Raw genomic sequence first — 72,089 nt, 5'->3', positions numbered from 1 at the left:
TAAGTATCAACATTCATTCTTTCTTTGATTTATTTTGATATCTTTCCAAGTAAAGATTAATCTTTATATGGTAATGTGTCCTTATTCTTGAAAGATTGCTTTATTTTTGGAAAAATTTGTTGGCATTTCTAGTTTCCTTTTATTTTTTAAAAAAAAAAAAAAAAGGAAAGGGGAAAGGAGTTGAGAAGTGGGCGGTTTCCTCTTTTGGTTCATGGGCTGGCGGTTTCATTTTGAATTTTCAAAATTGGTTTCCTTTTTCTTGTTTTGATTCCAAGGTTATATAAACCAATTTTTTGTCACTTATTTCACCACCTACCCGAACCTTCTTCTTGTCTCTTTGTCAGACACTATTCACCTTCTCTTTCAGTTTCAAAATGGTGAGAACCAAGAATCTAGTGCACCCCCTGCTGCCTCAGTTCCTCCTCCTGCTGTTGCAAAGCCTGGAGATTCATCGCTTCCCCAGCGTGAATCTCAAGCCGTGAAGCCAAAACGTCCACCCAAACAAGTTGCTCGCAAATCTGTAAGGCCCTATCGCACCTGGACTTCGTCGTCTGAATCCTCGAAGGAATCTCCTCCTCCATTGGCTGTTCCTCCTCCAGCTGCATCAATGGCTGGCACCACTCCAACAGGCCCTTCCACTCGAACTCGAGCCCAGCAAGCCTCGGCTGAGAAAGAACTTCAAGCCTCTCAATCTCGAGAGAAGTCTGCTCCTCCAGCCAAGAAGAAACTCAAGACCAATCCTCCCTCGGCTTCCTCGAGTTCCAGTTCAGAAGAAGAGGATCCAATGGAAGTCTCTTCAGACAAATCAGTTTCTCTGCATACTGAGAAGGACAGTGAGGACACAGAACTCGAGCCAGAGCCTCCTCGTTCAAAAACTGCTTCTGCAGCAAAGGCCTCTGCTGCTGCCAAAGGCAAGCAGCCCATGGAAGATCCTCCATCTGGTAATATCCCTTCCTCTCTCTCTGGCTGTCCAACTTTTTACTATCGAGACAATGAGCGTGACTGGAATCTTTATGCAACTCGTAAGTTTGAAAGTGAGAGGAATTATGATTTGCATGCCCATCGTGTGTATGGTATTGTAAAGTTCATTCAATTTCATCAATGGGAACACACTCTTACTGGTTTTATTGGATTCATTGCTAACATTATTAAAGAGTTTTATGCTAATCTTACTGATGATTTCCTTGATGAGAACTCTAGACTGTATAGAAGAGTGTATGTTAGGGGTCATTGGTTCTCATTTTCTGAAAAGGACATTGCTCAGGCCCTGCAATTGCCTGAGAATGTTTCCAATGCTGTGATGTCCATGGATCGTGACTTGATGCACTCTGAACTCACTGGTGCACGTTCAGAATTGAAACCAGGGGAGAGTCTTCGAATTACTCACCTCACTTTTGCTCATGCTTCCCTTATGCGGTTTGCACTAAGCAATTGGGTTCCAAATTCGAACAAGACCGTGGTGTCTCAAGAAGTGGCTACACTCCTATACCGCATCACATCTGGAACTTCCATTGATCTAGCCTCTCATATTCTCAACCAGATTGTCTCCTTTCGAAGAGGTAAAAAGCCAACCTTCAAACTTGTGTTTCCAAATCTAATCTATAAGGTTTTATCCTCTCAGAAGAATGTGGCCCAAGCACATGAAACACTTGAGCCTCCCATCACTGGCCCTACATTCCAACCTTCTGAATATTTTGATGGTGTGTTCCAAAAACGGCCAAAGGCCGAGGCTTCTTCGCTTCGCCGGTGCAAGTTCGGGCTCTGCCGCCGCAGCTCTGGAAGTCAAGTCTGAACTTCAGAATGTGTACACTCGTCTTGAAGCAATGGCTGATGTCCAGCATGACATGTCCAGGCAACTGTCCACCTTGATTCAACTCTACAAACATTAAAGTGTTTTAGTTTGTCTCTTTTTACTTAAACTTTGGTTTATTTTTGTTCTTTGTTTACTTTGGCACTCCGATAAACAAAAAGGGGGAGAGATATTATTTATTTTTTGGTTTGTTGCCCAACTCTGGACCCTTTTTTCAGGGGGAGTTGTGGTTGGTTAGTACTTATGAACTTAATGTTTAAAGTTAGCATGTTCTTTGTGTTTATTGTGATATTCGATTGTGTTACTCAGGGGGAGTAGTATTGTTTGCTCTTGCTAACTTTGCATTGCAGGTACTTTATGGTAAAAATTATTTTGTTCATCTAAAGTGCCAAAGGGGGAGATTGTAAAGTCCTTTTTTGGCAAGTTAGGTGACAAAATAATTTTTCCTTTTTATGGTAAGATTGCTATGCATTCATTTTCGAAATCTTACCTCTTTTATTCGGTTATAAGTTGCCATTTTCCTTGTTTGGAAAGTTGCACTTTCAGCTGAACTTTCCTTTGTTGAAAACTTCTCAAAAGAGAAGAAATTCTCTTTTGGAAAGTTGTCCTTTTAAGGGAAACTTTGATTATTGCCTTTTCCTTTTTAATTTCGATTGTATCTTGATACAATCAGAATGTATAATCTGTTTTTGGCAGGAATCAAGCTTTGAAAGAAGATCGGACCCGATTTTAGTAAGTTTCCCGTTTCTGGGCAGATCTGCTTCGTCAGCAACCGAATCTGTTGTAGCAGATCGTGTTTGTTTTTGGAAAGTTTTTGTACAGCTGCTAATTCGAACTTGTGGTTGCCTCTTTGGTTTCTATGATCTATAAATAGAGCCTAGAGAGCAACCATTCGAATTACCTCTTCCAATATTCATTTTTTGCATTTATCTTTTGTGAGAAGAGAGTGTTTCTTTGTTTTGTGAGAGCCTAGTTGTTCACCTAGGTTCTAGTTGTTCTATTTCTGTTCTTACTCTATCCTAGAGGTTGTGAAGAACTACTTGACTGAACAAGAGATTGGTCTTCGGGAGAAGACTTGATAAAGCCTTACTTCAGGAGGAAGTAAGCACTTGGTCTTCGGGAGAAGACTTGCTAAAGCCTTACTTCGGGAGGAAGTAAGCACTCACACTTCAAAGACGAAGGGAGTTCGGGCTTGAAGGTGTGTCAAGAAGTCAGATTCATAAAGTGGATTACAAAGGATTGCGGCAATACTTTAGAGGGAGTCTAAACTTGTTTAAGTCAATTGTCTTTGTAATTTTGATACTTTATTAATTGATTTCATTCTCTGGGCGTGGCCCCGTGGACTAGGAGTGTTCGTGAGAACACTGATACCACGTATAAATCTCTTGTGTCAAGTTATTTATTTTTCTGCAAAATATTTTATATTCGCCCGTTCGGTTTTCTTTGTAGCGTAATCACTTTCTGCTCGCAAACGCTTACGCTTTTATATTTTCTTATATACAATGACATTTGCAAAAACACCGTTTTTCGTAATTGTCTCTCTCTCTCTCTCTCTCTCTCTCTCTCTCTCTCTCTCTCTCTCTCTCTCTCTCTCTCTCTCTCTCTCTCTCTCTCTCTGTGTGTGTGTGTGTGTTTGTGTGTGTATCTTCCTAATATGGTATCAAACGCAACCTTGTGCAACCATCAAGAAATCATACAGAGCTAAAGAATCCTACAATGGTCTGCACACGAGCAACATCTTCAGCTAACACCGCTGGTGATGTCCCTACGGTCGATGCTAACAATCTTGTTGCTCCTCCACCATCTCAACACTCAGTTGGCATTACTCGATCTCCATTACCAGCTCATCGATCTGCTGTTCAAGATCACCCACCTTATGAAGATGTGCGAAGTCCCTACTACCTAAGCACGACAGATCACCCAGGTTTGGCCCTTGCCACTCCCGTTCTCACTGATCGAAATTTCCACCCCTGGAAATGTGACTTCAAACTTTCCATCGGTGCTAGAAACAAAACTTCATTTCTTGATGGAACGGTTCTGCAACCTCCTCCTGAAGATCCTCTCCTCAGTCCTTGGCTTCGATGTAACAGATGGTTATGTCATGGATCTTGCACTCTATTTCACCCAAAATCAAAAGTAGCATAATGTATCTCGAAACAGCTGCAGAGATGTGGATAGTATTGAACAATCGGTTCAACCAAGGAAATGGGCCTCGAATTTTTGAGCTCAACGAATCTTTGATATATCTTCACCAAGAAGAGGACTCGGTCAATACATACTTCACAAAATTGACTGCAATGTGGGACGAAATAAATCAACTTCGCCCAAGAATTCCATGTACCTGTGCTGCAGCTACTCAAATCCAAGCCTACATCGATCATGATCAGGTTCTTCAATTCTTAACTAGTTTAAATGAATCTGACTATGCTGTTAGAGCTCAGATTTTACTTTATGATCCTTGGCCACCTTTGAACAAGGTTTTCTCCATGATTGTTCACCAAGAACGCCAAAGATCTCTTGGTACTCACACCAACTTACCTGTTGCTACTGCAACAACTTCCACAACCAATACTTCTACACCAAGCACCAGTTCTAACCCTGCTGCAAATCTTGCTTCAAAAAACAAAAAGATGCGTCCCATGTGCACACACTGCCATAAACTTGGGAATTTTAAAGATAAGTATTACTCTCTACACGGGTTTCCCCCAAGCTATGGTAACAGGCGATCCCAAGACTCTTCAATAAAAAAACTGACACCAGTAAGACTCTCCCTCAGGCTTCTCAAGTCTCTGGCTCCTCTACTGAGATAAACCCATCACAACTTACCAGTGATCAATGCCAACAACTGATATCAATACTGGCACAACAGATTCAATCCACTCCCACAACTTCAAACAACACCCCTGCTTCAACCAACTTCTCTTGTAACAAATTAGATTTTCCCTATAATTTTTGGATTATCAACACTGGGGCGACCCACCATGTCTGTTTTGATCATAGATGCTTTAGTTCTTTTCAATCAAAAAAACATGCTACTTGTGTCACATTTCCTGATGGCACTTCTGTTCAAATAGAAAAAATTGGTACTGTTATTATTAATCTAGAAATCACAATAACTAATGTACTTTAATGTCTCAATTTTGTTTCTATTTGTTATTAGTAAGTTCCTTGTTATAGCATTGTTCCAGCAAAATGGTTTTCACAACTAACAATTGTTTCATTCAGGGGTCTTCTCAGAAATCGAGGACTGGAACTGCTAATAAGTTTGGCAAACTTTACTACATCCAACAAGAGACAGCTGCCACAAATCAGTTTCTTTGTAATGTCTCTTGTAATAAAAACCAATGGCATTCACGCCTTGGTCATCCTTCTGTATTGATTACTAATAAAATTAATAAAATGTTTCATTTGTCCGTAAATACATCATTTAATTTTCATTGCAAAACATGTCATTATGCAAAGCAAAAGAAATTACCTTTTATTTCCCATAACATTGCACCTGCAGCCTTTGATCTCATATACAAATGGATATTTGGGGTCCATATCACATAGAATCGATTGAAGGATATAAATATTTTTTAACTATAGTTGATGATCATTCACGATACACATGGACCTATTGTTGGGTTTTATGCCCTAAATAAAACTCATTTCAATATAATCAGATTTACTTATTAATATAGATCAGAAATAACATTTAATGTTGCATGGTTCACATGATTTATTTCATGATTATATGTACATAATGTATAAATTCATCTGAAACCCTTTTCACATACTTGATCCTGTTTATTGTGCCGTCAACACATTGGAAAGTAAACATGACTATGTGAATAAAGTTTCCTAGATTTATCAGACATAGGGTTTTACTGATATGATAATCTACAACAGAGTTTACTTGTATTTGGAGAAGTGCTATGTTCTTTCCAAAACATTGGTTAAAGTAAAGCTCAGGTTGGATGCATGGAGTATGCATCGGAAGGGACCGATATTGAACTTTGACTTAGATTTATTAAACTTACCGTAAAATCTATTCGAGTCAATATCGCCAAGTTGATCCTAGATCAAATGTTCTTAATCCTGTTATGATTAGGCTCAATCTTGAAAGGCTATTCGTGTTCTTTGATTTGTTAGTTAAGCCTACTTTTAGGTCAGGGTGATACGTACATTTTGGGAACACGGTAGTGCAATTGAGTGGGAGCGCTAACATAAAAATGGAATCTATAGCTTCTATCTGGCGAATAGTAAGCAAAGGATGATCTCCTTCGAGCTTGACCAAACGAACATAAATGGTGGAGTACTCATTTCACATGAGCTGAAATATCATTTATACGGGGTCAAGTGTTTTAAGGAATAAATACATTGTAGGGTGTAACGGTAATTTAATCCCTTTACAGTGTAGATCATTCATATAGAGGATCATTGATCACATTAGGATTATAACAATGGATAACTAATGATGTGTCTATATGGTGGAACATATAGAGCATTCTATATACTGAGAGTGCAATTCTAAGTTCTATGCGTGGATTCAACGAAGAATTAATAAGTTAGTGAATTTTAGTGCTAAATTCTTGATCTACTTATTAGAAGCTCGGTTATATAGACCCATGGTCCCCCCACTAGTTGAGATAATATTGCTTGTAAGACTCATGTAATTGGTTTTGATTAATCAATTATAATTCTCAAATTAGACTATGTCTATTTGTGAATTTTTCACTAAGTAAGGGCGAAATTGTAAAGAAAGAGTTTTAGGGGCATATTTGTTAATTATGATACTTTGTATGGTTCAATTAATAAATATGATAAATGACAATATTATTTAATAATTATTTATAGTTATTAAATAGTTAGAATTGGCATTTAAATGGTTGAATTAGAAAATTGGCGTTTTTGAGAAAATCAGATGCAGAAAAGATAAAACTGCAAAATTGCAAAAAGTGAGGCCCAAATCCACTTGTATAGGGCCAGCCACTTTTGTAGGAAATTTAAACTGATTTTTTTCATTATTTTAATGCCATATAATTCAAACCTAACCCTAGTGGAATGCTATAAATAGATAGTGAAGGCTTCAGGAAATTCACACTAAATTTCTACACTTAAATTTTCTATTTTTCCTTCAGAGAAAAACCTGAGCCTTTCTCTCTCCCTATCTTTAGCTGCCACTTCTTCTTTCTCTTCCCTCTTGAATTTCAAAATCCTTAATGATTAGAGTAGTGCCCACACACATCAAGTGATACCTCAATCATAGTGAGGAAGATCGTGAAGAAAGATCATCAGCAAAGGAGTTTCAGCATCAAAGATTCAGAGAAAGAGATCCAGGTTCAGATATTGATAATGCTCTGCTACAGAAAGGAATCAAGGGCTAGATATCTGAACGGAAGGAGTCATTATATTCCGCTGCACCCAATGTAAGGTTTCTTAAACTTTATATGTGTTTAATTTATCGTTTTAGAAAGTTCATATTTAGGGTGTTAATAAACATACTTGTGAGTAGATCTAAGATCCTGGTAAAATAATTTCCAACAACTGGTATCAGAGCCATGGTAATTGATTTACTTGCAAGAAATTTGGACTTTAAAACGATTGTTTGTATGTTCTTTGGATGGTATCATGTTGTATTGAGTGTTATTTGATGATTGATTGATGTTTGTGAAATTTTTGTGAAAAATAATTGTGATTTCGTTTCTGAAATTATTTTTATTGGATAGTATGGAAAAAATTAAGCAAGTTAGCCTTTTACAGAACTCAATTTGGATTTTATTTGAATTAGTTATGATTTTTTGAAGATTTGACAAAATCGAAAAGGCCGTCTTGATAGTTTCATGATCGCAGAACTGTCCGTACAGTTTCGAATTTTTCCTTTTTTCTTCAATTTTTCATACTTTTTCATGAAATTAGCTTCCAATTTTTGGTATGGTTTTGTATATATACTATTACTATTCCTAATTCAATTCTAATTATCATTTTGAATTAATTTAATTTTTTTTTTAATTTAATTCAAGATATTAGTGTAATTTAAATTTGAATAGAATTAGTATTTATCTTTTTGCTTAAAAATTTATCTTATTTTTAAATTTGATTATATTTTTTTTTAAATTTAAGGTCAGATATTTTAAGATATTTATAATATCTTTTAAGATATTTATAATATCTTTTAAGATATTTAAAAATATCTTATCTTTTAAGATATTTATAATATCTTTTAAAGATATTTATAATATCTTTTAAGATATTTTAAAAATATCTTATCTTTTAAGATTTTTTAATTAAATCTTTTTAGATATTTTGACCATATTTAAATTTAAAATAAGATATTTATAATCATGTAATTTTAATTAGATATAAGATATTTTGCTAATTTTTTTTTTAAATTTTGTTATTTTATTTATTTAAATTACATTTAAAAATTTGAAAAAGATATTTATTTATCTTTTCTAATTTTTTATTTAATTTTTATTTATAAAATAATATTTAAAATTTAAAAGTAGTTAGCAAATTTTTGAAATGATATTTAGGTTGGTTCAAACCTAATTTTTCAAAATTGTAGGTTTAATTTTAAATTTAAATATATAATTAATTTTCGAAATTTTTTTTAAAATTTTTTTCGAAAATCTATTTTAATAATATTTCGAAATTAATTATTTAATTTAAAATTAAATAAATCCTACATCCAACTATCCAAATTTAACTCTTGTTGCGGGGAGTATGTGGTTTTAGCTTGTTTGTAAGTTTTCAAAACCTATTATTACTTGATTGCAAATAGCCATGGTTACCTTTTGCCAGATCTAATGATCTGATGGCTCCCTTGGTCAAGATAATAATTTGTAACAGGTATATTTACAATCTTCTTTCATCTGTGTATGACCTAGCAACATGATAGGACCCATCCAAAGTGTGCCTGTGTGAGCCTATGTGTTTAATTTTATTATAGATGCATATAGGTTAATGTTGCTAAAATAAATTATCATAGTTTTTGATAGAATTTATTTAGGCCCATTTAGTTTTTGGGCTTATTCAATTAATAACAGTTGTTCTTATTAAGGTTAAATTCCTCTCTTTTGGGCCTTGTGTGAGAGTTGGGAGCCATAGAAGTGGGTACGACATACTGAACCCAGCACCCCCTCACACAAACCACCCCAATTGTGAAGGCCCATTTGCCTGATTTGAATGACTGTACTAGGTTAATTACACTAGTTTAACCTAATTAAAATTGATTAGCAACATAATTAATTTCATTTATTTTGAAATTAATTTAAGAAAAATATAGTTTAAAGAATTATTTTTTATTCTAAGCTAAACTATATGTATTTCTTGTATTTAATTAAATTTAGAATTATAACCATCTAGATTCTTTCTGGAGCTTAATTTAAATTTTTCATTAAATATTCCTATTTAAGTTGATATTTAGTTATCTACAACTAACCAACTTAAATCTGAATATCTTTTGAATTTCAAATTTCAAAATTAAGTTGAGGAATTTTAGGCATTGGTTATTAAGATTCTTTAGATATTTTTTTAAGTTAATATCTTTTCGAATATTAACTTAAAATGGAATATTTTCAAATTAAGTGGTTACAACTTAATTTTTGATATTTAATTAAATTTAAATTTGAAAAATATTTAAGTTCTAGATTTTTTCTAATACAACTTAAATTAGATATTTTTTCAAATTTTGTGGAAAAGATACTTAGTCAAATAAGATATTTTCTAGATAGTTATTTCTAGACTACTTATTATTTCTAATATTAAATAGGGAAATATTATAAATTGTGAAATTAATTATTTAATTAATTTTGGTACAATTTATTTTAAGTATATTTTTCCTAGTATTAAACTAGAAATTAATAATTAAGCCTTCTCTACACTTAATTATTTATTTCTTGAATTTAATACATTTAATTAATTTGAAAATTAAATATCTAAGTTGATTTAATCATCATACTTAAATATTTCTTTTTCATGACATTTAATTAAATAGAAAATTATTTTTAGTTGAAATTTATTTTTTCAACTAAATTTAAATAATTTTCAAAATATATTTTTTCTTTATTTTATTAATCAATTTTCGAAATTGCACTTCTTAAATGCTAGAATTTCGAATTTTATCTTGAAAAATAGATTAAGTTGTAAATTAATTATTTATTTTAATTAATTCTTGGATCAACTTAAATCAATGATTTTTTCATTTATTGATTAATTTAAAATAAATTGAATTAAAGTATATTATTAGAAATTGAATTAATTAGTCAAAGGAAAATCTAGATAGGTGATATTTTTGCTTGAAGTATTTTTCTAGTGTATTTAATTAAATAGAAAATTAATATTTAAGTTGATTTTCATCATCATACTTAAATATTTGAAATTTTTCTTATATATTTAATTAAATAGGAAAATTATATTTTTTGTTGTAAATTAATTTTATTAATTAATTTTGGGCCAACATTAAATTAGAATAATTTTTCCAGGATTTATTTTTTATTTTAATATGCATTTTTCGAAAATTGTATTCTTATATACTTTAATTTTTCGAAATGCAATATATATTTATAGAAAATTAAATTTGAGTTGTAAATTAATTTAAATTAATTTTGTAACAACTTAAATATTTTTTTCTAAATATTTATTGGAAATTATTACTAAGATGGAAATAATTCATGTTATTTTCATATCCATCTAAGTAAAATTTATAAATATTAAATTAAAATTTATATTTAGAATTTTTAATTCTAAATTGGAAATTTTAATTAAATAAATATATATTTAAAATAAATAGAATAAATAAAGAGAATCGAAGAAAATACAACTCACTTTAAATAATGAGCTTGATTATTATTAAGATATTCGATCTCCATTGTTGGTCTTACAAAAGTTAAATGTTTTCAATATAACCTCGAGACGATAGACATCGTCCCCCTATGGATGGTTATTCGTTGAACGCATTTAACACCATAAGATTTCATTTGATAAGTGTTTTGTAAGTTTTCGTCTCTATTAGACTCTCCCCTACGGTGACTACTTAGAGATAAACTTATGAAACATGAAACAATGGTGGAAGCTCATAAAATGAGAATAACCTTGACTCTCGCCTACCGGGACAACGTTGGATTCTTATTTTGATCGAATAAAAGGTTGCTAGAATGGTTTCTATTTTAGATGAGCTGACAACTCTATTCAATAAATGATGCTTTGACTCTCGCCTACCGGACCTTTGTATCAGTTTGTTGAAAACCTTGGAAATTATTTAGGATTGTATGTTTTAGTATTTTCACTAGTCATTCCTACTTGCTATATGTTTATAATTTCTGAATTGTGTATGAATTTATATTGAACCATGTTATTTTCTGTTATTAAGTTGTAGTTTAATTTCGAATCTTCATTGTTGGTCTAACATGTTTGTTTATCTAATGAGATAAATTCCTAGTGGATTTTCACCATTAGACATACATAATAGTGTAAGATCTCGAAAGATAAGTATTGTATATGCGACATCTAACTGTTCATCAATTGATGACACCTTAGACTAGTATTTTTACAATATGAAACAAGAAGATTACATAAATAAGATTACTTTGTCTTTCGCTAATCGAAGCATCGTTGGATTCTTATTTATAAACGAAATTATCCTAATTCCTCTTAGCTTATTCATTTCGAATTAGCTTCAAAACATATCATTGGATGAATGGTCTATAAATCATTTCATGTCATTCTATATTTTCTCTTAAGAAATTAAATAACGCATATGATTATAATCCCGAAATTCTATTCCCAATTGATATAAATCCTCAATCCTAGAAATCTCTTACTTGTATGGGCAAATCTGACTTAGAGTTTGTATTAGTAGTGGTGGTCCAAGAAAGAATTACTCATTATATTTGGTTGAATTTAAGTCTTTGACTTTAATTTTAGAATCCAAATAGAAATTTTCTTATATTTCTAATTCCAGATACAATACAGTTACACTTTCTCAAGTGTTTAAATATCCATCTTTTATCAATGGATTAAAACTGTATGGAATATGAGTTAGGTATTCTGTGACCAGGATCCACTTGAAGTATTCTAAGAACTCTTTGATGTAACTAAACCTATGTCATCATAGACACTACCACATTTTCTTAATCTATGGCATTTGTATCTTGTTCATAGTGGATTTGACAAGATCAATCTCTGCAAAGAGTTAATATGCCTATATCCACTGAAAGTAGTTCATCTCATTCGCAGATGAATGTACATTCAGGGGTGGATATGAGTTTTTCGTTGTATTCTTAAAACGATAACTCTAGATTATACCTTTTAGCAAAGAAATTTGAAATGTTTGAAAAATTTCTTAAATTTCTAGCAATGGTTAAAACCATTAAGGTAAGTGGTTAAAGATCTTGCGAACTGATAGGGGTGGAGAAATAGTTAGTTGATATGCAGTTCAAAGATCATTAAATTGATTTTTGAATTATATCCAAACTTACCTCCCCAGAAATTTCGAGTTGCATGTTGATGATTAGTTACTAGTCGTTGCCTAAATCCTTCTATGGTAATACAATTTCAGAATGATGTAATGGTTGTATACTTAATGTAAATCATTACTAGATTCATGGATGACCTAATCAAAATCTTAAGAAAAGCTAGAACTGTTAACCATGGTTTCTTAGCTATTCTAAGTGATTAGGGGTGGACCATCCCATTGTCAATAGATAAGAAAGTGTTTGTTCAAACAAATACTACTTTTCTAAGAAAATGACTAAGTCTGAAAAACAAGTAGCAAATAAAGGAGATATTTAATTCTTGATTCCAAAAGTGTTCTATCATCTTATATAACATATGATGATCCCACTGCCTCTGTTGTCTTGTCACAACAGAAGAGATCAATACCATTTAGTTTTCTTAGACATAATTCACGGTACCTTGTTGTAGTGGGAGAGTTTCTAGGAACTCACCTTCTTATGACTTGGGAGATACTAGTGATTAAAATCCATTGTGAGTTTAAACAAGTAATGGATTGTCAATATAAGAAACTAAGAAGAAAGCCAATAGAACTATGGTTTAATCCATTCACATGGAGTAACCTAAAGTTTTCTATTACAAGGACATAAAAGGAAATTTTCGTTTATAAGTCCATTCAATGGACTTAACAAAACTTCCTGTTCCTAGTATTATAGGTTTGAGTTTATCTAAACCTATGGCTTGTGGTATACCTGGTAATTACTTACTCTAATGCAAGCAACTTACTTTAGTAAGATGCTGAAGCATTTTCTTTCTAATGGCAATCTATAGAAGCTTCACAACTTCTTAGGTATAGATTTTATTTATCTAAGGAAAAGTCTTAACTATTCCAGAAAAGATAAAGCCATGAAAGAATTTCTTACATCAACAGTGAGAGGTCTTAGATATGCTTTTGTATGCCTTAGACCAGACACCTGCTGTTGAGTGGGAGTAATGAGTAGGTATCAGATTATTCCAGGAGAAGAACATTGGAAGACAATCAAGTAAATCCTAAGATAAAGAAGAGGAACTATATGTTAGTCTATAAGGGTGTGTTTAAAACTCTTAGACTACACCATATCAGATTTCGAAATTTGCCTTTGTGCTAGTAAATCTTTCTGATAAGATGGTGGTTACTCTGGGGGTGGAATAGTGATTTTCGAGAAGTGTAAAAACCTATCTGAAGTCTCTAGGTCTACCAGAGAGAGACTGAATGTTACAGCTGCAGGAAAGGTACTTATTCAGTCTAAGGAAAGTTCTATACATCTTTGGCACCATTCCAAATTGCCTTAAACTACTAGTGTTAATTTCCTGATTAACCAAAAGTAGTTGCCAAAGGTATAGAATCCAGTATCCCAAGAGAGTAAACATATAGAGAGGAATTTCACATTATCAATGATTTTGTGATTAAGGAAGAGTAATAGTGGAGAAAAGGTTGTGGTTAATTTAACCTTTTAGATCCTATTACGAGGAGTTTACTACTACTACACTTGATTTGTATATCAAAGTGTTGAGATTAATTGAAACGCACTTTTTGTTTTATATTAGTGCAAGTGGGAGTTTGTTGGGTTTTATGCCCTAAATAAAACTCATTTCAATATAATCAGATTTACTTATTAATATAGATCAGAAATAACATTTAATGTTGCATGGTTCACATGATTTATTTCATGATTATATGTACATAATGTATAAATTCATCTGAAACCCTTTTCACATACTTGATCCTGTTTATTGTGCCGTCAACACATTGGAAAGTAAACATGACTATGTGAATAAAGTTTCCTAGATTTACCAGACATAGGGTTTTACTGATATGATAATCTACAACAGAGTTTACTTGTATTTGGAGAAGTGCTATGTTCTTTCCAAAACATTGGTTAAAGTAAAGCTCAGGTTGGATGCATGGAGTATGCATCGGAAGGGACCGATATTGAACTTTGACTTAGATTTATTAAACTTACCATAAAATATATTCAAGTCAATATCGCCAAGTTGATCCTAGATCAAATGTTCTTAATCCTGTTATGATTAGGCTCAATCTTGAAAGGCTATTCGTGTTCTTTGATTTGTTAGTTAAGCCTACTTTTAGGTCAGGGTGATACGTACATTTTGGGAACACGGTAGTGCAATTGAGTGGGAGCGCTAACATAAAAATGGAATCTATAGCTTCTATCTGGCGAATAGTAAGCAAAGGATGATCTCCTTCGAGCTTGACCAAACGAACATAAATGGTGGAGTACTCATTTCACATGAGCTGAAATATCATTTATACGGGGTCAAGTGTTTTAAGGAATAAATACATTGTAGGGTGTAACGGTAATTTAATCCCTTTACAGTGTAGATCATTCATATAGAGGATCATTGATCACATTAGGATTATAACAATGGATAACTAATGATGTGTCTATATGGTGGAACATATAGAGCATTCTATATACTGAGAGTGCAATTCTAAGTTCTATGCGTGGATTCAACGAAGAATTAATAAGTTAGTGAATTTTAGTGCTAAATTCTTGATCTACTTATTGGAAGCTCGGTTATATAGACCCATGGTCCCCCCACTAGTTGAGATAATATTGCTTGTAAGACTCATGTAATTGGTTTTGATTAATCAATTATAATTCTCAAATTAGACTATGTCTATTTGTGAATTTTTCACTAAGTAAGGGCGAAATTGTAAAGAAAGAGTTTTAGGGGCATATTTGTTAATTATGATACTTTGTATGGTTCAATTAATAAATATGATAAATGACAATATTATTTAATAATTATTTATAGTTATTAAATAGTTAGAATTGGCATTTAAATGGTTGAATTAGAAAATTGGCGTTTTTGAGAAAATCAGATGCAGAAAAGATAAAACTGCAAAATTGCAAAAAGTGAGGCCCAAATCCACTTGTATAGGGCCAGCCACTTTTGTAGGAAATTTAAACTGATTTTTTCATTATTTTAATGCCATATAATTCAAACCTAACCCTAGTGGAATGCTATAAATAGATAGTGAAGGCTTCAGGAAATTCACACTAAATTTCTACACTTAAATTTTCTATTTTTCCTTCAGAGAAAAACCTGAGCCTTTCTCTCTCCCTATCTTTAGCTGCCACTTCTTCTTTCTCTTCCCTCTTGAATTTCAAAATCCTTAATGATTAGAGTAGTGCCCACACACATCAAGTGATACCTCAATCATAGTGAGGAAGATCGTGAAGAAAGATCATCAGCAAAGGAGTTTCAGCATCAAAGATTCAGAGAAAGAGATCCAGGTTCAGATATTGATAATGCTCTGCTACAGAAAGGAATCAAGGGCTAGATATCTGAACGGAAGGAGTCATTATATTCCGCTGCACCCAATGTAAGGTTTCTTAAACTTTATATGTGTTTAATTTATCGTTTTAGAAAGTTCATATTTAGGGTGTTAATAAACATACTTGTGAGTAGATCTAAGATCCTGGTAAAATAATTTCCAACACCTATATGTTACGTGCCAAATCTGATGCCCTTGCCATAATCAAACATTTCTTCTCCCTTCTCAACACTCAATACAAATCTAACATAAAGTCTGTTAGAACAGACAATGCAAAGGAACTAACTCTAACAAGTTTTTTTGCCAGCAAGGGAGTCATGCATTACAATTCCTATGTTGCTCGCCCACAACAAAATTCTATTATAGAGCAAAAATACCAACACATACTAAATGTTGCTCGGGCCCTAGCAATTCAATCTAATGTGCCTCTGATTTATTGGAGCTATACGGTACGCACTGCAACTTATTTGATCAATAGAACACCTTCAATTTTATTAAAAGATACAACTTTATATGAAATTTTGAACAAAAAACCCCCTATGTATGCACACTTGAGAAACTTTGGTTGTTTGGCCTATGCTTCCAACATAGTTCACTCCCACAAGTTCTCACCAAGATCCAAAGCATGTGCGTTTATCAGGTATCCTGAAAATATGAAGGCTTAAACCTTACTTGACATCAACACTAATCAAATTTTTCATTGCAGAGATGTAATTTTTTATGAAACATTTTATCCTATGACTGACAAATCCCCCACAGACAATTTTGATAGTTTTTTTTCATCACCTATCACCCCTCACCATATTTCTGAATCAACAACAAACAACACTACTGATACCAGCAATAATATAGAATATGTTGATCAAAATCAAATCAACACCGGCAATAATGCAGAAAATATTGATAAACCTCGGCTCAACACCAACAATAATGCAGAAAATGTTGATACACATCGAATCAACACCAACAATAATGCAGAAAATGTTCATGACCATCGCACTAAATCTGGCAGGTCTACACACAAGCCCAAGCATTTACACCAATACTTGTGTGACATGATTCAAGTTCTTGCCTCTATTTCACATTCTCTTGCCAATACCCTAGCATACACTAGATTTTCAAATTCATTTAGAGTAGCAATACTTGCTACACATCAGCTGGTTGAACCCAAGTCATACTCCCAAGCTTGCAAATACAAAATCTGGAACAATGTAATGGGAATTGAAATAAAGGCTCTTGAAGACAACCACACATGGATCATTGTCACTTTACCTGATGGTCAACATGCAATTGACAACAAATGGGTTTATAAAATCAAATATAACCCAGATGGCAGTGTGGACAAGTGCAAGGCACGTCTTGTCGTCAAAGGGTATACACAACAACCAGGTATAGACTATTTCGATACCTATGCCCCTGTTGCAAAATTCAATACCCTAAAAATCCTTTTTTCCCTTGGTTCCATCAATAATTGGCATCTACATCACATGGATATCAATAATGCATTCCTCCATGGTGATTTAAATGAGGATGTTTACATGAAACTACCTCAAGGATACACTCCCAAAGAAGTGATTCCAAAAAATGCAGTTTGCAAATTACAAAAAAGTTCGTATGGTTTAAAAAAGGCATCAAGACAATGGTACGCTAAACTCAGCAGCCACCTCATTTAGCAAGGCTTTCACCACTCAAAATCTGATTTCTCTTTATTTCTGAGACACAAATCAGGTGTTTCTATTGTCTTGCTCATTTATGTTGATGATATAGTTGTTGCCACTAATAACCTTGATGAACTAACAAACTTTAAAAGCAGCCTTGATGCTCAATTCAAATTGAAAGACCTTGGCGGCCTTCGATTTTCCTGGGACTAGAAGTAGCTAGATGTTCAAAGGGCATATCTGTTTCTCATAGGCCTTTCACCCTGCAACTTCTAGAAGAGACAGGCTGCTTAGGCTCTAAACCAACTTCTACCCCCATGGAACCCAACCTCAAGCTGCACAAGGACTCGGGAACACTGCTGCAACATCCAACACAATACAGAAGTCTAATTGGAAAATTAACCTATCTCACAATTACACGACCAAACATCACTTTTGCTGTCAACAAACTCAGTCAATACACTCAATCACCTCGACAACCTTATTTAGACGCTGCATACAGAGTATTGCACTACCTGAAGAACTCTCCTGGTCAAGGCCTCTTCTTTCATGCTTCAGCACCATCAAAACTCACCCTCCAAGCTTTTGCAGATGTCTGACTGGGGTGCTTGTCTTGACACTAGGAGATCCATATTTGGCTACTGTGTTTTCTTGGGAGATTCCCTCATCTCATGAAAATCAAAAAAACAACAAACCATATCCAGATCCTTTGCTGAAGCAGAGTATAGAGCTATGGCCAATGTCACCTGTGGGCTTCAGTTTCAAGTGGATATATCTCTCCCTGCTCTCCTCTTTTCTGACAACAATGCATTCATATAACCATGCTCCACGAGCGCACAAAATATGTGGAAATTGACTGCCACATTGTTCGAGAGAAACTAACCAATGGCATCATCAAACTCAACCATGTTCCTTCGAAGATGAACCTTGCTGATATACTCAGTAAACTTCTCTTTTCTACTCATTTCAATGAGATAATGTCCAAGATGGATGTAAAAAAAATTACACTCCATCTCGAAGGGGGCTGTTAAGATAGTTAGTTTATTTAGTTAGGTATTACAGTTAGGTATGTTATACTTTTCTGTTATGAATGTCATCATTCTCGCTTTGCCTATATAAGACTTTCTTTTCCACTTTGTACATTTATCTAATTCATTAATAAAGAATTGTTCTCTCTATGTATCTTCCTAATACTTTGAATTATTTTTCTTTTAAAGAGATTCAAGGTAGGAGGCAGAATGTGGGTAGGAATGTCAATGGGGCGGGTCGGATCTGATCCGACTCTGATCCAACCTGATCCAGGTCATATACGGATCTGCCCCGCCCCGCCCCGCTGGATTAGATACTCGGATCGGATCTGATCCGACCCGCCTTATACGGATCGGATCTGATCCGACCCGCCTTATACGGATCGGATCTGATCCGACCCAACTTTTTTTTTTTTAAAAAAAAAAAAATATATATATATATATTTTAAGTCTAAATTTATTTTTTTTTTCAAAATTTATTTGTTTAAGATGCATCATTTTTTTCTTATATATTTTTATTTTATTTGTCAAAATCAATAAAAAAAAATATATCAAATTCTTATCACATAAAAATGTAATTTTACTATTGAAAAATTAATTTACCAAATTTTAGAAATTCCACTAATATAATCATCAATAATAATGTAGTATGATGATTACATGAAATAAATCTCCTCTAAAAAAATACATGAAATTAACTATAAACTTTTTATATGCTGTTCTTCTAGTCTTCAAGATTTACTGTGTACGGCTCCTAATATTTAAAAATAAATATGTTAATAATAAAAGTAAGATTTTTTATACTGAGTCACAACAAATTGTAATTTTTGTAACTAATACTTTTAGTGATGGACCTATTTTAGTCACAACATAATAATGATGATTTATAATTAGTTACAACCTTTTCACTTTTAGTCACAAATTTTGTTGTGATTAAAAATAAGATTTTTTGTAGTGATATTTTTCTTATCAATTTTTAAAATTAAAAAAAAAACAAAAATGGTTATAGAATACATATTTTTTAAAAACAAAAAATTACTTTTATTTTTATGATTAAAAAATTAAAAAAATTAAAAAAAATAAAAATATTACCAAATGCCCCTTAAATAATTAAATATTTAAGAGTCAAATAATAGTATTAATTACTCATTATTATAATATTTAATTAATTAGTATTTTTATTTGATAAACAAAAATTAAATATTATTCTTATTAATTAATAATATGTTTATATTAAATGTAAACTATTGTTGCATACATATATAAAAGTCATATACTATAAAAGTGTAAATTATTGTACAAATTAATATATTTAACAGTGCCTATACATAATCGATCTATTGTGTATAACATTTGATACTTTACTTTTTTATTATAGGAAATTTTACAAATAATAATAATTATTATAATCAAATAATTAAAATATAGAGTGGCCAGTATGCATATATATGTTTATTTATATATATATACGCATATATAAGAATTAAATGAGAGAGTAATTAATTTGAATAATAATATATAGTGTGGTCTATGGGTAGATCATATATGTCTAATGGTGGTATTCCACTGGCCTTACACCTTAAAAAAATATATTAAAAAGTAAAAATCTTTTTTTTAAAAAAAAAAAAATATATATATTTAAAACGGATCGGGTCAGATCCGATCCGTAAAAAAATTAAGCGGGGCGGGGCGGATCTGATCCAAGATCCAATAATTATCCGAATGTTTCGGATCAGTAATGATCCGTCGGATCGGATCACTGATCCGATCCGAATGAATGGATCTTTTTGCCATGCCTAAATGTGGGTGTTCTTATTTAGATTTTTTGGTGTTATCTATTTTCCTTCCAAAACCATTTCCTAATTAGAGTTTTAATTTCTTTCGATTTAATGTTCATCCTAATAAATCAAATTTGAGCTGGTTTTTTTTTACAAAAAAGAGAGACGAAAACCGATTAGAATTTCTTAAAATCTTAAAAGAAGAGTACATAAATAATTAACATTAACAATCGTTGGATATATTATAGGTCAAAGAAAGCATGGCATGTGATGTTGACCTCTTCCTAATAGTAAGCCTTTAATAATAATAATAATAATAATAATAATAATAATAATAATAATAATAATAATAATGCATCAAAGTCAAGCAGTCAACACGTTCATGGAACCAAGATATATATAAACCAAACAACATTAAGAACCGAAATCCCACACAAGAGTTTTAAGCCAATATTTCACTCACAGCCAAGTCAAGTGAAGCCACATCATAAATTAAAAGAAGGAGCCAAGTATATATAATATAAACCATCCTCACTCAACCGAAAGTAACTGTCACTCAAATGACAATTGAAGAAAAATGAGTTTTTTTTTTATTTTTTTTTTCTAAGCTAAACCCTCTCAATTATTACTTTACTTGGTAATTCAAATTTTAAAGGTAAAATTTTTTAAACTACTAAACTGTTTACAAATTTAAGGTGTTATTTATTTTTTATAATTAATTACCAATAGACAACTTATGTGTATATTTTTTGTACATGTATCAAATTTATATTAGTGCACCTAATATTATTATTTTAAAAATATAAAAATTATTTCAAAATTTATAATATTTTTTATTTTTTAAAATATTTTATTTTTATAATTTTATTTAATTTTAAAATGAATTTTAAAAATAATTTTTAAATAATAATAGTAGGTGTGCCAATATAAGCGTGTCATGTGTACAAGAATGAACACAAAAGTAGCCCATATTGACAATTAATATCGAATGATACCTTAAATTTACTATTAGTTCAGTAATTTAGAGGGTTTAACCGCCAAAATTTAAGCTTGAAAAGTTAAATACAAGTGAAACGATAATTGAAAAAAAAATTCTACAAAAAACTCAAGAAAAATATATTTTATAGAAAACTACCTTATGATGTAACAAAAAAAATTATGTGTATACTTGCAGTCATAACTAAAAAATTAATTTTTATTTTAAAAAATTAAAAGTTATTTTTTTGAAAATAATTAAATGTGTTTGGCTTTAATTTTTTAAAATAGTTATTAAAGTTTAAAATTAAAAAATTCAAAAATTTTGAGAACAATATTTGTTTTCTCTTTTAAAAAATAATTTCCTTTTTGGTCAATATTTTTTCTCAAATTTATCTTACATCATTATACTCAATATTCTTTCATATCATTTTTTTTTCTCCTTCTTCTTTCTTATCATTTTCTCTCTTATTATTTTCTCACGTTATTCTCTTCCTTCGCTTTCTCTCTTCATTTTCTCACATTATTTTTACACATTATTTTCTCTCTCATCATTTTTCTCTCTCATTATTTTTTCTCTCATCACTTCGCTCTCCTCATTTTTCAATTTGGGTTCGGACCGTGGCTGAGGTCGAGTCCAATGTCAGGGTCCAGATTCGGGTCTTGATCTAGGGCCGGGACCGGGTCTGAGTCTGGGGCCAAGGCCAGGTCCGGAGCCAAGGACAAGGTTCGGGGTTCGGGACAGGTACGGGTCCGGGTTAGGGGCTTAGGCCAAGGATAGGGTTCGGGATTCGGGGCCTGCGTCGGGGCTGGGGCCGGGGTGTGAGTCCAGGGCTAGGGGTCGAGGCCAATTCTGGGTCTGGAACGGGTTTGGGTCCGGGGTCTGGGTTTGGGACAGGTTCGGGTCTGGGGTCGGGGACAAGGTTTGAGGTATGGGCTGGCGCCGGGGTTTAGGTCTAGATCTGAGTCCGAATTTTGGATAGGTTTTGGTTTGAGTCTGGGTTCGAGTCTAGATCCGTCATTTGGGGCGGGTCTAAGTCTAGGGCTGAGGTCTGTGTCTCAGTCTGGGTCTAGAAAGTGTTTTAAAAACTTTAAAATCTATTTTTTATTAAAACACTTTTTTGAAAAAAAAAATAGAAAACAATATGTTTGCTCTAACTCACCGTAAAATAAAAGAGTATTATTAGTAATTTACAAGTTCTCTTCTAAAGCATCACTTGTTGTTAATTGGGTTTTGCAAAGTGCATTAAAGGGCCAGCTTTGTGGACCCCTCAACCTGACCACCCTTGTCTCATTTCCCACTGCCCCATGTCCCTTAGAACATGGAGGAAATTATGGCAGTTTTCCCTGTTCTCATAACCTTATAAAAGATCTTTCTTTCTCTCTTCTAATCTCCCTCTCTCTCTCTCTCTTTCTCTTTCATGACAACACTAAGCAATTCCTAGTTCTTGAAGCAACAGAAATTAGCCATCAAAACCACACACCAAGTGAGAAAAACCATAACAAGAAGTTGAACAAAAGAAAGAAAAAAAAAAAAGAAAGGAAGAGATGAGATGAGTAGTAGTAGTATAGTAGTACAAAAGAAAACCCACTTTGCATAACCATCATTGCAATCAAATTCAACTAGGAAAAAAGTAGCCATATAATATATCCAATATATTAGTACTACTTATACTACTACTTATTAAGTTGAGCAGTGTTTGTTTCTTTCACATCATCGAATCTTTTGTTATATCAGAATAAAAAAAAAACAGAGACTAGTAGAGATCAAATTAGAAAGAGAAGAGAAAAATGGATATTGAGTTGGCTAAGTGTGAGTGCTGTGGATTGAAAGAAGATTGTACCCAAGACTATATTACAGATGTGAAGTCTAAATTCGATGGAAAATGGCTATGTGGGTTATGCTCAGAAGCTGTTCGAGATGAGGTTAGCAGAGGAAAAAGTAGTCTTTCTTTTGGTATGGAAGAAGCTGTGAAAGCTCACATGTCTTTTTGTCGTAAGTTCAAATCAAACCCCGCCGTTCGAGTGGCCGATGGGATGAGACAGATGCTTAGGAGAAGATCAGGTGATTTGTCATCATCATCATCATCCTCATCTTCTAATTCATCTTCTTCCAAGAAATACTCAAGATCAACAACCACATCATTGTATTAATTAGCAGCTAATTGGGGGGTTCTCATATATACATAAGTACCCTCTAATTAATTTCAGGTTACAAATAATATTTATCATCATAGTTTAACTGCTTGTTGGCCTATCATGGTTTAATAAGTCTCTTTCTCTCTCCCTCTCTTTCCCTTCATCTCTCTCTTCTCATCTTTTTGTTCATGTGTACAGGACTTTTATATAAATTGAAGATTTGGTTCTTTTAGTTTTGATTATATTTAAGCCTTTTATTCATATCTTGAATTTGTCAAGTGCAAAAATTCATCAGTCTACTCTACATATGCTTCTTATGTTTCTTAAAATAATAAGAAAGATTTACCATACCCCATTCATTCCTATATTATTTTCCTTCTTTGGAATCATCCAAATCATGAGTACTATAGGAAAGCAATCAAGAGAACTGTTTTCTGTGTCTTTGTTTTTCACTTCATTTCCTTTTTCCACTTCTCATACAGAAAATCTAAGACACACATGTTTGGGAAATTCTAACCATGTAAATTAAAAATTCTTATTTTAAAGTCAATAAAAAGAAAACCTTTTCAGCCTGGTTTGAAAAAAAGAAGGTAAAATGATTGGGTTTGGAATGTAATGTAACAAAAAAAAAAGAAAAAAGAAACATGTAACAATTATTTTTCTTGGTGTGTAAGATATTTTTCTCAGCCAGTCTAAATTTTTTTGGCTTATTAAAAACAACAAAATGAAGAACATATCTAGTCCAATTCTATAAATAAATAAATGCAGTATTATTACAAGTCAACCTCCCACTTTCACTACAAAGGCAATTAATTACTAGTTCTACTATGAATAATATTTGTACCATAAACGGCTCAATTATTCAACCTAATGTATGACTTTTCTCCCCCACCATAGTCTCAGTGGTTGGAAGAAATAAATATTTACTTTTTCTTTAATATTTTCATTAAATGATAAGAGAAAATTAGTGCTTTGTTTAATGATGAAATTCTTGTTCAACAAGTTTAGTTTCTTTGGGATCCAATATTTTTCTTTAAATATCTAGCAAAGGAATCTCAAATAAACAAATCTCTGGAGATTAAAAAAGACATATAATGACCAATAATCAGTAACATAAAGGTTCATTGTTTTCTTATAATATATATATAGATATATATAGGCCTATGATACATTGGAATTCTCAATGCAAAAATTAGTAATATAATGCACACAATTGAACCATAACTACCCCTAACTACCATCAATAATTTTCGAGGTTTTTTCACTTATGAGGTCAAATAAGTGTTGACAAAGAGTGTTATCAATTATCATAATCTATGTATAAAGGGTTGCACATCCAAATAAGCAATTTAACACATATGGATACACTTGTGACACGCATAGTAGTTGTGTTGTGTACTTTTTTTTTTTTTGAACAGATGTTGTGTACTTGTGTATGAATACATATAATATATAAAATATATATTTATATATTCATTACGCGTTTCAAGTCTTTATTCAAAGATTTTCAAATATAGTTACGTACTTAAAAACATGCATTAGATTACATATATCTGACACTATATAGTACGTGTTTCAACATATATTTCCAACACAACATATAAAACCCTTTAAATTTATGGAGTATTATAAATAATGACTCCTGCATAACTTTTTCATTTACATATATATTGGCAGATGTATATATATCTTAAAAAGTAAATAAGAGTAAGGTTGAACAACAAACTATAATATATAGGGACACGATTTTGTCCCGTAATGTATTTTCACAGAATGTACTCCGTGATGTACAGCCGGTAGATGGGAAAGTTATTTGATCTGAGGGCTGAGATTGATCTAGGGGTAATTAAGATTAAAAAATGGTAATGTACCCTAAGACCCGTATAATGTACTACGGAATACATTCTGTAAAAGTACATCACGAAACAAAATTGTGTCCCAATATATATATTACTTATATTGTATTTATATCTAATTACTTATTTCCTGCCTTAATTATTTTTTATTTCAGTCTAATAACATATAAAATAGAACAACAATCAAATGTGAATGACAATTCCTATTATAAAGTAACTATATTTGATGATAACTTCCAATCTGAATAGAGAATCAATATAGAACTTCTCTCGTAAAAAGAGATCCATCTATTTCAACTAATCTATATATGTTGAAACTTCCTAGATTAAATTGTGCAAACATTTTAGATACGCAGTTAGGAGAGCTTTTAACCGATGGCATATATGATGATAAAAATCGTGCCAGGTATATCTTGCTGGTTTCATTTAATAAAGAGATAAGAGAATGGTATGACTGCTTAGTCTATGCCTGTGACATCTGCAAGTCAACACATAATAAGTACAATGTCCCTCATGACAAATTGGCCTATGAGAAAAATGTTCATCCTAATAAGTATGGGTGTTCGTGGTACGGGTGGTGCGGTTTTTGACCATTTCAAACCAACCTGCACATCGCTACAAAAAACAGTTACTTTTAGTGACAACATAAATTTTTTGTAACTAAATGTGACTTTTGGTTACAACAAAAAACTACTTGTGACTAAAAAATAGTATTTAGACACAAGTTGTCACTAATTTACTTTTAGTCACAACAAGTATTGTGACTAAAACCACATTTAGTCACAACAAATTGTAATTTTTGTGACTAATACCTTTAGCCACGGACCTTTTAGTCACAACATAAGAATGATAATTAATAATTAGGCACAACTTTTTTACTTTTGGTCACAAATTTTGTTGTGACTAAAAGTAAGATTTTTTATATAGTGCATGTAGTTTTTTCAATTCCCAAACCGTACCGGGCACCGCAAAATTAAAAAATAACATAACTGCACCGCAAAATATAGTGTTATACGGTGCGATTTTTGCGGTTTGGACTATCACCAAATAATTAAACTATCACAAATACAACTAAGTTTGAGCAACACTTGTCAAAAATACCATAAGACTTGAAAATAAATATGAAAAAAAATTAAGTTTCAACAATACAATAATTAGTGGGCTTTGGGCTGGACATTCACATATTGAACCTAAATAAATAAAAAAAAAATGGTATTTTTATAATGTGAAGTGCGGTACGGTTTGAACCGCATATTAACACTTCAAAACCACAAATCGCACTGCGGTGCGGGTAGTTTGAGCGGTTTGATGAACACCCCTACTATTACTAACAAGATAGACATTTTGACAGAGTTATGAAGCTGGGGAGGAAGGTAAATATGATTTGCTTTTCTTCCTATCTTATTAAACAATAGGGGATTGAATTATTCTTGTGACAGTCAATAGTCCCATGATTCGTAAGGGGAAATACCGGGTAAGCTATGCAATCCCACACTGCCTGGGGAAGGTTAAGTGGGATGATTCTGAGACTGTGTAGGTATGGGACTACACAGTTGAAGAGGGCTTAAATGGATTGATCACTACAAGAAAACCAACTTTTGCCGGCGCATTTTTGCGCCGGCAAAAGTACACTAACGGCTGCCAAGAAGCTTTGCCTGGCGCATTAGTGCGCCAAGCAAAGCTTATCTGGGAAGCTTGGTCGGTAAAAGACTTTTTACCGACGCGTAGAGTAAATGCGCCGGTAAAACTTCCTTTTACCGGCGAGAAATTACGCCGGTAAAAAATAAGCGCCGGTGTTAAAAAGTGCCCTTATCCGCTATGAACCTGCTTTGATAAAGTTTTGCCGGCGCAATAGTGCGCCGGCAAAACTATTGGCGCCAATCTGACGGTTGGCGCCAATAATTTTTGGCTACTTTTACCGGCGCAAAAATGCGCCGGCAAAAGTATTAATTTTTATTTTTAAAAAAAATTAATTAATTATATTTAATTAATTATAATATTAATTAATTAAATATAATTAATTAATTTTTTTAAAATAATTATAATATTATATTAACAAAAAAACCAACATAATTTACATTAAAAGATAAACGAACATTAATTATATTATGTTCTACTAAAATCAGTATATAAACAAAATGTTAAATGTTCGAACCGATAATAAAAAAGTACGGTTCTATAGGCGGGTAATGTCGTCATCGTTGTTTCTCTGAGTCTCGGGAGGCTGCGATGACGATCCAGCACCGAGGAGCAAATTTAGACGATCCGGCACTGTGAGTGGGCAATGGTGGAAGATCCATGGGAGGCAAGTTGAAACCCGGCACAGCTCGAGAAAGATACTCAAACTGATCTTGGAATCGTCTGAGGTAGAGTTGTTGTGTCTCATACTGCTGCCTCGTATGTTGAGTTGTCTGCTCCGCTTCCTCCACTTTTTTCTGTAAAGCCTCGTACTGTTCCATTGTAACAGTCGGTGGGGCTGAAGGATGCGTGGCAGGTGCTCTTTTGGCCCCAACTCCCTTCAGTCTGGGGAGATGGCCAAAGCCTCTAAGATGTCGAGATCGTTCCCCGAGTACTTGCGTCATAACAGGTAAGTCTCGGGGGTACTGTGTAGGATCGACGAGCGGCCTCATCGGCTCATCTTCAAAGGGGCGCCGGCTTCGAGTTGCCGCTATTTCAACCATTTGCTCCTAAAACAAACAAATAAGTTAAATGGTTAATTTTAATACAAAATAAATTGAAAGAAATAAATAAAAATTGAATTAAAATGTAAACTTACGTAAGCTTGTTGTGCGTACTCGTTGCGCCAATTGTTGCCTTTATGGTGAAACTTTTGAAAAGTTTCCACCGCAGTTGGCAGTTCTCCTGTGTCGGGGTTAGCCTATTTTCAAGAGAAAATATATTAGTATTGTTATTTTACTAGAAAAATTTAAATGAATGATAGTTAAATATAAACTTACCCCCTCGACAACATGTGAAACAATAGGCTTGGAGCCCCAGCCTCCTAGAAATTTCATCTTACCCCGACTTTCTTTATTTTTCGCTGCTCTCGCCTGAAATTAATAATTTTTCTAACAATTAATTATTTATTATTGACTATATAAATTAAACATTACTAAAATTAGAAATTTTAAAAAAAAATGTACCTTTTGTTTGTCTGTGCTCCAATAAGCGATGCAAATTACTCCACACCTCTTGAGTTACTCCCTCAGGAGGTGACATGTCGGCCCTCTCCTGTCCAAGCTCCTCAATATTTTGTATCCACTTTTTCTTGCAGTCTGCCCTCCAGTCACGTAAACCCTTTGACATCTCGTACTCACCGTAGTCTACGAATGTAGGGTTATCTCGTGGGAGGACAAACTTGGTCTGCAAAAAGTTACACATTAATACATTAATTACAATTTAATAAGAGTATAGTAATTTAGAAATTAAAAAAATTATTAAGACATACCTCAAGTCTATCCCAGAGGGCATTGATGTCAGCTCTACTGACATCTTCCCATTTGAATTTATTAATGGGGATAGACATCCGAGTCATCCATTTCGCCATATTGTTGAATTTTTTTCCGTTTTTGCCGACGGGGGTGCCGCCGCGTGCGGCTCAATCAGTAACTTGGCGTATTGTGTTTTGGAGAGCTCCTCCTCAACATTCTTGCCTTTGTATTTACCTCTCGACCCCTTTCTTTTTCGAATCACGCCACCTGGTGTAGACATACTACATATACAACACTTTATTATAATTTGGAGAAGCGTATTTAAGAGTCCTTACTGACTCCGCCTCTCTAAACGGGTCTAAGGTATTTCGTGCATGTGTAAAATTTTTTAAAAAAATTATCACTATGTGATAATACAAATACATTTGTTAAATCCTATCTTTGGTGTATAACCAAAGAGATCAAGAAAAGATAATACAAATTTAATTTTATGCTATTTTACAATATCTTATCATATACTTTACAATATCTTATGCTCATTTATACTTATTATAACATCATTTTATTACATTTTCACTTTTATTATTTAAATTAAAATTACAAACTTTTTTAAATTTATAATATCACTTTATTATATTTTAAATTGTATATTACATTTTTCACTTTTATTATTTGTTTAATGCTATATTATTTAAATTAAAATTACAAACTTCTTAAAATTTATAATATCACTTTATTATATTTTAAATTATATATTACATTTTTCACTTTTATTATTTTTTTAATAATTTATTATTAAATTAAAATTACTAACTTTTTCAAATTTATAATATCACTTTATCATATTTTAAATTATATATTACATTCTTTAATTTTTTTTCAATCATTTATTAATTTTTAATCATTTTTTATTTAAATTAAAATTACTAACTTATTAAAACTAATAATATCATTTTATTATATTTAAAATTATATATTACATTTCATAATTAAATATTTTCCTAATTATTTATTATTTAAATTGAAAATGTTTTTTTTAATACCTAAAAAAATTATTATTTTACTAACTTTTTAATTACATATTTTCAATTTCAATTTCAACATTCAATTAATTTTACATTTTTTCTACTAAAATTTCTAAGAAGATAACGCTTTAAAAAGTGTAAACCCAAAATTTTTAATACCTATAAATAACACAAACAAATATTTCCATACAATATATACACAAACAAATAATCCACCCATCCAACAGCAGTCAATTTTATCACAGAACCTACTTCTCTAACATGCATATACATATTAACTAATAACAAACACTGCTACGTATACTAAGCGAAAGCAAAAAAACATACCTGAATCGAGTGCAAAAATGACAACTGCAGGCAGCTAGCGGTAATCCCGAGCGGTCGAACACGGACCTAATTCCATAAAAAAGTAAAACCAAATTAAAAATTTAATACCTATAAAAATTTAAAAATTTTATCACATATCCATTACCCTACACTAACTTACACATACACACACACACACATACACATACACATACACATACACATACACATACACATACACATACACATACACATACACTCACACACACACTCACATACACTTATACACACACATATACATATATATTTACATACATATATACATACATACACACACATATATATGCATACTTCTTTACATACATACATATATATACATACACCAATATACACATACAAATACATGCATACTTATATATACACACCCACACCCACATACACATACACATACACATACACATAAATACATACACACATACATACATACATACATACATACATATACACATATATATACACACCCACATACACATACATACACATATATATATACATAATCCCACATACACATACATATACATACGTACATGTATTTATACACATACATACATTTATACCCACATAAATATACATACACATACATACAGAAATACATACATATACACATACATATACTAATACACACATACATACACAAATCTATACATATAAACATTAAAAAAAATTAAAATTAAAAAAATTAAAAATACCTTAAATAAATTGGAGGAGGTGGGGCTTGGTGGTCTGCGGTGGTGGCTGGCGTAGCTCGGCCGCCGTCGATGGTGGTGGTGGCCGACGGTGGTGGTGTTGTTGGAGGTGGTGGTGGTGGTTTTTTTGAAGAGAAAAAGAGAGGGATTGAGAGGGATTGAGAGGGGGGGTTAGAAATTGAGAGAGATTGATAGAGAATGAGAGAGAATCAAAGAGAGATTGAGAGAGGGGGGTTGAGAGGTTTTCAGAGAAAACCTAGGCAAAAAAATGAAAAATGGAGGAGAAGAAGGGGGCTTCGTGCTCCTGATTCATATATATACTTTTACCGGCGCATCCAATTGCGCCGGTAAAAGTGTTTTTAAAATCTGACCAAAGTAGCCAAAAACGAGCGTTTAAGTAAATACTTTTACCGGCGCAATATATACTTTTACCGGCGCACAATTGCGCCGCTAAAAGTATTCTCACTTATCACATCAAAATCCACACGTTTCCTTTAACACTTTTACCGGCGCAATGGTGCGCCGGTAAAAGTATTCCCACCTACCAGGAAATCCACGCGGGAAGTTTCCCTCTCTTTTTTTGAGACTTTTACCGGCGCAATTATGCGCCGATAAAAGTAAACAAGCGCCACAATAAATGAAATGAAAGGCGGCAAACTTCTCGCGCCTGTTGGCGCTTCATTTGGTAACTTTTACCGGCGCATATTCAGTATTGCGCCGGTAAAACCAGACTTTTACCGGCGCAATAATGCGCCGGTAAAAGTAAAGCCTAAATGGAAGTGAGAATTCAGATTTTGTTTTATCTCGACAACCTTTACCGGCGCATTTGACGAACTGCGCCGGTAAAAATGCCTTTTCTTGTAGTGGATTGGTACTACCTATATCAACAAGGTGCATCTTGTTTTTGGTAGCCCATCACAGAAGAACTCCACAGTTAAGCGTGCTTGACCTGGACTAATTTCATGATGGGTGACCTCTTGGGAAGTTTTCCCAAGAAGCGTGCGAGTGAGGACAAAGCATGCTAGAAACACTCGTGTTGGTCTGTAGAGTTAGTCATCACTCCATGAAGCAGCCACAGTGACGTACTCGTGTATAAGAGCCATGATTCCGTGGGTGTAAGGACCCAATAGAGGCTTGAAGCGGGGACGCTACAAATGGTATCAGAGCCTTAACCCAGCCGCAAGTGTTGTCGACGAGGACGTCGAACCCCGTAAGGGCGGGGGGGGGGGTGATTGTGACAGTTAGTATAGTCCTGTGATCCGTAAGGGAAAATACTAGGTAAGCTGTGCAATCCCACACCGCCTGGGGAAGGTCAAGTGGGATGATTTTGAGACTGTGTAGTTATGGGACTACACATTGGAAGAAGGCTTAAATAGATTGATTGGTACTACCTGTATCAACAAGGTGCATCTTGTTTTTCGGTAGCCCATCACGAAAGAATTCCATAGATAAGTGTGCTTGACCTGGAGTAATTTCATGATGGGTGACCTCCTGAGAAGTTTTCCCAGGAAGCGTGCGAGTGAGGACAAAGCATGCTAGACTCGTGTTAGTTTGTAGGGTCAGTCATCACTCCATGAAGCAGCCACAGTGACGTACTCGTGTATAAGAGCCATGATTCCGTGGGTGTAAGGACCCAATAAAGGCTTGAAGCGGGGACGTTACAAATGGTATCAGAGTCTTGACCCATCCAGAAGTGTTATCGACGAGGACGTCGGACCCCGTAAGGGGGGGTGATTGTGACAGTCAGTATAGTCCTGTAATCCGTAAAGGGAAATATCGGGTAAGTTGTGCAATCCCACACCGCCTGGGGAAGGTCAAGTGGGATGATTCTTAGACTGTGTAGGTATGGGACTACACAGTTGAAGATGGTTTAGATGGATTGATTGGTACTACCTATATCAATTACGTGCATCTTGTTTTTCGGTAGCCCATCACGAAAGAACTCCACAGTTAAGCGTGCTTGACCTGGAGTAATTTCATGATGGGTGACCTCCTGGGAAGTTTTCCCAGGAAGCGTGCGAGTGAGGACAAAGCATGCTAGAAACACTCGTGTTGGTCTGTATGGTTAGTCATCACTCCATGAAGCAGCCACAGTGATGTACTCGTGTATAAGAGCCATGATTCCGTGGGTGTAAGGACCCAATAGAGGCTTGAAGCAGGGACGTTACAATTCTAAACTGCTGATATTGTTTTCTCTCTTACAGATTTGTGGACAGAAGTCGAAGATGATTCGAAGAAGTGAGAGTTCTACAAAGTTTGTGATGGAAGAGGATTTTAGAAAAGCAATGAAGAAGTCAACTTTAATTAAAAATCTTAAAGACAATTTATTTAGCTTTATTATTCTAAATTTTAGTTTCACATTTAAAGTTTATTTTATTTAAATAATTTTATTTTGAACACTTTATGTTATTCAATAAAATTTATTTAATATTCAATCTTACGTGTGCAAAGTTAACTAAAGACTTCAATACTCATAATATAATTTTAAAATCAAGTTAAATGTGTAAATTATTTATTTTTTATTTATTTTGAGTAAATAATAAATAAGTAACTATTTTCTATATTAACTTATCAATATTTCTACAGTTAACTTCTATGTATTTTTGGTAATGCTAAAGATAGATTAGATGGTATGTTACTTGCCTACTTTAATCTTAGCACCTAACTTAACTTTTTTTTCCTTTTTGAAGCGCTCCACACTCTTCATAAATGAGGTTCGTAGGTTTATAATTTCCTACCTACGCTTTAAATCCATATAACTTTTCTGTCAAAGAGTTCCACACCTCTGATAGGTGAGGCTTGTAAGATTATGATCTCCTACCTATGCTTTGTATTCATAAAATATTTTTGTTGTGGTAGAACTCTGATGATCTAAACAAATTTTGATTGAACATATCAGGGCTTTATAACTCAAATCATGAGTCAGATCTAACACGTACTTTCTTAGCATCTCAACATGAGTACATTACTCACTCAACCTTCTTAAGGTTCCAATAGCCCCAAAACTTAGAGTTTACTTACCCTTCTTCCTAAAATGCTTCACCTCTGCATTGGTGAACCTTGTAAGAAAATATGTTCTCCTACTTGAAACTCTATGTCTCTGTGCTTAGGACCAAAATGACTTTTCTACTTACTTTTTGAAGGAAGCATCCGAGTCTTGATCTTATCTATTGTCTCATTAGTCCTCTGAACTAACTAAGGACCCAAATATTTCCTTTCTCCCAATGAATTGAGGAATGATATTATTTCCAACCATACAACATGTCATAGGGATTCATTCCTATTGTATTCTTATATCAATTATTGTAAGAAAATTATATTAAAGGTAAATATTTATTCCATGAACCCTCAATGTTCATGACACAAGCTCGTAACAAATTTAATTTCTAGTATCTATATCATCCCTCTCAGACTGTCCATCAATCTGAAGGTGAAAAGTTATACTAAACTTCATCTTTTGCCATAGCTCTCTGAAGACATACCCAAAACTTTGATGTAACTTCGGATCTCTATTCAAAATGATAGATTTCGAAGCTTTATGGAGACGAACTATCTCTTTTACATACAACTCTGCTTACTGATCCATCGTATAAGTTGTCTTTACTGGCAAAACGTGTGTTGACTTTGTGAAATGGTCTACTATGATGACCTAAACTGAATCATACATTCCTGTGGTTCTAGGTAAACAGACCACGAAGTGTATTGTAACATCTTCCCACCTCCACTCAGGAAGTGTTAGTGGTTATAGTAACCCTGCCAATTTTTTATGTTCTACCAAGATTTATTGACATGTCAAATACTTGGACTCATATTCTACCACATCTCTCTTCATTTTGCACCACCAATAATACGGTTTCAAATCCTGGTACATCTTGGTAGTAACCAAGTGCAAAGAATACGGTGTAGTATGAGCTTCATCTAGTATTTTTTTCTTAAATTCACCACTACTTGGTACACACACCCTAGCCTTATAAAGTAACATCCCATTGCTCGAGATTGAGAAATCCTTAGGTCAACTAGCTAATACCTCTTCTCGACACTGAATTAACTCTGCATCTTCTAACTGAGCACTTTTGAATCCTTTATAGTAAGTCTAATTGAAGTGTTAAGTTATGAAGTTTTCTGTAAAGCCCGCTTAGTTAATTTGGAAATTAACAGTTGTTTATGTTTAATTATGAAATTATTTATAGCTATTTAAATAATTTATTATACTGTTATTTATGTTATTCAGTAGCTTGCATATTTTGTAATTCCGGTGCCCGGTATTTTGGAACTCGGCGTTTGGCTCAGTAGAAATCACAACTTAGTATGTTAGTAGTTTGGGGACGGGTTTTAGACATTGGGAATGTCGGGAATGGCCGGGAATTTAGAATTTCCCAAAAATACCCCTTTAGTATGATTTATGTGATTTTAGTGTGGAGGGGCAAAATGGTCTTTTTGCCCCAATGACTTTTTGTCTTTTTGCCCCAATGATTTATGTGATTTTAGTGTGGAGGGGCAAAATAAATGTTATTTGTTTATTTTAGTGGCTGAAATGAAATGGTTTAAGTGGCATTATTCTCTTATTTTTCTCATTTTCTACACTTAGCAAAAAATTAGAAAACTTTGAAAAAGAGAACTCTCTCTCAAGTCTTCTCTCTATTTCGGCTGAAGCATTGGGGTGCATGAAGCTGATTTTCTCTTTGATTTCCAAGCAACTTTCATCCATTCTAAGCATCCTTCAAGCTAGGTTAGCTTCCTTTGGTTTTCTTCTTTAAAATTTTGAAAAAAAAATGGTGAAATATTGAGTAAATGCATGCTTGATTATTTGTTGTTGTTGCTGCTGAAATTTGGTTGTTGTTTCTGAGTTTAAGCTTGTTAGATTAGGATTGTTTAAGTGATTTTGAAAGCATGTTAGATAGGTTGTGCAAAGCTTTAAGTTTCTATGCAAAAGTTATGATTTTTGAAGAAATGTTGTGTAATCTGTTACTATGTTGTTGCTGTTGTTCTTGCTTGTTTTCAGAAGCTTATTCATGCTTATTTAAGTAGAATTAACCAGGTTTTATTGCATGTTTGTGGGAATTGCTCAAGTTTGAGTTTAGAACTCAAAGCTTGAGCTTTAATGGCAAGTTTTGTATCTGTGAATTCTGGGTTAGTTTGATGCCTTGGATTTGTTCTTTGGGGTATTTAGAGCAGGTCTGGAAGGTATGGATTGATTTGGGTTAGAATTGATCGAGTTATGAATTTTTGAAAAATTCCTGCGAGGAACCGGAATTCCGGTTGTGCAACCGGAATTCCGGATGGGGGTCCTGAATTTCCCAGAACCGGAATTCCGGTTGGGCAACCGGTCTACCGGTTGGGGAATTTTCAGAACCCGTGTTTTTCCTCGTTTCTATGTTTTAAGGGGTATTGCCATGCTTTTTATCGATAGGGAAACTTTTAGTTCCTAGTTTTAGTCCCCGGGAAGTGATTTAGCGTGTCACTTATAGCGTTGTGATTTTTATGGTTTAGGAGCCAGTAATCCGCCGCTCAGCTTCAGTTCCAGTCAGGTTGACCGGCACACCCGAATTCGAATCCGTAAGATTAGTATAACAGTATGCATATGTAGATTACATGTTTAGCGTGCATGTAGTAAGCCTGTTAGATTACATTAGTTATGTATATAGGCTTCGAACCATCCAACCCCGTCACGCTCGGTACAGTTTGGAGTATGACCAGCCGGAGTATGACCGGCTCGACCGATCAGCCGACATTTTGTTGGTGATTCCGTGCTATTGACCTATCCCGTCGGTACATGCCGGAGTATGACCCGGGCCAATGGAGTATGACCGGTTCGACCGATCAGAGGATACTTGTCAATAGTACCGTCCCCGTGAACGTTCGTAACTCGCACCATGTTGGACATGGAAGTAGTGGCTCCGCACCATGTTGGACATGGCGATGGCGGACTCCGGCATCGTGTTGGACACGGCAGTTAGAATTATGTATGAGTATTATTATGCTTTTCTTACTGAGTCTGTCGACTCATAGTTTACGTTTATGTGTAGGTAATGGCAAGGCTATAGCTGATGGACCGTGAGCGAGCTTATGAGATTGTACATGTCGGGGCGGTTAGGCCTGGAGCGTACGATCCTCGGGACAGCAAGGCTGATTTTTGTAACTGGTCGTTAGACGGCCTTTATTTTATGTAACAGTTAAACAGTTAAAACTTTTTGTAAATAATTTTATAATCGGGATCCCGAGTCTTTTGTAATATTGTTTTATAAGTTTAATTAAAAAGCAAAATTTTAATTAATCACGTTTTTCCATAAACCTCGTTGATTAGCAACGAGCTGCACAGTACGTTTAAAAATCACGTAATACGCCTAAGTTAGTTAGGGTGTTACATTTTCCAACTACAAAATCAATACCAGCTTTGACCATATCTAAAGCCAACTGAGGTGAGATCACTATGGTACTAAAAACTTACCCATAACCTTTTCCGCTCATAATATCTGCCACTACACTGACTTTTCTATGGTGATAAAAAATCTCATAGTCATAATTCTTGACTAATTCTAACCACCGTCTTTATCTTATATTCAAATTTTTTTGAGTGAAGAAGTACTTGAGACTCTTGTGGTCAGTATAGATCTCACACTTCTCTCCGTACAAATAATGCCACCAAATCTTCAGAGTAAATACAACAGCAGCAAGTTCTAAATCATATGTCACATATCGTTACTCATACTCCTTTAACTGTCGGGAAGCATAGGCAATAACGCTGTCAGCTTGCATCAGAATACCACAAACCCTATTTGGAGGCATCACAATATACCACAAAATTTTCTTGATATGATGGCAAAGTTGGCACTATTGTCATAATCAATTGTTGCTTTAACTCTTGGAAGCTTGTTTTACACTTGTCTAACCACACAAACTGTTGATTCTTCTTAGTCAATTCTATTAATAGCATCAAAATCTTAAAAAGTTCTTCCATAAAATGCTGATAATATCATGCCAATACAAGGAAACTTCGAACCGCATTAACCGTCCTTGGCCTCGATCAATTCTTAGCGGATTCAATTTTTCCCTAGATCGACCATAATTTTATATTTTTCGACAATATGCCCTAGGAAGGACGATTCTGATAACCAAAACTCACACTTCTTAAACTTTACATACACCTTATGATCTCTGAGTCGTTACAAAAATATTTGGAAATATTGCTCATGCTTCACTTCTATCTAAGAGTATACAAGGATGTCATCGATAAACACTATAACACAGTTATTGAGGAAATCCTTGAACACCTTATTCATGAGATCCATAAAAGTTGTCAGAGTGTTTGTCAATCTAAATGAAATCACCAAGAACTCATAGTGATCATACCTTGTTCGAAATGCAATTATCAGAATATCTTCCTCTTGAATTCTCAATTGATGATAACCTAAACGTAAGTCAATCTTGAAGAAAACAGTCTTACCCTAAAGTTGATCGAACAAGTCATCAATCCTAGGCAATGGATACATATTCTTGATTGTCAACTCGTTCAATTCTCAATAATTAATACACATTCTAAGGGATTTATCCTTCTTTTTCATAAACAAAATGGAGCTCCCCAGGGTGACACACTAGGTCAGGTAAATCCTAGATCCAGCATCCCCTGAAGTTGTATTTTCAGCTCCTTAAGCTCTATTAAAGCCTTCCAATATGATGTATTTAAAACAGGCTCAGCTCCAGGTGCCAAGTCAAAGATAAAATCTAACTCTCGTTGTAATGGCAATCCCGATAACTCTTCGGGAAATACATTTAGGAATTCTTCTACTATCCAAACGTTCACAGGCCCAGATATTTTGGGTCTACTGGATTCAATCACAATTGCTGGAAACCCTATGCACTAATATGCCATAGGTTCCTAATCTTTTGATCGAGAAGTCAACTCCTTCTCTTTTGATTCATACTAATTGCATGCTTAAACGAGAAGTCCATTCTCAAAATAACACCGAAGTTTGTTAAAATATTTTAATAAGATCAGGGCTTCTCTTTTCAATTATCAACTCTAAACTATAATAGATCTAATACACTTATTGGAGGTGACTAATTCTCCACTAGGTAATAGGGTTTCAAACCCCAAATTATGATAATCATGAGGCCTACCCAGTTTATTACTCACTTTAGGTACCACATGCAAATGTGTAGCTCTAGATTCAACTAATGCTGAATAAGAGAAATCAGTATTAAGATATTGACCTACCACCTCAGATGAACTAACTACTGCATCAACCTGAGTAGGCCAACCTCAAAGACTAGAGTAGGTTTTTCTTCTTTCTCCTAATCTTCCTTTTTCAACTGAGGATAAGTCTTCTTTAAATGACTAATAATTCTACACTGAAAACATGATTCTTGTAACTCTGATCGTGGACAATTCCTCTTGTAATGTCCCATTATACCACATCGAAAACACATTTTTCCTTTACACTCACCCTGATGATAATTCTTATAACTGAGACATTTTGGGAAGGTATAAGGGTATTCAAAGCTACATCATTTTTCTCTTTGTACCTGCTTTCCTCGAAACTTTTTGTGTGGTGACTCCGTCCAATTAGTAACAATAAACCATCCTGCTGGAAGCTCTGAGGTAAGAACAATGGGTGCCAGTGAAATGAAAGAGGTGCAACAAATGAATCTTATTGCCACAACCTCTGAATTTCCTCACCTTGTCTCTGAATTTTATCTTGCATTTCTATAAATTTCTACTCCCAACCTTGCAGATTCTGTGGTGGATTAACATAACTCCCACCATAAGCCCTCTAATGACTTCTAATTTGGTTAGAGGGACAACTGAAATTCTAATATCTCCAACCGTTACTAGCCTTGACCACATTATCTTGACTTCCTACATTGTGCAGGTATCCATTCTATAGGACAAAGCTACCAATTCATAAGTCAACCTGGTCAGGCAACGATCCAAGTTGTAATCTTACTACTGCATACGTGGAATCTTAGGCAATGCATTATCCAACTAACATATTACTAACATGCTTCCGATCATGCTTTTCAAATCAAATAAATTACTAAACAAGTAAAGGCTTATTGAACTGTGAGTCGAGCCTGTCTCTGATAATGATTGTACATATTTTGAAAGTCTTTAGTAAACAACCTACTTATTTTAATCTGAGTAATTTGCGGCATAAATACCTAAGTTTAACTTCTGGTTGCAAATATATACCTAAGTTTAATTTTTGCCGGCAATAATACTTAAGTTATATTTCTGAAACTCTATAAATACATGGTTGTTAAATATTAAGTAAATTGCCACATGTCAATCCTTGATTGGTCCACATCATGAATTTTTATTTTTATTTTTTTTAAAAAAATAATTTTAAATACTAATAAGAAAATGACACATGGATAATGACTTGACATTTAACGGACATGTAGCTACAAAGTTCTAGAAATATAATTTAAGTATTATTACCACCAAAAATTAAACTTAAATATTTATTTACAATTAAGAGTTAAACTTAAGTATTTATGCCGTAAATTACTCTTTTTTAATTTTGATTAATGGGATTGTTAATTCCCATGGAATTATTGATTTCCAAGTTGTCTTGAATAATATTTTTGGTTGATATTATTGATAAATTTTGTCAGCCATATATTCATTTGAATTAGAGATTTGACTTTCTTCACACTCTTTTGATGCTTCAAAGTTGGTAACTTATTAGATCTTTGGTTGAGGTAGCTATTAGAGAGTTTTTTTCATTTTATTGTAAATAGCTTAGTTAGCTTATATGAGATATTTTTTCTTATTGAGCCTTATTTTCATGTAATGAATTAATTCTTATTTGTCTATTAACAGATATTTTTATTAACCTTTCAATCAAACAAAATTACTATGAAGAAAAAGACTTAAGTATTAAGAGTTTTTTTTTTTTTTTTGAAAGGGAAGTATTAAGAGTTTGAATCACAAAAAATTATATATTTACTTTTATGGTAGTAAAAACAGAATTTAGCATTTAAGTGCTTCAATTGTCATTATTTAAGTATTTTAGTGGTATATTTCTAAAGTTAAATAATTTCAAACTTTTAAATAATTGTGAATTTCTTAATTACCTAACAAATGCAATTTATGATTAAATATTAAAAATTAATAAATATTACTTAACATAAAGTTAAATATTTTAAAAATAGCTTTTCAACTGTATCTAAATATTACAATTAGACTGATAAATTAAACATTATGACTAAAATAAATTTCATAATAAATCAAACTTGTACTTACGATTACTTTTATAATTATAAAAATTTGAAAGATATTATTTCACACATATTTATATTTATAGATTTGTCAATAATATTTATAACAATATCTAATTTATTGAAATAAAAGTTTATTATCAAAACTACATAAGTTTACAAAATATTTAAACTTGGGATATTAGCGGCTAAACCACTTGAACTTTACGGTTTGTAACAGTTAAGTGTCATGTGGACTGTCCACGTGGCAAATTTTTAGTGGTCCACGTAATATTAATTTTAAAAAATAATTATAAATATTTAAAAAATTAAAAAATTAAAAAAAAGTAATAATATTTTTTTTACTTTTTTTTTCTTTTTCTTTTTCTTTTTTTCTTTTTTTTCTTTTTTTCCCCTTTCCCTTTCCCTTTCTTCTTCCTCTTCTTTTCTCGTCTTCTCTCTCTCTCTCTCTCTCTCTCTCTCTCTCTCTCTCTCTCTCTCTCTCTCTCTCTCTCTCTCTCTCTCTCTCTCTCTCTCTCTCTCTCTCTCTCTCTCTCTCTCTCTCTCTCTCTCTCAGTAGGTTTTGCCATGGCCTTTGTCAAGCCAATAACGGTCGAGAAGTACTCCTCCTGTCGGCAGTGGTCCCGATGAGCCGAGTTGCATACGAGGCAATCGCTCAGCTGATAAGCTCCGTCCTCGAGCGGCGGCTCGTTCTCGCTTGTGAGCATTTTGGTAGCCGCTGAGAGCTTGGGAAGTGTAGAACTTGCGAGGATAGTATTGGCAATAGAAGAGGGGGTTAGATGAGCCTCCTCCGCCGCCTCCGTTACCCATTTGAGCTTGGGACCTTCTGATGGGTTTAGAAGGAGAAGGGGAGAAGGAAGAGGGCGGTGGCTGGTTGAGGAAATCTTAGATGGCTGGGTCCGCCTTCGCTCCGACCTGGTGCTTCGGCTCCGGTGGTGAGACGAGAGAGAAAGAGGGCCTGGGAGGGTCTTGTAGAAAAAGAAGAGGAAAAAAGAAAGAAGAAGATGACGAAGAAAAAGAAAAGAAAAAAAAATGACTTTTTTTAAATTAAAAAAAGTAAAAAAGAAAAAAAAAATTACTTTTTTTTTCTGATTTTTTAATTTTTTTAAATATTTATAATTATTTTTTAAAATTAATATTACGTGGACCACTAAAAATTTGACACGTGTACAAGTGTGTACACGTGGACAGTCCACTGTGGCACTTAACTGTAATTTTTGGACGGAGGAGTACAAATCAAAACGGAACCAGGGTTTAGATAGTTTTGCCGCTAAAATTTCAATTTTTATAGTTAACTGTTACAACCCGTAAAGTTCAAGTAGTTTAGCCGCCAATATCCCTTTAAACTTCAAAAGTTATCGTCTAGCGACTATCAAAGTGAGCCAAAAGTGTCCCGAAGGCCCTAAACACTCCAAGTCAAATTATCTTGATATGTACAATCTTCATCCTTAACTTTAGACTTACACTGGTTCGGTTCTAGCTCTTACCTGCACATACACGTAATAACTGTGAGTCGACAGACTCAGTAAGAAAAGCATAATCATAAACATAAACATATAACCAGGTTGTAACCAAGCGCCCATACACTTGATCACGATCTGTTAACTAGGTCAGGAACATTCTCGACAAAGTATGACTGACTATGAATCCAGCCTATACTCAGTACTCTAGTCGTACTGATGTGGTAGCAGTTAATTAATACTATCTGAAAGCCTAGCATATATATATTGGCATCTCCGTGTAACTTTATGTACACCTCACTGATACCCTGAAATTCGATGGCCATTGGTTTACATAACATATATTTGTTGGTACCTCAGTGCAACTCTATGTACACCTCACTGGTACCCTGAGATGTTATTCTGATGGCAACTAACATGCACACTAAATATGTATACATAAATATATATATATATTTATGCAATCATTATACTAATCTTACCTTGATTCCAAATGCAAGTATGTCGGTAACCCTAAGTGGAAACTGCTGCTCGATGTTTTATAGGCCTCTAAATCACAACATACGTAAAATTGATAAGCGATATGCTAAATCATTTTCGGGGACTTAAAATTGAAACTAAAAGTTTCCCTATCGATAGATAACACAGCAATACCCTAAGCATAGCTAAAACATGAAAATCTAGGGTGCCAAAATTTCTACAACTAGTAAATTGGATCCCCAACCGGTAAATTGATTTCTAAAGGTGCTGCCTGGGGGAATCAGTGGACTAGTTCTGCAGTGCAAAACTAAACTGGTCGACTGGTTCAGTGTAGGAATCCCGAAAAACCCAATAAATAACTCAATTCAACCCCAAATTGAATAAAACTCTCTAGAGTACCTAAATAAGCCACAATAAACATATTTCAACCAAAAACCATAGCCATAACTCTCTGAATTCAAACCTGCCAATAAAGACGTAAGTTTGAGCTTTTTGATATTTCACCAAATTAACACCCAAATCAATACAAAAATAACTCAATTCATCATCAAATACCAGCAGAAAACTCAAGAAACCAACTCAACTCGCACAGAAGCATAAACCTAAAAATTCAAGCATGAACTCTAACTTTTCTCTCAAAAACTCAAAGACAAAGGAAGCATAAACCTTACCTTAACCAGTTGAGAATACTAACTCAAAATCAACCAAGAAAATCCTAGAATTTCCTGCCTCTTGCTGCTGCCGACCCAAAGAGTGAGAGAAAAAAGATTGGTGTGATTTTCTTATCTGTAAGATTTTATCTTCACAGGGCTTTTCTAACAATACCACTAAATAATTAGCATATACTAATAATTAAATAACTTAGTTTTAATTACAATCCATTCAAAGATCCACTAATAAAATCTAAGGTAAAAGGACTTAATTACCCTTACTAACTTATGAAGTAAGCAACACACACTTATAAAAATTCACATATAATATATATATAATGCATCTGGCATTCAAATATATCTCCGTAATTGAGATAATATTTTCCTAAAACTTAATTTTGACAATAAGTCCTAATTTCTACTAAGAATTACATAATCATAAATCAATAATTAAACTCTTAATTATCTACTATTTCTCATGATTTAATTATGCGATCATTAGAAACTATATTATCTGACAAAAGCTTGTAGTTATGATGAACAAAGGTGTTGTGCTTATGCCAAATGCGCCAACTAAGAGCAATAAACTCCTCCAATTCCTATTTACTCAAGAGATTCAATCCAACATTAGCTCATAGAAGCTAGACGCATCTTTTAAAGAATCAAGACCCTTAATAACCATTCAGAACGAATTGACTTAAGCGTGTAGCATAACTAAAGTGCATGAATAGTAGTCTCAATTATTACAAAAATAAATGAGACATACCTTAGAAGCATCCAAGAGATGATGAGTCAAATTTGCATAAGACGGTAAAAAATTCAAGCTTGCTTTCCAAATAATTTTTTTTATCTTTAGAGAGAGATTAAGGCCCCAAAGAAGCTTTCACGATCGAGAAGATCCAGAAGAAGCTGATTCTTGGCCCAAACCCCGAGCTCGAAACAGTGCTCAATAATCACTTTTAACAGTACATACCAATGTCAGAAAAGTATCAAATAAGCTTATCTTATTTATCAAACTAAGAGCAAGGAATAGACAAAGAGCCCAGTTGGCACAACTTTTGAAAAAACTAAAAGATGATTTTTTAAAAAGTTATGATAAAAATGTATTGGTAAGCAGTCAAAAAAATAACTTTTTGAAGAATTTATAGAAAAGTTACCGCTAAAAGTTAAAGTTGGCACAACCCAACTTTTAGAAAAAATTATTTTAATTAAAAGACTATAATGAATTTATTTATACTAAAACTATATATACTTAATTATTATACTAGGTTGATGTTACGTGCAATGCACGTAAAATTAATTTTTTTTTTTTTAATTAGGTTCAATAAGGTGATGTTAAGGGCAATACATTTATGTTTAATTTTATTAATTAGGTAATGTATTTTTTCTTTAATTTTTTAAATGAAGTTTGAAATTTTGATCTTCAAGAAATTTTTTTTAGCTATTGCTACATTATTGTGTCATTTGAATATGATATATATGTATTTTTAAAATTGTTAAATTTTTTTAATTAGGTAATGTATCTGATAATACATATATTGTAATTTACTTATTCTTATAACCAAAACTCGCATAACCAAATTTGAGTGTTTCTATATATAGGTTGGATTCGTAAATTTAATATAAAGGTTTTTTATTTCTAAACTTTACAAAAAAATATGGTGTGTGAATTCAATTTAAAATATAAAATAAATAATAATAAAGTTAAAAAATATAGTTAAAAATATTTATAATATTTTAAATTTAAATTTCTTTATATAAAATATTTACATAATTTTTCATTTTATTTTAATTTAAAGCTAAACCAATAAATTTAAAATAGCATTAAAAATATCAATAATATTTTAGGCATTTTAAATTTTTTTCTAAAAAAATCTTTTTATAAATATCTATATAATTTTTATTTTTAAATATATATAATAATATCATAAAATCAATAAAGAATATTTCGTTAAGTAATAGGATATTCTCTTAAAGTTAACATAGAAAGTATCGTTAAACCAAAAATTTTGTTACATAGCCACACTTTATATAGAATAGATATTAAAAATATAAAAATATTTTAACTAAATTAAGTATAATAAATAATAATTAAATCTCTTATTTACTTTTAAAAAATAGTTTATATTTAATTTTAATGTAATGTACCAAATCAACTTAGAGTTTTTCTTAAATACTTGAGCTTTTGATTTTTTTTTTTTTTATTTTACATTTGATAAAAAATATAATATAAAAATATTATAAATTATTTTGATCAAATGAATATAAATTTAAACTTTGAAAAAAATTAAAAGTATATACAAAATAAAAATATTATATAAAATAAGGTTTTATATATTTGTAATTATAATAAATTAGATTATAACATTATCATTATCATTATAATAGATCTTAACAACTTACACTGCTTTAAAATTTATAATTTACCAAACACTTAGTTCAATTTTTTTCCACAGATCTGCAATAGTTACTTTTTTTTTCACAGCACAACTATAATTGTTTTTCTTTACAAGCTTTCATATTATCAAACCTATCCTGAATAAAAGAGGTATTCTATCTACCATAGTTAAGTTTAAGATCACTAATCAAACTGTGATATTCCATCAATAAAATGTATTTTTTGTTGAGTAGCTCATCACTCAAGAATTTTAAAGTTAAATTTGTTTGACTTGGAACAATCTTAGAATGAATAACGTTGAAGAAAATTTTCTAAAAAAATGTGAAGAACAAATTACGCTGAAAAAATATTATAGACAAGTACATTACATCTACACTCTTACAAACTTGACAAACGATCAAATAATTATAAGTAATCCTAAAAAAAACTTAGACAACCAAATAAACTAAAATCACTTTTAGTGATCAAACACTAGATTGGAATTAAGAATATTATAGTCGGTAATGTTCGATATAAAGGGTACTATTTTGGGAAAAAAAAAAACAATTGTCGGTTAATATTCCGATGTGTACATAATTGAATGACCGAAATTTTAGTCAAATCATCAAAATTTATTTTGAGTAGTCAATTGTTGTATACTATTATAGAATGAATACAAAAACATTATTATTGTAGCAGCAACCAATAATGGTGGCAAACTTGGCATATTATTGGAAAGGTTATATCCAATGTAGGTTTTTGTGACAAAACAAATCACTTTTGAGTTTGTATGTTTTTCAAAGTGTTTTCACATTAGTCATTAGAATATTTATATAAATATACATGTTGTTTACTACTTTAGTAGCAGTTCACTAAAAATCAGGTTTCTAAAAATTATTCGAGATTGTAAATGGTCCAAAAGGCTATATTATCCTCGTCATGTCATCATGCATGTTTGTACTGTTAATTTTCTTCTTGTCGTTTTCTTGTATAAGACCATTATGTGTAAAAATTAAAATATAACTCATTTAACAAAAAGTATATTTCAATTATGTACCAAATCATGTACCTAAAGTAATGTAAATTTGACACAGCAAATTTTATACTAAATTTGGCACAATATTTACTATAATGTAAAATTTACGCCATAAATGTACTACTTTTCATTTACATTTATGTCATTTTTATTATTTTATTAGTATATTTACTGATTTCAAATTTATATTTAACGTATTAAATTATGAAACATTTATATTATTTTTTTTTATTATCTTATATAATAAAATTGATTATAAAATTATTAGATTATATTTTTTTAATAAAATATTAATTAGATATTAAATTTTACATTAAAATTTTATAATTATGTATTAGAACACAAAATTAAAATTTAATATAAATTTACCACAAAATTATTTTTGTGCTAAATATAGTAATTATTTTTGTGCTAAATATAGCACAATTTTTACATCTCCAAGTTCTAATCACGTATTGAAAGACAAAGGAGGTTTTGGTTCCATTTTTTTTAATACTTGATGAGAATCTCTTCCCATTTAATTAAATTTACCTTATTATATATGTTCCTTTCTGTCATGTTATGATACACATGTACATAATTAAATACATATAATTTTTCACTAGAAGTCATTATTTCCCAAGGCACACAGAAAACCAAAAACTGCTTGAGGAATAGATGTGGACCTGAAATTTGTATCTGGTGACCATAGATTCTAGCTATGATTTAATGCTTTGTCGAAAGATTGATACATACATATTGATATATGTTTGGCTATAATTTTTATTAATATATAGGAATGTTTATTAAATGTAGTTAATAGGTGTCACAAATGAATTTCCCTGGACGAAAAGGCATCGATCTTTGGACTGGGAAATTGATGGCTGAACCTACAACATGTAATCTGGTAGTGGTGGTAATTTATACCAGAATCGTTTTATTAGAGCATCTAAAGATACAAATAAATGATTAAGCTAAAATATAGTTTACCTTACTAAAAATATAATCTAATCCTGTGTGAAAAAGTGATACAAATTTTAGCTGTTCATCAAATCATTTAAATTGTCCATACTACAAAAAAAAATGCAACTTAAAATTCTTTACAGTGCAGTGCGGTTTGAATTTTTTTAAATTACACAGTGTAGTGCGGTTTGTAGTTTTGAATTGTTAATATGCGGTTCAAACCGCACTGCACTGCATATTATAAAAATACCAATTTTTATATTTATTTAGGTTCAATATATGAAGGTCAGCCCAAATCCCACTAATTATTATATTGTTGAAACTTGAATGTTCTTAATTCAATAGAATTTATACATTAAACATATTATTTTGAAAGCAATATGTGAACCGTGCAACATAAAATGATTTCTGATCTTTTATTAATTAGTAAATCTGATTATATTGAAATGTATTTTATTTAGTGCACAAAATTCCAACAGATTCATCCCTTTGCTTGATCCCAACTGGATTGCAGGTTTGCAATATATTACCTTCTTGCATAACTTTGATTCTATTGATCATCATGTTTTCTTTTTCATTGACAATGATAATAATCGGAACAAAGATACACTCCAACACTACTTGCCTGAATATCAGGTCAATGCCATCCTTCAGATTCCCATTGACCATTCCTCGTAGGACAGCCTTATTTGGGGGCATCACCACTCTGGCATTTTAACAGTTTGTTCAGCCTATCACCTGACTAACCTCAACCCTTATCCATCCTTGCCCTCCTCCTCCAACCCTCGTTGTTTCAAACAATGGTGGAAAACAGTCTGGAACACCAAAACTCCCCTAAAAATCAAACACTTCACTTGGAAAGCCTTTAACCATATCCTCTCCTGTGGCCTAAACCTGTTTAACAAGAAAATTCTTAGCAGCCCCCTCTGTTCCCACTCCAAAAGCAAAGTAGAGACAGTCACCCATGCACTTCTAGATTGTCCCAGGGCTAATAGCCCCCTCTGTTACCAGTAACCATAAGTGTGACATCAAGGAATATTATATGAGAGGTTTTGATCACCTTAGCAAAGAGGACTTCACCTTGCTGATTAGTCTACTTTGACAGATTTGGATCAGAAGAAATAATGCTCTATTTAATCACAATTCTAACAACCTAATTGATATGGATGATTATGTTATTAGCTTGTTGCAGGATTACTAGGCGGCACAAAATCTCAACTCAAAAACCAGCATGTTGGAAGTTGCTCATACAGATCGGATTCTTCCCTCAAACAGCAATTCTGCAATTCTTGGCCTCCAGCACGGCAACTACAGGTTAAGTGTCGATAAAGCTCTTGACTTGAAGAAGCTTCGAACAAGTTTGGGGGCAACAATTAAGAACTGGAATAATCAGACCATTTCAGGCCTTTTAGCTCCAAAATGGGGTGTTTCTACATCCCTCTTTTCTGAAGCTGAAGCCTTCTGGAAGCCCTGAAATGGTGCTCTGCAATCAACCTCCAGCCCAACCTCATTGTTTCTGACTGCTCACAGTTGGTCACAAAAGTTTGGAGCAATTGAAAAGACAATTTAGCTCATTCGAGCCTGGTTAAGTTGATTCGAGAGTCTCTATCCCAATTCCCTAATGCATCCTTGTGTCATCTTCCTAGGATTGAGAATTGTGAAGCATACCAAAATACTGTGTATGCACTTCGACTTGATGAGGACTCAACTTGGTGAGTTTAGTTTTCTCTCATTTTTGTTTGTGTATCTATTACTATGGTTATTATCTCCTTTCCCCTTCTTGTTAGTTACAGTTACCTCAAAAAAAAAAAAATGATGAGGGTATTTTAGCTAATTATTAGTACTTTATTTTAAATGGAGAATTTTATTTACAACTCACAAAACTATAAGCACTTCAACCTGATAAATTTTAAATTAATTTTTAAAAATTACTCATATTATATTTTTAAATTTTATTTTTACATTATTTTTGGTTAATGTCAATAATTATTTCAATTTTAATTTTATATTTTCCTTTTAAAAATATATGTATTTTTATGTTTATATTTTGTAATTAAATTTCATATATTCTTTTTGTCTTAATAATTAAAATATATTTTATTTTTATTTTATATGTATACATATATTTTAAAGAATATGAGAATAAAACAAAATTAATTTAAATTTTGTTGCTAAATTATCTCATACACTATTTTTTTAATTTTTTTTTAAAAAAAAAAATTACAGTTTAGATTACTTTAGTAGTTTTTATGTGGATTTTAATTACGATTTAAGTTGGTTCGTTAATTACAATATAGATTTTTATGTGGATTTCAGTAATAATTTAACAAAAACGGTTTAGTAAACATAACAAAATTTTAAATTTATATTTTATATAAAATAAAAATGATTAAAATATTCTTTGGGTGCAAACTGCAAAGAAAACACTCTTTAATATTCTCATTCGCAAATCGCAACTAACGGTCTGACTTCTAAGCGTTCTAAATATGACCGTTGTATTCATTTCAAATTTGAAAACTTCATTATCCATATACTAAAATATAAAATAAACCACACCCCGAAAATTCTCAACGCCTAATGCTCAACAAGCAACCATGAAAAACGTCGCAGTTCTATCATCAGCAACTTCGGGGAAATCGACTACGACCACCGCCTCCATCGAAGAACACCTATCAGATCAATGCCGAGACAGCTCCTGCTACTACTTCCCGGATTGCCGAAAAGATGCGAATTGTAACTGCGAAATGTGCTTGGCAAGTATCAATGCCACTCTCGACCTCGTCCCCATGAGCTCTCTCTCCAAGCTCTCCACCGTTTCTAGGCCCAACCACAAGGTTGCAGTTACTCCCATTTCTTTCAGCGGTTCCAGTTTGTCCACGCCCACTTCAAACACTACCCGGACTCCGGAGTCTCGGCATCTTAGATCATCTTCCAGGACTAATCTAAAAGAGAAGAACCCGAAGAGAGAGGAGCGGAAATGGGGCTGCGGTGGCGATTTCTTGAGATTGTTTAGGCTGTTTAGCTTGATTTTCGTAGCGGAATTTGGGTTTTCTGGGATAGTTTCTGAGGTGTTGAAGCCTGCGTTTACTCCGGATATGGTGAGGAATTTTGGAGAGAAATCTTCGGCTGTGAGAGATTTGAATGGGAAACTGAGGTTCTTGCAGAAATCGTTGCAGGGTATTGTTGATGTTGATAAAATTTCCAACTGCAGCTATGCTAATTCCAGATGGGAAATCAACCAGGTGCTTGTTTTAGTAACAAAGTTTTCTTGTGCTTTTTTTCTTTCTTTAGTGGGAAAATGTACTCAAAATATCGTACCTTTTTTTGATGGATTTTAAGGATGGTTTGCTACTTAACTCTGGCTGCAAATTGTACAAATCTACCTCAGAGGAGATAAGAATATGGGGGTGGCCTCTGCAGACGGCGGGCTTACTCGCAACTGGAATCTCTTCTAGATCGTTCACCATTATATCTGGCAGAGTCACAGAGGTAATCTTAACGTTCTTAATTAGGATATATAGTCTTGATTTGGCAATTAAAAAGTGGCTTCTTTTCTTGCTTTATGAGTTATGTTTGTTTTGTGTTGGTTTGAACAGTGGTCGGATGGAAAGGTTGGGTATGTTATTCGAAAGACGAATTCTTCATGGGGTCACCGAAAATGGGGATCCTCTGCAGTTCAATTCGATCCGAATACATGGATTCTGGAATATCAGCGCAGCGCGATACTTGAAAATCCAAGATTGGTTTCAGCAGCACTAGCAATATTGAAATACAGGGCGTCAAGAATACTTGGCAAGATGAAGCAAGATTTATGGCTCTTCTCTGCTTTCAAGAGTTACCAAAACCATAATTTCGCTGCCCAACACCCAACCTAATGGATTATGTCCAATTTTCTCATTTCTTGTGAGAAGCTGAATTTGCATTTTTCTCCATTTTTTGTTCTGTTTTGGTGTGAAACTTCTATGCTTGTTGCTCAATGATATAGATAATTAATTAGTACACCAAACTGTATATGTTGACCACCTAATGCAATGTAATGAGGAAATCTTTGTACTTCCTTTTCTAGATGTGGTTGAGAAGAGAACAATTAAATTATGGTATAAATGCTAGTTCAACCAATTTATACAGTTACCAAAAGTCTTTACAAGAGCAGAGACCGTCTTTGAAATGATGAAATCTAGTTCTATCTCTTACGAGAATCTCTCTCTCATACACCTTTGAGGACAGCTTCATGAAAGTGTGGCAGTCCTCACAAATTCTGAGATTTTTAACTATGCGAATGCATGAAACTTTACTTTTGCTTATCAACAACCCAAGAGAAAGTGCCAACTTCTCACTGTGCCAGAGAACCACTTCTTTCTTTTCTTCCTCTTCTAGATCAACCAAAACACTACTTGTATTTGGAGCATAACCAACCAGTTTCAACTCATTAACTACCCTGCTTAAGTTCTCGTAGATCTCATCTGTTTGTTTGTGTCTTTTATCTGCCATAAAAAACTCATGGACTTCGTCGTTTAATTCGATTCTACTAAACCCCCTCTCCTTAAATATGCCACTGTTTTCCATTAGATTTCTCACCTTCCCAACATCATCCCATCTTCTTTCTTTGGCATAAATGTTTGATAAGACAACAAGGGCCCCATCATGGTCAGGTTCCATCTCAAGAAGGCGTTTCGCAGCAAATTCTCCTAACTGGCTCTCTCCATAGTTCCGACAAGCTGCCATCAAAGACCCCCAGATGACAACGTTGGGAGCCATGGGCATAGTCTCTACAACCTCAAGAGCTTCTCTCAAGAGATTGGCACGGCCAAAAAGATCAACCATGCAACCATAATGCTCATGTTTAGGAGCAATGTTGTATTCATCAATCATTGAAGCGAAAAGCTTTTTACCCTCATCAACCAACCCTGCATGGCTGCAAGCATAAAGCAAACCCACAAATGTGACACCATTGGGTTGAACATTTCTCTCTTTCATTTTATTGAAGAAACTTAGAGCATTGACGGCATCACCATGCATTGCACAGGCATTAATCATACTGGTCCAAGATATCACATTTTTTCTTGGCATCTTCTCAAATACCTCCCTTGCTCTTCCCAAGCTCCCACATTTGGCATACATATCAATAAGAGCATTATTAACAGATAAAGTGCTTCCAAAGCCATTCCTATTGACATAAATATGGATCCAATTTGCCTTATCCAATGCCCCAAGATGAGCACAAGCTGAAATGACACTCAACATTGTTACGTAGTCAGGACTTACTCCCAACTGTTGCATTTCATTGAACAGCCTAAGCGCCTCTTGAGGCCAATCACTCTCGGCATAAGCAGAAATCATGGCACTCCAAGCGACCACGTCTTTCTCAGCCATTTGGTCAAATGTCAATCGAGCATCTTGAAGCTGCCCAAGTTTTGAATATCCAGAAATCATGGCAGTTGAAACAACTAAGTTTTTGGATGACATCATGCCAAACATTTTTTTGGCCAAATCCATGGAGCCACAACTTGCATACATGGCAACAAGAGAGCTTTGTAAACGAGAATCAACAGCAATATTATTGTCAATGATGAAGTCATGGATGGCTTTCCCATAGGTTAAATTTCCAGCTCGGCCACATGCGGAAAGAATGGTCGAAAGTATCATACGATCTGGCTTGATATCAGAGTACTTCATCTCTTCATAGAGAACAAAAACTTTGTCAAAAAGACCACTCTGGCAGTACCTGTTCAAAAGATGTACAAGTCAATGATTTTTCTGACAACTGAAGTTTATCATTTTCAAACAAATTCGGTACTTTTCCTTTTCTACATTATAGTTAGTTTGTTTCCGGAAACTCGAGCACAACGCTTGCAAGTAGCCACACAACAATTTTCATCATCTATCTACAGATATATCCTTTCAATTCAATACAAATATGTAAGCATGCCCACTTTACTAAGATAATAAATATTCAAAATAACTATCACAATAATCATACATTACCCATCAATCATAATGCTCCAAGCGACAATATCTCGCCTAGACATTTTATCGAACACCAAGCGAGCCTCCATTACTCCCCCGCAAGACGCATACATTCGAACCAACCCCGTATCAACAAACGGGTCCGTACAGAATCCCAACTTCAAAGCGAGTCCATGAATCTCCATTCCCTCAGCCAAAGCCGAAGCTTTCGACGCTGCCTTCAAGATAGCCGGAAAGCTGAAACGGTCCACTCCTACTCCATCCTTCCGCATCTTCTCATACACCAAAAGGGTCTTCTCCGCGGAGGCACCAGCACGGGTAGAAAACTCACGCAAGAACTTGTTAGACAAAAGGGCATCGGGATTGGAGACATGAGTGAAGACGGAGAGAGCATAGTCGAGGCTGGGGGAGATAACGCAGGAGGCCAGTACGAGCTTGAGAAGGAGTGAGTTGGAACGGTCGAGTTTGGAGCGGAGGATTTGGGCGTGGACTTGTTTGAGGTGAGCGATGGTGGTGGAGGAAGAGAGAGCCGTGAGAAGTGTGGTGGTGGTGGTGGGGTTGGCCTTGGGTAGGACTGGGAGAACTAAGGTGGTTTGGGTTAGACTTGGCATTGATAACATTGGCGGCTTAGAGCATATCCAACACACCAATGTTTTTTTTAAATGCAACACAGCAATTTTTAAAATTGTTAAATAACTCCACGACACATTAGTATAATATTTTTTTGACCTCTTACTAGAAAAATATTCTAATATTAAAAAACTCTAAAAATTATCATAATAATCTCACACTATACCTTATAATATTTTAGTTTACTAATTTCATTTAATATACTTAAAAAAAAAATCAATTTCAAAAAATACTCTTTTAAATATTTTATACAATACCATCCTATTAACTTATCACTTTAACCAAAATGCTTTTATTATTTCTTTATTTTCAAAACCTATAAGAATCTAAAAAAATTATAATCTCTCTACAGCCAGCCGTTCTCCAACTGCCGCCCCTACCTTGTAGCCTCCTCCGCCCACGTCCGACCCCACTCCGCCCTCCTGTGCAAAGAACGAAGAATGAAGGACCATTCCCGTCCGTCCAAGATTCTCCGTCGTTCTCCTTTGAAAATCTTTCTCCATTCTTCGTCGATTCTTTTCCTTGTACGAAGGACTCGTCCACGCCGATCTTTCTCCATCCACACAAAGGTATTGTTCAAAAAAAAAGTTTGTTGTTAGTTATTTTTTTTTTTTGGTTAATTTAGAGCGATTATATATTATTTGTGTTGAAATACACTTCATTTTGATGAATTTTTTCTTAATATGTGGTCGATTTTATATGGTAGTTATAATGTTTTCTGATCTAGTGTGGTGGTGGTTGAGGAAAATAAAAATGATGTATGTTCTCGATGTTAGACTTTTTATTTGGGCTTACATTAAGTTTTATTGGTTTTATTAAAACTTGGGTTGATTGGATAGTTCTTTGCTCTGATACCACATGTTGTAGAAATTAATAATATACCCAAGATCTATTTGTATATAACATAGAACACAATAGTAATATATAATAATTAGATATGTGTACCTGATTAATCCATAGCAATTATCTCTGTTTGATCCACAGCAGTTACTCCACTTTGATAGTACAATACTATCAATTAAGTCTTCCTCCCTAGATCTCTAAATCAGAAGCAGTTTATTTATCTGATTATCAAAAGGTATACAATTGTGATGAGACAATATGTATTTATAGAGTTAGGGAGGGGACTTAGCTACAAAACCCTAGTTGGACCCTTATCATCTTTAATACCCGAAATTAATACCATAGATTGATGAGAAATCGTGTCCCGAACAAAACCCATCAAAAATTGCAAGTTTTCGTGGTGTTTTTTGGCCGGAATTCGTCCAGACCCGCCTGCGGCCGAACCGGGTCGCGCGACCCGCCTGGAGATCCGGCTGGAGCTTGAAGATGACTCCCAGCCGCAATGCCCACTCGCACAGCCCGCGCGTGGGGGCGCGTGCGGCACTCTCGGGTGTCGTTTTTCGACGTTTTTTTTTTCCAACGTGCTTAAAATTAAATTTCTGATTTTTCTATGATTTTTAATTAATTTTTTGACTTCTTTTAATAATTATTATTATTTTAATAATAATTATGTAGTTAAAAAATTATTAAAAATATTTTTTGATGATTTTTCGAAATCTGTCGATCATAGAAAATTTTTTGGGTTTCTTCTCGTTACATAGGACATAGTCACTCTCTTACTTGATTTATCTTGACTATGTAATCTCCACCAATATTCTTTCTTTCACATTTTTCCATTATTTGTTGTTCTAAAATTTTAAAACTTGATTGTTTGATGTAAAAATAATGTGTTATGGTGGACACTTTATTTTTTTATTATCAATATATTACAAGCAATTTATATATAACTTTTTGGAAATTTGGTTGAAAATTATTAAATTTTTAATGATTATTTTATTACCAAATTTCATATGTTATAGAAAATATTTATTTTGGTTGGCTATATGTGTAATTACTTGCCCAAAGGTAGTAGTTATACATATTAGTTCACATTCCATGAAGTGAGTTAATATTAAATGTGTATATTTTAATTATTTGCCCAAAGGTAATAATTTAAATATATATATTTATTATTATTTTTTGATTGAATTAATATATATTATTTAAGAAATTTATTTGCCCAAAGGTAATAAATTCTTAATTGATATGTATTTTTTTCATTATTGTTAACTTCATGAAGGTAGATCATGTGTGTGTTATATTCTCACCCCAAAGGGGAGTTTATAATGACCAGTTGACTCTACAATATTTTCTAATTGCTTGGCTAATATGGCTTGATCAAGTTTTAATTTTTTGGATTTTTCGGTCTCCTTTCTGCGAACAACAATAACGTTTTTATCTGAATTCTGAATGCTTCCAACTTTAAGACATGGAAACGAGATGTGAAAATTACTTTAGGCATAATAGATTTGGACTTATGCCTTCGAGAAGAAAAACCTGCTGATCTTACTGACTCCGCATAACCGCCCGCAGAACTCATCATGCACTATGGGAAAAGTCAAGTCGTCTTAGTCTTCTTACTATGAAAAGATCAATTCCTGAACATCTTTTGGTGGTTTGCCAAACACCACAAATGCCAAAGAGTTTTTCAATGCTGTAGAAAAACTATATGACACTGGTGAAAACGCTGAAGTTGGACATCTTATGGATAAAATGACAACCATTCAGTTTGATAAATCAAAGGAGTGCTAGATTTTATTTTGAAAATTATTATTCTTCAGTCCGAGTTGAAAGATCATAATATTCCTCTTCCTGACTTTTACACCATTCTTCAAGTTCTTCATGAACTTCTTACTTCTTTTAGCTTTACCAAGACAACCTAAACACTTATAGTAAAATATGGAGTGTTAATAACCTTATTTCTCAGTATATAGCTGAAACAAGCAAGCTAATAGAATGAGAAGAATGAATCTTCTCACTTTGTTTCTCAACTCAAGCCCAACAAAGGATAAAGAAAGGGAAATTTGATTTTCTATGCTTAGAAAATCAAAAAATTTGATTTCTAAACCAATAATTAAAACCCTAAAAAAACTATACCTTTTTTTTCAAAACCCCAAAAATACCCCTCTCATTATTCTCAACCATCTCTCTCTCTTCCTCCTTTCTCTCTCAAAGCAATCCCACCCGAAACCCAACTAAGAAAGCACCAAATCCAACCGATCCACCTCCGGCGTTCCACCCAAAACGCCGATCGACCACCACCCACGGTGAACCACCGCACCCACGGTAGACCGCACCCACCCACCGACGGTAGACCGCACCCACCCACCCTAGATCGCACCCACCCACTCTTGACCGCCCCCACCCACTTCATGCGATTTTCTCTGAAACTTTTTTTTTTTTCCTGCGATTTGAGAGAGGGAAGAAGACAAAGGTCCGATGGTCGGACCTTGGGGGTCCGATGGTCGGACCCATCGGACCCCCAAGGTCCGACCATCGGACCTTTGAATTTTTTTTTTTTTTTTTTTCTGCGATTTTGGAGAGAGAGGAAGAAAGTGGTCCGATGGTCGGACCTTCGGTCCGATGGTCGGACCCATCGGACCGAAGGTCCGACCGCCTTTAATTTTTTTTTTTTTTTTTTCCCGCGATTTGAGAGAGAGGGGAAGAGAGAGGTCCGATGGTCGGACCTTGGGGTCCGATGGGTCCAATTGGTCGGACCCCATCGGACCCCATGGTCCGACCATCGGACCTGGGGTGTGGGATTATTGGGACCGGCTAGATAGAGAGAGAAAGAGAGATAGTTTTAGTTTGGGGGTATTTTTGGGGTTTTGAAAAAAAAGGTATAGTTTTTTTAGGGTTTTAATTATTGGTTTAGAAATCAAATTTTTTGATTTTCTAAGCATAGAAAATCAAATTTCCCTAAAGAAAATATGAAAAGAAGCAACCACAACCAGGGGCTAAGGGATCTCAGAAAGCCAAGTGAGAGGGAGTCAATGCTTACAGTGGACACTTATATTGGAGTTGACGTTATTTATGTTGGCACATTAATTCTTGAATTACAGTTTAGTGTTCAGATTGTTTTGAACAGTACTTTATTGATTCCTACTTTTAAAGTAATTCAGTTTCGCTTCCGCTTTTAGTTAAACAATAATTTTCTTTTCCTTTTGCCAATTATAGTGTTAACATTATGTTTGACTCCGAATAATTGGAAACTGTTTTTACTCTGATATTCTTTTCAAATTATCATTGACTTCCTTAGCTTCCTTTTTCAATGCTGTGAATATTGTGGGTAAGAAATCTTATATTAAGATAACATCCTTATTATTCTGGCACGATAAATCGGGTCATATTTCTAAAGAAAGAATTGATCGATTACTTCTAGCTGAAATTCTTTCTCCTGTTGATGTTTCTGGTTGTGATACTTGTGCTGATTGTACTGGTGAAAAATTGACCAAAACAAGAAAGAAGACTGCAAACCGCAGTCAATCTTTATTGGAAATTATCCACACTGACATCAGTGGTCCTTATTCCACCACGTTGTGCAGAAACAAGTATTTTATCACTTTTATCAATGATTTTTCTCGTTATGGATTCACCTATTTAATTAAAGAAAAATCTGACGCCCTTGATAAACTCAAAATTTTTCGAAATGAGGTTGAGAAACAATTAGGAAGAGTCATCAAAGTTGTTCATTCTGATCGTGGAGGAGAATATTATGGTCGTTATACAGAATCTGGACAACACATGGGGCCTTTTGCAGAGTACTTACAAGAAAATGGTATAGTTGTTCGATACACTATGCCTGGTTCACCTGAGCAAAATGGCGTTGCTGAAAGGAGAAATCGCACTCTCATGGATATGGTGAGAAGCATGATGAGTAGAACAAATCTTCCAGAGTTTTTATGGGGTGAAGCACTTATGACTGCAACTTATATTTTAAATCATGTTCCCAGTAAATCTGTTCCCAGACCCCTTTTGAGTTGTGGACTGGGCGGAAGCCTAGTCTGAATCATCTTCGTGTATGGGGTTGTCCAGCTGAAGTAAAGATTTATGATCCTAATTTGAAAAAGTTAGATCCGAGAACAAATCGTTGTTATTTCATTGGTTATCCAATGCGCTCAAAAGGATATCGCTTTTACTGTCCTACTCGTGGTACGCGAATTGTTGAATCTCGCATCGCTAAATTTCTGGAATTTGATGTTGCTGAAAATATTACTTCACCATCTCTTGAAATGGGGGAGTCATCTAAAGGAAATTTTATTCCTATCTCTTTTTCAAGAGATGATAATAATAGCAGTCTTATTCTTACTCTAGTTGATAACACTCCCATTGCTGATGAATATATTGCTCCTAATATCTAAGATGACAAGGGTCCTACTATTGATGAGGAACCTATTATTGAAGAATGTTTTGTTGTTAATGAAGATCCTGTTATTGAAGAAATTCCAATTGTGGAATATGTCATTTAAAATGGTGGTCAACAAATAGAGGTTATTCCAGAAGTACCTCCTATATGGAGATCTCAAAGACAAAAGATGTCAATAAGGTGTGATGATAAATCTATTTACCTTGGAGAAGGTGAATGTGATCTTGGTCATTTTGTGGAACCTCTTACTTATAGTGAAGCACCCAATTGTCCACATTCTTCAAAATGGATAGAAGCTATGGATGATGAGATTAAGTTCATGGACAAACATATTGTATATGTGGAAGTTAGTTCTATTACCTGATGGTTTTAAACCAATAGGTTGTAAGTGGATTTTAAAGGCTAAAAGGGATAAAAAGGGACAAATTGAAAGGTTTAAAGCGTGTTTAGTGGCTAAAGGCTTTACTCAAAGAGAAGGTATTGATTACACTCAAAATTTTCTCACCTGTTTCCACTAAAGATTCATTCAGAATTATTATGGATTTAGTTTTGCACTCTGATTCAGAGTTGCATCAAATGATTGTTAAAAATATTGTTCTGAATGGAGAATTGAGTGAGCAAGTTTAGATGTCTCAACCTAAAGGCTTCGAGGAAAATAGAAATGACAATTTAGTTTGCAAATTGAAATGATCTATTTATTGTCTCAAGCAAGCATCTCACCAGTGGTACTTGAAGTTTGATAAGGTTGTGACACTGTTGGGTTTCATCGAGAACAAGTTTGACTAGTGTTTTTATATGAAGATCAGTGGGAGTCATCATATTTTTTCTTGTTCTTTATGTAGATGATCTTTTACTTGCCAGCAGTGATTTGTCATTACTAAATGAGACCAAAAGTTTTCTATCTACCAATTTTGATATGAAAGATCTTGGAGAGGCATCTTTAGTTTTGGAGATTGAGATTTATCATGATAAGAATTGAAAATTTCTTGGCTTACCTCAAGAAGCTTACAATAATCGTGTGCTCAAAAGGTTCAACATGGATTTGTGTAAAGCTGGTTTCGTTCCTATTTTGAAAGGGACAAATTTACTAAGCAACATTGTCCTAAGAACGACTTAAAAAGAGAAGCAATGAAGAATATCCCATATGCAAGTGCAGTAGGGAGTTTGATGTATGCTTAGGTTTGCACTAGACCTGATATTGCTTTCATGGTCGATGTTCTTAGGAGATATTTATCTGATCCTGACCATGATCATTGGGTTGCAGCCAAGAAAGTTTTGAGAGATTTGCAAAGAACAAAGAGTTTTATGCTTGTGTATAAGCATGTCAACAATCTTTAAGTTGTTGGTTATTCAGATTCAGATTTTGGTGGTTATGTAAATGATTTAAAGTCAACTTCTGGCTATATTTTCACTTTTGTTGGTGCTGCTATTTCTTGATAAAGTGTTAAATAGACTTTAATCGTATCATCTACTATGTATGCTGAGTTTGTTGTATATTATGGGGCATCTTTGCAAGCTTTATGGTTAAAGAATTTGATTTTAGAGATACGACTAGTTGATCCTATTTCCTCTCCTATACTAATCTATTGTGATAATAGTATTGTTGTTTTCTTTTCAAAGAATAATGAGATTAGTAGTGCTTCTAAATATAAGGAAATAAAGTATCTCACTATTAAAGACTTGGTTAAGAAAGGAGACATTGTGATAGAATATTGAAAGACCAAGTTGATGTTTGCAGATCCTCTAACCAAAGGATTAAGTGTCATATTGCTTGATAAATATGTTTTTAATATAGGCATTTTATAATCTTTTGCTCCTTTGGGTTAGTGGGAGTTTCTTGCTTTATCTTTTGAGATTACATTTATATGTAATTTACTTGTTGATGTTATGAACTACTTTGTGGGCCAATACCATTTTGATTATTGGATGTTTATGCTTTCAGTTAGGCTTTGTTATATTCTCGAGAATAATTGAATTGAAAGCATGTAGTTCATATCTTGTTGTGATCATTGTATTTTAAGTATATTTGCTTAATGACAATGATATGTTGTTGGCTTAATTCTTTAAGCATATTTAGTGACACTAACTTATTTTAAGTGGTGTATAATGAATTTCACTGGCTTATTTATTAAGCATCACGGTATCAGTGAAGTTGAGGACTGATAAGGATATTATGTTATTTTAAATTGATCACATGTTGAACATAATTCCTTACCACACTACTAGACTTATTGACCATGTCGATTTAATACTTTGGTATTTGTGATTATGAATGTCTTTTGTTGAGTTAAAAACAATATGATTGTCATAGTTCATTATCAAAGGTTAAATTGGACCGGTATGTTGAGATGCTATCAGAGAACTATCATTTTTTAAAGTGGCCACAAATGTTTTTCTGTTGTTCAACCCATGAGTCGTTTTCAAACAAAATTATTTTGATATATAATATATATGTATTAAAATTAATGTAGCCCAAGTGGGAGAATGTTAGACTTTTTATTTGGGCTTACATTAAGTTTTATTGGTTTTATTAAAACTTGGGTTGATTGGATAGTTCTTTGCTGTGTTAGCCCATGTTGTTGGTGATCAATTGTTAATGGGCTTAGCATCTGTGTGTAAAGTCTAGGTGAAGCAGAAGTGTGGGCTTTTCTAGTTGACTGAAGCCTTTGATGAGCAGGCCCAGCCCAACTAGGGTTTTGTAGCTAAGTCCCCTCCCTAACTCTATAAATACATATTGTCTCATCACAATTGTATACCTTTTGATAATCAGATAAATAAACTGCTTCTGATTTAGAGATCTAGGGAGGAAGACTTAGTTGATAGTATTGTACTATCAAAGTGGAGTAACTGCTGTGGATCAAACAGAGATAATTGCTATGGATTAATCAGGTACACATATCTAATTATTATATATTACTATTGTGTTCTATGTTATATACAAATAGATCTTGGGTATATTATTAATTTCTACAACACTCGATTATTTATCGAAAGATTCTTGATAGGTTATTGATAAGATTTAACTTTTGGTGATGGTCATTAAAGTTAACAGTTGTCGACATGTTATCGATATATTGTCGACAGGTTCTCTATCGACAAAAGATTGAAAAAAATTGTAATTTTGTTTTTTAATTGATTCTCGCGTGAATATCGATTGATTATCGACGAGTTGTCGATAAATGTGATAACCATTAAGTTTAGCTATTATCGAAAGATCCTCGATAGTTGAATTATTGCAGAGAAATTGTAATTTCATTTTTTTAATTGATTCTCACTTGATTATCGATTGATTATCGACGGGTTGTCCATAAGCTATTGATATGATTGAGAATTTTTTTCGCTAAATTGGTTATCATCACTGGATTATCGACAACATTTCGATATGTTCTTGACAGGTTATAGTTTTTAACTAATTTTGTAAAAAAAATTAGGATATTAGTTATTATTGATAGATTATCGACAGGGTTGTTGATATGAATAAATGCTCATCAACTAATACAATTTTATTTTTGATCTTATTATTTTTGTAAGTATGCTTAATATTTGGTGATTCAAGAACCCAAATCAAGTTTATTGGATTAGATAGGCATTATTCTACAATTTTAATTTATTTATTTAATATATTATCAATATTAGAAGAGTTTAAATATCTTAGATATTCATCGTAATAAAGTAAGTTCTGCAGTTATTTTAATTGCGGATAAATAGAATAATATGCTTATTAAATGAGTTTGATTATCTTAAATATTCATAAGTAGCGAAGTAGGTTCTGTAATTATTTACACTGTGGTCAGATGGGTGGTTATTTTTTTATTGTTATGTATTATTTTTTTTGTTGTTTATAGTAAGCTTAAATTTTTGAGGAACTAGTTAAATTATAGTCGTTATGCTGCCAAAATTTCGGTAGGATAACAACTATAATTTTTGTTGTCATGTTGATTAATGTTGCTTGATTATCGACATATTCTCGATAGTATTAATTAGTTTTTTAGTTGTCATGTTTGGTGATTACTGATTATCGATGGGTTCTCAGCAAGTTCTCGATAGGATTTAGTATTTTTTTTATCATGTTTGCTCTTATGTTTTTTTATTATTATATTGTTTATCTTTTACAGATAGCTCCAGAGCTTATTGTTCCCACTTCAACCCACTTTTCAGGTCGTGTGACATATAGAGGGAGTGGAATATTCACTTCTGAAAAACTGAGTGTTTGCAAATATCAATAATATATACGAAATTATAATATATATATAACTATATACGTCTACAGCAGCAGAATGTAATTCTATTATTGCAGAAATTAGTTTTGCAAAAACAAACCAAAACTGGCAGAATATAAAAATAATTGCAGAAAAATAAATCACTTGACACAAGAGATTTGTACGTGGTATCAGTGTTCTTTCAAACACTACTAGTCCACGGGGTCACGCCCAGAGAATGAAATCAATTAGTAAAGTATCAAAGATTACAAAAGCAATTGACTTAAACAAATTTAGACTCCCTCTAGTAATTTGACGCAACCCTTTGTAATCCACCTTGCTAATCTGATCTCTGAAACACACCAAGTAGTGAACTCCCTTCAGCTATTGGTGTGTGCTTACTTCCTCCCGAAGTAAGGCTTAAACAAATCTTCTCCCGAAGATATTGTTGGGAATTATTTTACCAGGATCTTAGATCTACTCACAAGTATGTTTATTAACATCCTAAACATGAACTTTCTAAAACGATAAAATAAACACATATAAAGTTAAGAAAACCTTACATTGATGCAGCGGAATAAATGTCTCCTTCCACTCAGATCTCTAACCCTTGATTCCTTTCTGTAGCAGAGTATAATCAAGATCTGAGCCCGAATCTCCTTCTTCTTCAAGCTTTGATCCTTCACAGTCTTCCAATCTATGATTGAGTTACTGCTTGCTGTGTGTGGGCACTTACTCTTTCACTAGGGTCACGAAAAAGATGAAGGAAAAGAGGGAGAAGTATTTCGGCCAAGGTAGAGAGTGAGGAAGGCTCAGTTTTCTGAAGAGAGAAATTTCTGTCAGAAAGGCTTATTAAAAACTTGTATTTTGACTGAGCCATAACTTTCTATTTATAGGCAACTTACTAGGTTTAAGTTTAGAATTATTTGGCATTAAAATAATGAAAATAATAATTTGAAAAAGCCTTATAAGTGGCCGGCCATAGGTGTTGTAATGGGCCCCACTTAATTTTGCAATTTTATCAAATTTTATCTCTATTTTCTCAAAAATGCCAATTTTCCAATTCTAACCTTTTAAATGCCAAAACTAATTATTTAATAATTAAAATACATTATTAAATAATATTGTCATTTAATTTAATTATTAATTAGACATATAAAGTCTATTAATAAATAAATAAACCTAGAAAACTCTTTTCCTTACAATTTCACCCCTGCTTAGTGAAAATTCATAAAATTAGACATAGTCTAACTTTAGAATTATAATTGATTAATCACGAATCAATTAATGAGTCTTACAAGCAGAATGTTCTCAGCTAGAATGGGGACCATGGATCTATATGCTGAGCTTCCAATAAGTGAACCAAATTTACCAAGTAAATTCCTACTTATTAATTCTTCGTTGAATCCACTCTTAGAACTTAGAATTGCACTCTCAGACTTATATAGAGCATATTGTATGTTTCACGATACCAATATACTATCTCATTTAACCATTGTTATTATCTTATTGTGATTTAAAGATCCTCTATATAGATGATTTACATCGAGATGGGATTTCTTTACCGTTCTCACCCCTCAATGTATTTTGCCCCTTAAAACACTTAGCTACCTGTAAATGGTGTTTAATGATCTAATAATTAGTCAGTTAAACAAGAGCTCATCCATTTACTTCTATTTGCTAAGCTCGAAGGGAATCATCACTTAACTTCTATACACCAGTAGAAGCTATAGATTCCATATTTATGTTCAGCACTCCCACTCAATCATACTATCATGTTCCCAAAATATACGTATCACCCTGACCCAAAAGTAGGCTTAACTAATAAATCAAAGAACATGAATAGCACTCCTGAGTTGAGCCCAAGCATATCAGGATTTAGATTCTTTTCAATCTTAAGATCAACTACTGATATTGACTTGGAAAGATATGTATAACGGTAAGTTTGTAATATCTTAACTTAGTTGCAATATCGGTCCAGTCCAATGTATACTCCATACATTCGAAACTAGTATACTTTACTAATGTCCTGGAAAGAACATAACACTTACTCCAAGTGTAAGTACACATCATCGCTGATTATCACATTAGTGTAAATCCAATAACACTGATGAAACAGGGACCAAAACTTTTGATTCATATGATCACAATCACATTCCACTGTGTTGACGATACTGTAATTGTGAATAAACATATGATCTGGATTTAACTGATTTTGTGTGTATGAATGTAATAAACATATTAAACCATTAGCATGTAAAATTCATGCAAACATCAATCACTTCAAATTTCTTATATTGATAACTAATCAGATTGTAAAGAGTTTTATTTAGGGCATAAAACCTAACAGATATATGCTCACTTCCTCTCCAAATAAGACTTGGAAAAGTCTTCTCCCGAAGACCCACACTTGTTCAAAGCTTCTCTTCAACCTATTTTATGAATAGTATGAGATCATAATAAGAAAATCAAAACAAAACCTAGTTGAACACTCTAAGTTTTTACAAAAGAAACACTCTTCTCACAAAGAAAGATATGAAAATATGAGACTAGAAGAGATAAAATTGTTTGGCTACTCTCTAGGTCCTATTTATAGAACATAGCAACCCTAGAGACAACTACAAAAATGATTTCCCAGTTGTACAAAACTTTCTTAAAAAAATTTCTAATTTGCAGCATCAGAAAGAATCGGGGTTCGCAGTAGCAGATCAGGACCAAAAAGGAAACTTTCTAAATTGAACCAAGATCACTAATTTGGACTTCAAACCTGCCCAATAAAGATAATTTGATTTGTTCTAATAACGGCAAAATTGAAATCATCAATTAGAAAAAGGAAAAGTCAAGTTTCCCAAAATTAGACAACTTTCCATAAGAGAATTTCTTCTCTTACAAGAAGTTTCCAAACAAAGAAAATTCCAGCTGAAAAATATTTTTTTCCTAAGATAGAAAAGAGCAATAAAATGCACAAAATCAATGTAATAAAAATAAGGAGTTTTTTCATTTTTACACTTCAAAACAAATTTTTTTTTGCATTTTTACGAAATTCTACATAGAAACCCCTATTACAACTAGCGCTGCAACCTAAATTGCAGCAAAAAATCGTTTAAAAACCCTTGCAACTAGCGCTGCAACCATTTTAGAAACCCAAACCGTAAATTTGAAAAAAAAAAAGTTAAAAAAATAGTATATGGGGTAATTTTTCCTAAAAACAATTTAAATGCTCAATAAAAATGCACATTAATTAAAAAATATTTTGACAACTAAATTACCAAAAAATGACCTAACAATCTCCTCCTTTGGCACTTTAGATAATCAAAATATTTTTAATTAACCAACACCTACAAAACAAAGTTAGCGAAACAAACATAAAAATTCTCCCTGAGAAGCACAACATTAAACCAAAATAAAAGCTAACTTTGATCAAAAACGAACACAAACATAAATCTCGAACACAAATACAAACCTCAACTCTCCCTGGACAGTTGAGTATACAATTAAAAACCTAATTACTTCCCCTTTTTGTTTATCTATAAGGGCCAAAGACAAAAAGAAACCAAGATTTTCCAAAAATTAAGATCTGAAAAACAATCATGATCAACAATTAAACAAAATATAAAGAATAAGAAATTAAATTTTAAGATGAAACTCGTCAAAAATTTACCAAATAAAGCACATGTTGATACTTACCAAAAGAAAGACAAATGACCAATTTTTCTTAGCCCAAAAGTCAAGCCACATGACACCCTTTTTTTAGATATTATTTTTTTTTTAAATAAAAAAAAAACAAGAGACTAAAATATTTTATACAAAAATCAAGTTATTCTAATGCATGCATCTTTCTAAGTTTCATAAAAAGGACAAATAACTATGTTATGCTTTTAAAGATGATAATTAATTAGTATCTCAAAAACAAACCATACTTACCAGATGTTGAGAGAAAATAGACAAGATACATAAAATGTGAACCGCGATTTTTTTTTTTTTAATTTTTAGTAGAGGAGACTTACAAACTTGTACACACTTGTCAGACATTAGTGTGTGCAGTGAAAATAGGATCATTGTCCTTAGCAAGATTTTTCTTTTTCTCCTTTTTCAATTTGATCCCGTAACTAGATATTATCACACCATACTGAAGGTAGCCCTTTTCTATGGTAGTGCATCATCTTCATAACTCTTAATTACAAAGTTCCAGCTTACTCAAAAGATGGCTTTCACACCTCAGTATGGGTAGCTCTATTCCAGCAAGGGGCCTGACAAGAAACTGAAACAAAAATTGCTCAACTCTGTATAAGAACGTTATGTAATCTCAATCACACATAAAAAGTAACATGAATCTTTTAACTCAATCTCAAAAGTATGATAAGTACAATATCTTAAACTAATTATCAACCAAAAGCATAAACATTATTTGTCAAATAAGAATGAAATAAGATTAGATGCAAGCAAAGAACTACTCAAAATTTTGTACAAAAAGGAGAACCAAATGAAAAGAATTAAATAATGCAAACCCCCGAAGGTTTTTTGAGGGAGTCAAATTGACTTGAATCTAGGGCTTTAGTAAAAACATCAACCAATTGCTTTTCAGTATCAACATATTCCAATTGCAATGGTTGGTTGTCAACAAGTTCCCTAATAAAATGATGCCTTATATCAATGTGTTTTGTACGAGAATGTTGAACAAGATTTTTGAAAATATTTATAGCACTAGTATTTTCACATGCAGAATGATAAGTAAAAACAGATGTGAGAGTGTAGCAATTATCAACAGATCTAAACCCTTGTAAAATGCATTGTTTATTAATGTTAAGAACAAAGCAATGATCATTGTCAAAATTGACGGTATACCCTTGATCACAAATTTGACTAATGCTAAGTAAATTAGCTTTTGGTCCCTCAACAAGCATAACATTTTTCAACCTTGGTAACCCATCAAAATTGAGAGTTCCCATACCAATGACATTTCCTGTAAAACCATTGCCAAACGTGACCTCACCACATTGCATTGGTTAGATATTCACTAAAAAATCCTTGTCACCTGTCATATGTCTAGAACAACCATTGTCAAAATACCACATTAGAGAAGCAGCACTTTTATCAGAAAAACCAGCTAGACATTTTTCTTTTTCAATCCATTTTTGTGTTCAAAGCACTATGTTTCTTTTGAAAAATTTTCAAATTACCAAAATAATTTGTTTTGTACAAATTTTTCATGGTGAAATATTTAGGTCTAATATGCCCATTAATACCACAAAAATGACAGATTGGAACAAACCTTCTTACCTGAAATCTTATCATTTTTGAACTTACTGGAGACTTTGCTTCTGCATAAGACATTTTTGTAGCAGAATATCTTAAATTTGTAGCAGCATGTAAATTCATTGGAACACTAGATTTTACAATTTTTACTTTTCCAGAACTTTCGGTACCATTTGATCCAAGACCATCAAAGCCTCTTTGACATGCATTCTAAACTTCCTCGGAAATAGAAGATCCAAGGTTAAGCATTTAAATATTTTTCTTGAAATTTTCAAGTTCTTTCCTTAATAGAATAATTTCCTCATTTTTTAAACAAAAATCAGTCTCATATTCTTTAATTTTCAATTCAAGAGATTCAGTTTGATGAGACAATTGTTTATTTATTTTTGACAATGATCTATTTTCAGAAGTAACCTATATCCACTTTTTATACATAACCTTGTAAGACTCAGCCAGTGACTCCTCACAGATTTCAGATTCATCAGAATAAGAATTTTCTTTTTCAATGGTATTATTCAAACATACCAATCTTTCTTTCACCTGTGAATCACAAACAAACTTAGAAGAAACTGAGGTTAGTGCAACATTTTTAGAAATATCTTCATCACTATCAGTTTCATCGTCACTTCATGTGGCATTGAAACTTTTCTTTTTCTTTTTTAGTGTATTTGCACATTCAGATTGAATATGTCCAAAACCTTCACATTCTCTGCATTAAATTCTCTTTTGATTGTTAGTCATTGAAAGTTTTGAAAAAGTATTACCTTTGGAGAATTTTGAAAAATTCTTTTTGTCACTTATCTTTTTCATGTATTTCTGAAAGTTTTTAGTTAAAACATCCATCTCATCATCTGAGATTTTTTTTTCAGCAACATTAAAAGCAATACTTTTACCTTTATCAACACTAGATTTGGGTTTGTCATTTTGTTTGATTTGTTGATTCAATTCAAAAGTACGCAAAGAACTCATTAACTCCTCCACCTTCATCTTGCTAAAATCTTTTGCTTCCTCCATAGTCAAGAGTTTAGTGTCAAACCTGTTTGGAAGAACTCTAATAATTTTTCGGATAAGAACAGATTCATCAAGCTTTTTCACTAAGAGAAAAATATTCATTGGCTATATCAGATAGTCTTTCATAAAACTCAGACAAGGTTTCAGATTCAGACATTCTAAGATCATCAAATTTGGTCTGAAGCATAATGAACCTAGAACGCTTAACATTAGAAGTTCCTTCAAATTGAGTATGAAGGATCTGCCAAGCATCTTTAGCAGATTCACAAGAAGATATAAGCTTAATATAGCATTCACCTACTCCATTAAATATAGCAGGTAAAGCTTTGTTATTATAAGCAAAAAATTTATCATCTTTAGTAGACCATTCAAGTTCAGATTTTAATGTAGAATTACATTCGGAATCTACCACAACAGGAGGAGACCATCCTGAAAGAACCATTCTCCATGCTTTCTCATCTTGAGACTTGATAAAGGCTCTCATTCTAACCTTCCAATTAGGATAGTTAGAATCATTGAGGAGTGGTGGGCAAACAATAGAACTTCCTTCTGTAAAGGGAAACATATTACCAAAACACAAGAAAATGTTAAAAGGATCACACTAAGAGTTTAGTGTCCTGCTCTGATACCAATTGAAAAATTGAATTTTTGCAAATATCAATATTAAATACGAAATTATAATATATATATAAAACTGTATACGTCTGCAGCAGCATAATGTAATTCTGTTACTGCAGAAACCAGTGTTGCAGAAATAAACCAGAACTGACAGAATATAAAAATAATTGCAGAAAAATAAATCACTTGACACAAGAGATTTATACGTGGTATCAGCGTTCTTTCAAACCCTACTAGTCCACGGGGACACACCCAGAGAATGAAATCAATTAGTAAAGTATCAAAGATTATAAAAGTAATTGACATAAACAAATTTAGACTCCGTCTAGTGATTTGCCACAACCCTTTGTAATCCACCTTGCTAATCTGATCTCTAAAACACACCAAGTAGTGAACTCCCTTCAGCTATTGGTGTGTGCTTACTTCCTCTCGAAGTAAGGCTTAAACAAATCTTCTCCCAAAGATATATGCTCACTTCTTCCCCAAATGAGACTTGGAAAAGTCTTCTCCCGAAGACTAACACTTGTTCAAAGCTTCTCTTAAACCTATTCTATGAATAGTATGAGATCATAATAAGAAAACTAAAACCTAGTTGAACACTCTAGGTTCTTACAGAAGAAACACTCTTCTCACAAAAAAAGGTATGAAAATATGAGACAAGAAGAGATAAAATTGTTTGGCTGCTCTCTAGGTCCTATTTATAGAATATAGCAACCCTAGAGACAACCACAAAAACGATTTCCCAGCTGTACAAAACTTTCTTAAGAAAATTCCTGATTTGCAGCATCAGATTCGGGGTTCGCAGTAGCAGATCAGGACCAGAAAGAAAACTTTTTAAATTGAACCAAGATCATGAATTTGGACTTCAAACATGCAAAATAAACATAATTTGATTTGTTCTAATAAAGGAAAAATCGAAATCATCAATTAGAAAAAGGGAGAGTCAAGTTTTCCAAAATTAGACAACTTTCCATAAGAGAATTTCTTCTCTTACAAGAAGTTTCCAAACAAAGAAAAGTCCAGCTGAAAAATGATTCTTTTCTAAGATAGAGAGAGCAATAAAATGCACAAAATCAATGTAATAAAAATAATTTAAATGACCAATAAAAATACACATTAATTAAAAAATATTTTGCAACTAAATTGCCAAAAAAGGACCTAACAACTTCAATCGTTCAAAAGTTTAAAAAACATGAATGATTAATTGATAGGATGAAGGGAACCCCTATTGGCCAATTTTAGAAGGCTGAAACTTTTGCTTTCTCTTTAGTTTTGGTGCACCAATTAATGCTGCACAAAATGAAGGTTCAAGTTGAGAAGGCAGACAAAGTATGGTTTTATATTGGAAGAAACGAGACAAGATTTGGCGTGTTTGAGTTTGCTCTCATAACCGAGTTGAATTTCATGCAAGGACCATCCATTGAGGAGAAGAATGCTCACTTGAGAAACGACCGATTGTTGA

At 33.2% G+C, this 72,089-nt stretch overlaps 3 protein-coding genes across 3 annotated transcripts; 2 read left to right on the top strand and 1 right to left on the bottom strand.

The window, feature by feature from the left end:
• The first annotated feature begins 22,353 nt into the window (after positions 1-22,353).
• LOC115724203 (uncharacterized) lies at positions 22,354-23,410 on the top strand. Its single transcript, XM_030653687.2, has one exon. The coding sequence runs from the start codon at positions 22,821-22,823 to the stop codon at positions 23,181-23,183; it is 363 nt and encodes a 120-aa protein (XP_030509547.2). The 5' UTR covers positions 22,354-22,820; the 3' UTR covers positions 23,184-23,410.
• A 26,817-nt stretch (positions 23,411-50,227) lies between these two features.
• Positions 50,228-51,802, top strand: LOC115722862 (uncharacterized). Its single transcript, XM_030652200.2, has 3 exons — positions 50,228-50,940; positions 51,038-51,187; positions 51,295-51,802. Exons 1-3 carry the CDS (start codon positions 50,293-50,295, stop codon positions 51,571-51,573), a joined length of 1,077 nt encoding a protein of 358 aa, XP_030508060.2. The 5' UTR covers positions 50,228-50,292; the 3' UTR covers positions 51,574-51,802.
• Positions 51,771-54,319, bottom strand: LOC115722861 (pentatricopeptide repeat-containing protein At4g14820). The gene is made up of 2 exons (XM_030652199.2): positions 53,684-54,319; positions 51,771-53,423 (listed from the first exon to the last, which is right to left on the bottom strand). Exons 1-2 carry the CDS (start codon positions 54,283-54,285, stop codon positions 51,827-51,829), a joined length of 2,199 nt encoding a protein of 732 aa, XP_030508059.2. The 5' UTR covers positions 54,286-54,319; the 3' UTR covers positions 51,771-51,826.
• Between the last annotated feature and the right edge of the window lie 17,770 nt (positions 54,320-72,089).

The sequence above is a fragment of the Cannabis sativa genome, chromosome 9 (assembly GCF_029168945.1).
Source record: "Cannabis sativa cultivar Pink pepper isolate KNU-18-1 chromosome 9, ASM2916894v1, whole genome shotgun sequence".
Taxonomy (NCBI): domain Eukaryota; kingdom Viridiplantae; phylum Streptophyta; class Magnoliopsida; order Rosales; family Cannabaceae; genus Cannabis; species Cannabis sativa.
This window is presented reverse-complemented; position numbering and strand designations above follow the sequence as displayed.

Coding starts and splice junctions, on each gene's coding strand:
- LOC115724203 (XM_030653687.2), top strand. CDS start 22,821: ATGGATATTGAGTTGGCTAAGTGTGAGTGCTGTGGATTGAAAGAAGAT.
- LOC115722862 (XM_030652200.2), top strand. CDS start 50,293: ATGAAAAACGTCGCAGTTCTATCATCAGCAACTTCGGGGAAATCGACT. Junction 50,941..51,037: donor CCAGATGGGAAATCAACCAG/GTGCTTGTTTTA, acceptor ATGGATTTTAAG/GATGGTTTGCTACTTAACTC. Junction 51,188..51,294: donor TATCTGGCAGAGTCACAGAG/GTAATCTTAACG, acceptor TGGTTTGAACAG/TGGTCGGATGGAAAGGTTGG.
- LOC115722861 (XM_030652199.2), bottom strand. CDS start 54,285: ATGTTATCAATGCCAAGTCTAACCCAAACCACCTTAGTTCTCCCAGTC. Junction 53,424..53,683: donor TGGAGCATTATGATTGATGG/GTAATGTATGAT, acceptor TCTTTTGAACAG/GTACTGCCAGAGTGGTCTTT.